Below are 71,508 nucleotides of genomic sequence, written 5' to 3' on the forward strand. Positions count from 1 at the left end.
CAGAAAGTTGAGTTTCCATGGTCTTTAGAAAACTTACAGGATCTTAACAGAAAAGTGCTAATTTTCTAATGTTTTTCAAAATCTGTGTGCATAGTTTTTTTTTCCAGCCTTTGCACATTTTGTTGTTTCAATTTTATTCTCCAGCCTTTTTAAAAAATACTTTTAAGTGTTGATTTCCTTAACACTTTATATTTGCTTTGGCCAGTATGGGGATTGAACCCATGACCTTGGTATTATCATCATCTCACTCTGACCAGCTGAGCGAACTGGCCACGCAGAAAGTTGAGTTTCCATGGTCTTTAGAAAACTTACAGGATCTTAACAGAAAAGTGCTAATTTTCTAATGTTTTTCAAAATCTGTGTGCATAGTTTTTTTTCCAGCCTTTGTACATTTTGTAGTTTCAATTTTATTCTCCAGCCTTTTTTTAAAAAAAAAAGGCTTTTAAGTGTTGACTTCCTTAACACTTTATATTTGCTTTGGCCAGTATGGGGATTGAACCCATGACCTTGGCGTTATTAGCACCACGCTCTGACCAGCTGAGCTAACCAGCCATTCATGTTGTTGAGTTTTCATTGATTTCCTAAAAACTTAGATGATCTTGACAAATTCTAATGTTCAAAATGAATATGCATAAAAGTGTATTTTCCCACCTTATTTTATTTTGAAGTGTTGATTTTATTTAGAGGTGTTTATTGTATTTCACAGCCATTTTTATTTTGAAGTTTGTATTTTATTTTTCACCCTTTTATTATTCAGATTTGTTTTTTTTTCACACTTTTGCTATTTAAAGGTGTTTATTTTATGTTTCAACTTTGTTCAATCTCAGTGAATAAGGTATTATTTATGCATTAAATAATACTTAAAGTGTCTTGGTTGCATCATTGTTCACCACTTTCAACTCTGAATTCTGCAAGTCTGTTAATTTGTCTCCATCTTGTGGGGATGGATGATATTACATGAATTTGTCCAACCAAATTTGGTTTGGCAGAAATATTTGCTGACTATTTCATTATCACTGAAAATGATAATCCAACTTGAAATTTAAAATGAATTAAACTAATTTCAATACGATTTAGGCCTAAACATGATTGCTCAATAAATATTGTTTTTTTCATTTTCTGCTATTGTTGCTGTTAAATCACAACACTGCACAAAAATAAGTCTCATAAAGCAGATTTTTAATGTGTTTTGGTGTGTTTATGTGTGTGCAGGTGGGAAGTATGTACCCAGAGCCATCCTGGTGGATCTGGAACCGGGTACCATGGACTCGGTCCGATCAGGACCATTTGGCCAAATCTTCAGACCTGACAATTTTGTCTTTGGTAATTAATTAGTGGAACGGTTGTTGATCAGAATGTTAGTTTTAATTTTCTTTCATTCCATAGCTTTTCTTATAATATCGTAATAATTTGTTTTTAGGTCAGAGTGGAGCTGGGAACAACTGGGCCAAAGGTCACTACACGGAGGGCGCGGAGCTGGTGGACTCGGTCCTGGACGTGGTCCGGAAGGAGGCGGAGAGCTGTGAGTGCCTGCAGGGCTTCCAGCTCACACACTCCCTGGGAGGAGGCACCGGCTCCGGCATGGGGACCCTGCTGATCAGCAAGATCAGGGAGGAATACCCCGACCGCATCATGAACACCTTCAGTGTGGTTCCCTCCCCTAAGGTAACACACAGCGCTCTCCTAGCAGCTGCAGCAATCAGATCTTCTTATATTTTATCACATGAAACTCTCTGCCTCCTTCCTGATTTTGTCATTATTCATGTTCCGTCAGTACTTCGTCATATAAAATCAATATGTGTATGCTCAGTATACTTCCTCGCTGTTATTTATCTCTGATGGTTTAAAGCAAGAATCATCTGTTGAATTAATCGTCTCATTATTTCTTATCCTGTCAGTTTATTCTCTATTTGTTGATTATAACATCGATTGAAGTGAGGACACATTTATTATATAAACGTCTGGACATTTTTTTCACATACACTGATGGAATTAAGTTTTTTCATTCTGAGGATATACTTAATATTTTAAAGGTTAACATGATGTCAAGGAAAAGTCCTGATGGATTACAGAACTTTCTGCATCTTTGAGCTGCTTAAATCAGACAACAGCAGAAAAAAAATACCCTCAAATTTCCTTTCTGCCTTTAAAAAACACTTTGATGTGTTGTACACTGCAAAAACACAAAGTCTTACCTAATATTTTAGTCTAGTTTCTAGTGAAAATATCTTTTACTTTATTTCAAGTACACTTGAAATAAAACAAAACTTATAAGTATTTTTTCATCAAGATATAAGAGTTTTAGGTCAATAATTCCTTGATATTTAGGAAAAAGTTGTAGTTCCATTGACAGATTTTTTTCAGGTGTTAAAAGACATTTTTTCCATGAAAAATAAGTGAAAATTGCAAAAAAAAAAAAAAATGCATATTTTTCCCTTTCGTAAGTAAAAAGGGAATAAAGTCTGACTCTGAGGAAACTAACAGGGGAAGTGTAATTATAGAGTAATTGGTTGTCATGGCGCCCCTGTCTCTGTCTCAGGTGTCTGACACGGTGGTGGAGCCGTACAACGCCACCCTGTCCGTCCACCAGCTGGTGGAAAACACTGACGAGACGTACTGCATCGACAACGAAGCTCTGTACGACATCTGCTTCCGCACGCTGAAGCTGACCACGCCCACCTACGGAGACCTGAACCACCTGGTGTCGGCCACCATGAGCGGCGTCACCACCTGCCTGCGCTTCCCCGGCCAGCTCAACGCCGACCTCCGGAAGCTGGCCGTCAACATGGTGCCCTTCCCCCGCCTGCACTTCTTCATGCCGGGCTTCGCCCCGCTGACGAGCCGCGGCAGCCAGCAGTACCGCGCCCTCACCGTGCCCGAGCTCACCCAGCAGGTGTTCGACGCCAAGAACATGATGGCGGCGTGCGACCCGCGCCACGGCCGCTACCTGACGGTGGCCGCCGTCTTCCGCGGCCGCATGTCCATGAAAGAGGTGGACGAGCAGATGCTGAACGTGCAGAACAAGAACAGCAGCTACTTCGTGGAGTGGATCCCCAACAACGTGAAGACGGCCGTCTGCGACATCCCGCCGCGCGGCCTCAAGATGGCCGTCACCTTCATCGGCAACAGCACGGCCATCCAGGAGCTGTTCAAGCGCATCTCGGAGCAGTTCACCGCCATGTTCCGCCGCAAGGCCTTCCTGCACTGGTACACGGGCGAAGGAATGGACGAGATGGAGTTCACCGAGGCCGAGAGCAACATGAACGACCTGGTGTCCGAGTACCAGCAGTACCAGGACGCCACGGCCGAGGAGGAGGGCGAGTTCGAGGAGGAGGCCGAGGAGGACGCCTGACGGAAAAACGCAGGGAGGAGATTAAAGGAAAGGTTGATAATGAAAGATATGTTCAAAAAAGAGAAGGAATAAAGCAGGTCGGAGGAGGTCAGAGGTCAACGGAAGAGGATTAGGGTCACTGGGGAAAACAAAACAGGAATTCTGACTCTGATCTCTTACATTTTATTCTCAAAAATCTGACTTTTTTTCCACATAAATCTTACTTTCTTTGTTTCTCTGAATTCTGACTTAAATTCTTAAGAAAATAAATTCTAATTTTTTTTCTCAGAAATCTCAGAAATTAATTTTTTTGAGACCAAAAGTCGTTGTTTTTTTTCTCAGTGGTCTTAATCCTCTTCTGTAAAGGTCTGAATTGGTGGATGGGCCAAAATTAGGAGAATCGTGCCAACTCGACCGTTTTCATATTTCCAATCCAGTTCGATCAGATCACAGAAACCAAACTGTTATAAACTAAAACACACAAATCTGAAACTCTCCAGTTTCATCATGTCACATTTAAGATGAAGATAAAAAAATATATGACAAATTCAGAAATCCATCTGATCTAATGGAAGAAAAACATGTCTGCCTGATTTATCATTAATCATGTTACTTTGTCTAGCATACAGTTTTATCATTCAGTCGTTATTGTAAAAGTTTGAAGGATTTTCTCCACTTCTAAAATCATGAATGTTGTGAATTGTCCCCCTGAAGTTAACTGAATCCCAGCAGGAGAAACTTTTCTCTTTCAGGACTCATTGGCTTCAGAGTGGAACCATAAAGGCTTGATAAACTTAAAGGATTTCTGTTAGACGTCCTTATCTGCGGTTCTGATTGTATCGGGTCAAAAAGGTCTTCAGCCTTAAAATGAGCCTCAGAGATAAGAAGCGCAGCTCTTATCAACGTTCTGACATTCTTATCACGTTTGCAGATTCAGCTCGTTTGGGTTTAGAAGTTCAACATGATCAGAATTCAAAGAGGAAGTCGTTCTTTCTATTGATCAGATCGTCACAGTTGGTTCTGGTTTTGTGAAAGATAAAAAGTTCTGTTAACATCTCTGAACATCAGATACTGTTTTTATTCAGTTATTTCTGTACTGTTTACTCTGAGCCACTACAGTATTAATTTAGATCATTGCTTATGTTCAGTATTAAAAACCAACCATGTTTATTTCTGTCTTTGTTCTTTCCCCCCCAAATTCCTTTGGATCTGATTTGAGATCTTTACTGTGAAATATTTGGGAGAAATAAAAATGCATTTGTTGGGAAAAAACTTCCTGTACTGTCATGATGATCAAACTTCTTAATAATGATTATAAACTTTATTTAAAAAGGGGCTTTGCAGCATTTGAAGCTCTGTCCTTGTTTATTACATCAGCTAATTTGCATCTGTAGTCCCTTGACAGGTTACAAAAATAGATATACAATAATAGATTAAAACAGAAAATATAACGCTATAGGTTACCTTCCAGTTGCACTACACAGACAAGTGAAGACTCATACAGTTAATAATTACGTATCTGATCAGTGTTAACAGATGATTCAAGTTGAATTTTCTCAGAGTTTAAGTGTTTATGAAACCTATCAGAAAACTCTTTAGAGCAACAGCCAGATTTATTTTAAACAATTGAGAATAAAAGGTTCATTTTTCAAAGAATCTCTAAGTTGAAGCTACTTTGGGGGCATATTGTTTTTCAACCTAAAACACAAAATGATGCAGTTGTGATTTTTTTAACCTGCTCTGATAAATTAAACATGCAATATTTTAATGAAACAAAGGTTGAAGTTTTCCAAACTTCCAGGGCAAATTTTCAGTTTATTTGGTTTAGAAATTGTTCTAATTTAATCTGATAAACAAAATGAAACTTTTCTTTAAAAAAAATCTACTAACCAAATTTAATATCATTATTCTGCGCTAGTCCAGTCCTTTATGAGTAAAATGTAAATGGATGTTTGTAGTCATACTTACTATGAAATTAAAATAATAACAGTACTTTATGCTTAGCACGCTTAAAATAGAATGACAATTCTCATGCTAAAAAAGACAAAAGTGCAAACTGGAGAGCCACATTTGTGTTATTTTTGAACTGCATATAAAATTGTTCCAAGGATGACAAATGGACATCTCTGAATTAGAAAGGCCTTGTCAGTTCTGACTGATCAGCTTCAAATGGAAAATCTGGGGGAAAAAAATCCTTGAGCCTTGTTTATTTTATGGGAATTATTTGGAGGGGAAATCTGTTTTCTCCATTTAGTTTCTGTAATTCATTGTATTTTGCTGCCAACAAGATGCATTTCTGCACATCCAGCTGAATAAACAACTATTAGAAAGATTTACTGCGCTGAGGCGGAGCTGGTCACTGTTGGAGTTAATGAGATCTTAGAAAAAACAGAAGACTGAATCAGTCCTGCGTGGTGGTGAACGTTCATCCAAATAGTTCTAAATAAGAGGGTCAAAGGGCACTGAACCAGCTGTGACGTCAGAGCAGGTTTCCCTCCCTCTTCTGGGTCGGAACCCGGACAGTCAGTCTGCAGAAACCTGGATGGTGAACCGCAGAGCTTCTTCTTCATCTTATAGCTCCGACGATTCTGTCCGAACTTTCCCGACCGCGCCCGAGCTCGCAGCCCCCACACGCCCGACATCTACCGAAATCTTCGTCTTCATCCCGATCTTCCGCTCGGTTGAAGTGAGCTGTGTTCGGGTTGGGGGAGGTGGGGTGGACGACATTCATGAAATAAAGAAAAAAAAGGGTTTTCCATCATTCCTGAGCCCCTCCCAGCCCTCTGATCACCGGACCGAGGCTTTTATAAAGGTAATTACCATCATCTGTTTATGAATTCATATTCCAGCAGTAGATTTAGTCTCCAACAGGGAGGCGGTGGGTTAAATTCTGCAGCTTTTCTTGGCTGCTTTTGGAGTATTTGCTTGTGTTTAGCGGTGCCATATGGGGGATTCAGGGCGTGTAAACCAGCAGCAGCAACATTTCTGGGAATCTTCTCATAAGAAAAGATCACTTCATTCATGCGGAACTTTACATTTATATAGAAATAGACATAAATAAATAAATAAAATTGATACAGAAACCCAAGCAACGCTCACACAAAACCTCGTTAATTTCATTTAATTAGACAATTTTTCAGTTAAACTCATTTTAAATCTTCCATTTGGTTTTAAAGTGGTATAAATCCGTGTTTTTTCTCCACGTTTAGATGTTTCACGCATGTTTCCGGAGCTGCGGTGGGTTGCCATGTATGTTCGGGGTTTACCCATGCACCCTCCATGGGGGGTTTCTGGTCCACCCTGCTGGAAGCGGTTACGCAATGCACTACGGCACTCATTAAATCTGCTGACTAAGTTGCTTATTTGTCACGTCGAACCGTCATTTAGAGCTGAATGTGAGCGAAGATGGATGACTGACAGGTTTTACAACACCTCAGAGAGAAATAATGAACTAAAATGCGTGTTTTTGTTCGCAAATTGGGTAGAAATTACAGACCTTATTGATTCTATTGTGTGTAATCTGTTCTGGATGCTCTTGTTTTGGCTGATCTATGAAGCTGGATGTGCAAACCTTCAGCCAGCATGTGTCTCTTAGAAACTGAAAATCCGAGTAGGAGGCGGAGGTGGAGGAGAGAGAGCACGCTTCACCCCTGAACATTAAAATATGCAACCTTGCATTCTTCATTCATCCTCTCTTCCGCTCCCATTTCCTCCATCTTCCATCTCCAGTCCAGATGCTGGTCACGACACACCCTGAGCTGCAGCCGCCGCCGCTGCTGCTGGATCTGGATCTGTGCTTTACACTGAGAGCATGGGGATGAAGGAAAAACATGGAAATAGGGAACAATTGGCTGAAAAGTATTCAAATCCCTTGAACTTTTTCCACGTTTTGTTTCGTAAATTCACAAAATTGTGTTTATATTTAGTAAGAGAGAAAAATGCAAAGTAGGTCATAATTGTGAAGTTCAAGGAATGTGACGTTTGCTTCTATTTTTATTTTCAAAAATACAAAAAAATAAATAAAATTTTTAGCTCCACCTCAATCTACTACATTTATTTAATTGCCTTTCATATATATTTATTTTACCATCATAAACTGTAATTTTGTTGCTCTTACTTCTTTGGAACATAGGTCAAACCGATCAGATAGACAGTGAGACCAGTTTTTAATTCAGTTCAGGCCATGGATTCTCATTTGGACTTTGACTAGGACGTTCTAAAAGGTGACTATGTTTTGATCTCCAGCTGTATGTTTATGTCCTGTTGGAAGGTGAAGATCTCCTCCAGGATTGTCCATCTTTTCCTGTCCCTGCAAAAAAATAAAAATGGCAGGAACATTTGGCTTTCTGGAAATTTCTGGACTCTACTAAATCTTTGGGTAATGTCTGAAAGCAAATGGTTTTATTTAGATGCATCAGACTAAAAGAAGCTGAAGTTGATATGTAAAAAAAAGAAGAAAGTCTACCTTTCTTTGCTCCAGTATCACATAACATCCCAATAAAATCAATGATAAATTATGTATCTTTTTTAAGAAAATGAGGACATTTTTTCAGAGTCAACACATCCTCGCCTTTTTCATTGAAAACCGGACAAAGAAATGAATCAGAGAACCACTTCCTGACCCTCCTTGATGCTTTTGGAACAACAGCTAATAATTCTGCAAGACTGAAGCCAATCAGATTAGCTGCAACGATAGAAAGTGCTTAGTGTTAGGATAAAGCATGCCGGAGCGTGAGTGGCTGTAGAGGATATTTAATATTAGTGGAGCTTATCTGCGAACCCAGAAACATCACACAGAGTGTCCTCTGAAGGACTCAGGAGGATAATTAACCCCAAAGGAGGGATTTAGGAGAATAAAGCTCGGTTTGAGCAGCAAGATAAGGAATAAAGACAGAGAGGAGCAGAGAGCTGACGCTGAAACGGGAGGCGGAGGAGAGGCACTTGAACGCATCGTCCAGGAAGGACTGATGAGATCAGACAGAGAGATGTGACCTCAGCGGCTCTTTGGACCAGGAGGCCGCTGCCTGTCACACACACCTCTGATCAGGTCATGTAGTGACACACACTGCAAACTGTGACGTTGTATTTAATGGAAAAAGATGAGTGAATATAACTCAACTTTAGTCAAGGCTTCGCTAGTAATCAATTAAACTAAGCCCTGTGTATTTTTGGGTGCAAAGTGAATTACAGTGTTCACTTTAATAGAATAAATTATGTAAAATTGACTTTACATCATGTTATAATTTTATTCTCTCATGAAAATCATACCAGCAATGTTGCCTTCATTCTTTCATGCATGTTTGAGGAATCATTGAATCTCCATGGCAACCATACAGCTGTACAAAATGCCTGGGTGGACCGAGCGCAGCCACTCAACTCCTTCAGACTAGCCAGCAGCAATTAGCAAACACCTGGCAGAACTTAGAATATGCTGAGCTTGTTATAGGAGCTACTTCTCAGAGCAAAGCTGGTAAAAACGTTGTTAAAGGGTCAATAGAGGATCGGTGTGGTTATGACTTCCTGAAGGCGGAGTTTCAAAACGAGCAGGAGTTTCTTAAAGAGACAGAAGCCCAATTTCAAGGCGTTAAATATCAAAGTCACATTCCATTTTACTCATATTTGTTATATACAGAATTTTTTTATAACAGAATTTAATATAGTTACTTGATTGTGCTAAAATTAAAGGGGCACTATGCTACCCCTTTATTTTATTTTATTTTTTTTAATATTTGCACTAAATTCTTGATTTAAGTTGAGGGTCTGTGGAGACATTTTAAAAACGAAGTTCATTTGAGCTAGCGTGAAAGGGTATGTGACCTGGGGATTGGCTAGCAAGGTATCCCACAATGCACTGTGCCACCACCAGCAGCAGCAGCTGCAACAAATTAAACCACTTTTTTATTTGTCAGAAAAATTAGTTTTAAGGTGAAAATGTAGACTCCACAGCTGCTTCTATGCAGTCAGTTCATCAAGAATGAGCCTCTTTCACAGCTCTTATTAGCTATTTTTTACATTTATATCTGGATACATGAAACTGCATCATGAGTCAGTTGTATATTCATTTTCATTTTATTTTTCTGAAATAAAGTGAGCAAATTTTCACTGCTTTGTATATTATCTGATAAAGTTTGAGTGAAGAATAAAATAAAAAGCAGGAGCTGGGAAATGTTTCAATCAAGTAATTTTCTTTTTATATATTCAAGTTAAAATATGTTTTTTCAGAAAGCTTTGGGTTAATTTAAATATACAAAATGATTATGAGTTACAACATACACAGATTTATTGAAAATTGCACAAATGAATTCTACTTAAGCAGCTAATTTAATGAAAATGAAAACATTCTGAGGCAATGAGTTTGCATATATTTGTTAAGTAAAGGGAACTAATGAGGTTTTGCAGAGCAGCAGGATGACAGGAGAACAATGGCCGTGTTTAGACTCTGGGTTTCAGACGGAAATCAAACCTGCGGCTGAAGGAAGGCAGGTTAAAGCGTCCAGGAGCTTCGGTGGAAAGTGCTGCTCATCTGGCTGTAATTAAATCACAACCACTTGAACACACATCCATCTTTATTTTCCTGCATGCTGCCTTGTGCGGCCGCTCGCTGTGCCTCTTCCAGCTTTGTTTAAACCTCCTCTCTGACTTCCACTCAATACATGTCCAATTTGTACGTCTTTTCTTGCACATTTCCATAATCAGCGCTGACTTCTCATTTCCCCCTCAGACATACAGTTTTCTTTGTTAGAGATGTCAAACTTTTGATTCACATCCTTTCAAGCTCCCCAGCATGAATGCTCTTACAGGCAGTAAGGTAATGACTCCGTGGAGCATTAATGTAAAATGTATTCAACCTGCTTCACAGGGCGGCGATTAGAGAAATAAGCCAAGATTGCTGTGTTGCACCAAAGTGCTAAGAGGCTACTGAACAATATCAGCCTGTTCGTTCTGCAGAGACTCTTGAGAAAGCAGCTTTTACAGCTTTTCTGCTCTGAAAAATGCTTTTAAAAGACTTTTTCTTGACATTTCTGAACTCTCAAACCTTTGCCGTGTTTTTCAAACTTTTCAAAAAATATTCCACTCTACATTTACTTTTATTATAACATTAAAGTAAAACTCCCTTTTTTTCTTCCAGGAGAAATGGTAAAATAGGAGCTGAATAACTGATCATTATTTGGGGTCAATACTTATGGTTTTACCAGAGTGTGACCAAAATAACAGGGATGAAGCAGGAAGTTTAACTTCTTAAATGTAAAGCAAATGTTTGACAGAGTGAAACGTTGACTTGCATCCAGGAGGACCTGCTGGAATGATGAACTTAGTTGAAAATGTTAATATCCATTTGCAACATAAAGATGTAGATTTATTTGTTATGTTTTTATGACTGGCAGCACAATTACTGCTACAATCCCTGTAAAATAAATTATAATGTATTTTTGGTAAAATCCTGGTTTCCAGGAAATTCCTACAAATCCAGAATTTTCTGGTTCCGACTGAACCAGGGTTTATTTCTCTTGGGGCAAATGCCGGTTAAATTAATTTGTCTTAGAACAATACAAAGCAGGCAACGATGTTGGACATGAAGAAGCTGTCCTGCAGCTTTTAGATGGTTCAACACACCTTGATCAAAAGGTTAAATGGTCTCCAGGTTTACATAAAAACCTGGAGACCATTTACAGGAAGTGACTTACCTTCATCACACCTTTTTGAAACAGGTGTGATGAAGCAGAGAAACAACTAAAAGATGTGAGAAACAAACCGTGCAGGACTGGAGTTTGACTCCTTTTATCTAGAAAGGTCATTTTCTTTACTATTATATGTTCTTTTGCATTTTCTGTGATGGCCTTTATTTGCTAGATGAATTGTCTGTGTTGTAGCAGGATTGATGTGAAGTGAATGCAGTTCTCCTCACCTCCACCCTTTAGAAACTTTTAATCAGCTCAGCTCTAATAAAGTATTCTGAGTTATAGATTTTGTTGCCACCGGCTCTTGGCATCATCAGATGTTTGTTCAGGAAAATCATTTCATCCCATCCAGATTTTATTTCTCTTTTTGCATGAATAAAATAAGGCCATGAAAGAAATTTTAACATCAAACAAAGATAGCCTGAGTAAATATTGAAATAATTTTTGAAATGCAAACCAACCCAGCTCTACGTGAAAAGTCATTTTTCCCTAAACCTGTCTGTCACTTTTTGCCTGCTTTAGTTTGCAGAATAGTTTTAATTCAGTCATATTTGAAGGTTTTTAGATACGGCTTCTTTAAATACATCATTTTACAGCATTTCAAACAGACTAAGACCAGACTTTGACTAGGCCAATCTGTGTTATTCAAGTAATTTAGTTATTGTTGAGCTTAAAGTCACAAATTGATGACAGAAGGTTTTTCTTTAACTTTTTCTGTCCTTTTTCATGCAAATGTAAATATACGTTTCTGCTGCACAGAGCATTTTTAAATTGAACCAACTGATGCTCCAGTTGTTACATAAACTGATTAGTACGTCTCATGAAGCAGAGTTTGTGTTTTCTGAAGGTCTCGTTGGAGCCATACTGATGCTAAAGAAGTCTTTATTTGCTGTTAATTGTCTGCGTCTTTCTGTTTTGCAGGCAGTCCAAGATGAAAGCAGTCGTAGCGGCGGTACTTAGCGCCGTGTTCTGCACCGGTAAGCACAAACAGAATCAGGAGCCCAGTTCAGATAAATGAACGTTTGAAACCAACTTCCTTCAAAACCAAACTTAATGATTTACATTAGAAAAAAACTCACAGCTCATTTATGTTGCAATCTGTTTCATTTCCTCTTGTTTGCCTTGTTTCGTTATGAAACATTGTAATCAGCCTATTTTTAGACAACATTTACATTTCAAATGTTTTCATGTTTAATGTGGAAGTTGTTTGGTTTTCAGAACAAAGGAGTTGATTTTCTGTTTTCTGTCTTTCTCTTCCAGTTGTGTCAGCATCTTCCAGAGGTAACAATACTCGTTTGGATGATAATGTTTGAATAAAATAAACTTTTTGAAAGCTAACCGCTTCCTGTTTGCATCAGTCAAAGAGGAAAGGAGGACGGCCTTCTTCGGCGAGGACGTCCACATCGAAGTGCCGTCGTGGAGCGACCCGGAGGTCGTGTTCCGACCCAGAACCAACAGCTCCTACGAGGTTCCTCTGCTCCAGGCGGGCCGGGTGACGAACCCGAACAAGACCGAGCTCAACGCTCTGGGCCACCTGGTGCTGAAGGACGTGCAGGAGGAAGACAAGGGGCTGTACATCATCAGAAGCAGCAGAAATGTCAGCATTTCCAAAAACCTGGTCCTCAGCGTGAGGGGTAAGGACTGAAACTCTGCTGCTCCTCCAAAAACTGGACATTTTCTGCTAGTGTTTGACTCATTAAATACTAAATTATGAACCTATTCTTTGTGAAAAACCACCAGATTCAGTTGCTTCCAGGAATCAGCTCATGTCTGTGAAAAATGAAACTATTATTCAAGTTAATGATGTCGAAACTCTGCTGGAAGCTAATTTATCGCCTTCGATCCTCCTGTGAACTCAACAACATCCTGAAAATCCATTAAATGATTACAAAAAGAAAAGTTATGAATGGCTTAATTACCAACTGCATCAAGTAATTATCTAAAAAATAATCAACAGCTTTTTGTGTCTTTAAAGGAATGTAATCAAAACTGATTATGTGGCAAGGATTATTATTTAATCCCTGGAGATTTCTGGAAACATTTATTCCGTTATGAGTCGTTAGTCCAGCTGACTGTCAGCATAATATGAGTGATTTTCAGCTTTTCTCCACGTTTCTCTTTATCTTTAATCTTGTGTTGTCGGTCAGACTGCGTTTTGGAGCAGGTTGTAAAGTATGGAGAGACGTACATCATCCACCTGAACCAAATCGAAGGTCCGATCACGCTGGAGTTCAGGTACGCCAAGCAGAACTCATCTCTAACAAACATGGAGTCAAGTTGGGCCATTTTTACACATTTTCATCTAAACTGGAGGACTGCAGATCAAACCCTCTGAGTTTTGGACGCATCCGGCTCCAGCACACCTGGATCACAAGAACCTGGTTAGGAGCGGGCAATAAGAACTTTAAGTTTTATCACCATAGTTTTTGGTGCTATTGTGATAAAAGTGACAATCAGAAATATTAATTTCTAATTTGTTAGGTAACTGTAAGGCGGTGGCTGCATGATACGACAGTCAAATTCAAATTCTGCTCTTGAGAAACATGTTTATGTTTAATGAGCTTCTTTAAAACACCAGTCACATAAATAAGTGTAACTACACTTCACACAATAATTGCATTCAATCCTATTTTCAAATATATTGATAATTATTGATTCAACTTTACTGAACAAACAGTGGAGAAAATAGTAAAACGAAAAATAACAACATGGACATTTTTGGGGAGTTTTAGATATTATAAGTTTGAATTTATTGCATCAATAATACATCAAAATTGTGACAGTGATAAGAATGATAAATGACATAATAAATGGCCGCTCCTGGACCTGGTCATTAATGCATCATGAATATAACAGAACGGATCCACTTGAGGACTGGAGTTGCAATGCAGACCTCTGATCGAAGCCATTCAAATCTGGGTCACACAAATGTACAAATGTTTGCATTTTAAACTTCTTTGTTTTGGTTGAACATCCTCCTCTCTGTGGTTTGTGGTTTTTAGGCCCAGCCTGGTCAGAGTCAACCAGACGGTGGTCCCTCACACCTCGGAGCCGCCGTCGGTGATCCTCTACAACCAGAGCGCCGTGTTGGGGGACGACTACGCCGGGCGCCTCAGCGTGTCGGACAGGCAGGTGGTGCTGCACTCGGTCAGGATGACGGATGAAGGAAGCTTCACGGTTCTGGACCGGGACGGTCACACCAAGACGAGGACCTGCCTGAATGTCAGAGGTCAGGAAATCTGACACAGCCGAAGCTTTCAACGATAAAATCTGATCCTTCCTGTCCAAAAATGTCTGATATTTAAATGTTGACTTTTAAGAATCAAAGCCATGCTGCTTTGCAGATAACTTACTTTGAAAAGCAAATCATCAAATCAGGACATTTCTGCATATTTATAGGCTCCAAGTCACTGATTATCATCTTCCTGCTCATAAACTCATAATAATTAGAAGTATAGAGAAACTAATTTATCTGTAGGTATTAAAAACTATGCATCAGAAGAAAGTCATGAACGTGGAGAGAGAGAGAAAACAGCTGAGAGGACTGAGCTGGTGTTCCCAATGCTGACTGGTTACAGAATAACAGCAGGTTCAGAGGTTGAAAGGTCAACACAAACACAGCGCGTCTGTATGTAGGAAGAAAAGAGTTGAAGAATGACAGATTGTTAACTCGTATAGGAAATGTTTCCTGAAGGCAGAAAGAGGTAATTTATCCCACTGGATGCTGAGATGGTCAATCAATATCTGCACTGGAGCAACAGAAACAAGCAGAGACTTTATGTTTCCTTTTCTTCTAACTGGTGGTAAGAGTTCTCCTTTTTCCACCAGTTTTCAGCTTAAAACTAATGATGATGCCAAATGAGAAAATTACTAAATGTATACAAGTTTGAGGCATCTGATTTTATTTCTTTTTTGTCCTACGTGGCTAAACAACTAAACGAATTATGACCATATTATTTATTCATTCTGACTTACTGACCTCTCCATGAGGGAAACATTAAATTAGTGTGAATTGTTTTGCACCTATCATGATGTTTTCTGGTGAGCCCTCATCTCCACTGTGTCTGTAAATCAGATTATTTAAATCTCCATGTTCATATTTTCTCCTTTTCTCCTCCAGATCACCAGAGTTTCCTGCATTTTGCCTACGGAGAGAACCTGAAGATGAAACTCTTCCTGCACTTCTCCAACCTCAACGTGGTCTACAGGTCCAAACTGGACCACCAGGACCGGGTCATCGTGAACCAGGGGGTTCTGGTGGCGCCGCTGGACCCGCAGCTGGAGGGCCGGCTCACTGTGGACGGGTCGGAGCTCGTCATGAAGAAGATGCACCCGGCCGACACGGGGCTCTTCAAGGTCACCGACCTGGCTGGCTTTACTGTGGCTCACATTTACATAACCGTGGAAGGTAATAAAATCTCTTTAATGTTACATTTATTTAAATGTACAGATGATCTGAAAGATTTTATGTTCATGAACCTGACTGACTGCACTGAAAAAAACACAAACTACTACAAAGTCTTTTGGTCTGGTTTCTAATGCAAATATCTTAGCACACATGGAATAAGACAAAACTAATTTAGAAGGAACTTTAGCACAACATAGGAGCTTGTTTTATGTCAATAATTCCTTAATATTGATGAATAAGTAGTTACAAGTGAAGATATTTTCCCGTGTCTTGTTCCACTTGCAGATCCTACATCATGCTGAAAAGTGACTAAATTGTCTTATTTCAAGATATTTTTTACTAGAAACCAAACCAAAATATCTGTGTTTCTTCTGTGTTCAGATAAAACAATCAAAATGCTCTTTAATTCACGTTTTTGGTTTTACAATGAGGTTTTATTGAAAAGTGACACCTTTCACTTTATTTACATTTAATTTTTGCATTGTAATTATGGTTCAGAAACTATAGATGAGGATGAGCCATTAAAGTTTGTATGCTTCCAAAATTTCACTCAGAAACAGAGAAAAGTATAAATAAGTACTAAATTAAAATCCTGAGAAAATTAAAAGTTTTGTGAATCAGGATGATATTTCAGTGACATCCTGCATCTCTCCATAGCTTGACCCTCCTGACCTCTGGGTCCTGTTGTGGACTCCCTGGGTAGACGTTAGGTCGTCATGGAGACAGGAAGGTCTCCTGATTATACATGTCAGCTGTGACCCAGTCGCTGCAGGTCGGTTTGAGCGTCTGTGGACAGACTTTTGTCTCAACCGTTTGAGGAGCTGCTGTTTGTTTCCAGGCTCTATGGAAGCCCAGGCGTTCCATAAGGCGTTCTGCCGACTCTGTAATCCATCTGATTTTAGATGATAATCACAGCGGTGGGGTCATGTGACTTTTCAACACGTGCAGATTTATTACGTTTCCACCCTCCGTCTGGGTGTTTTCTTTCTTTTTGTCGGTAACTGGAACCCCGGTGAGTCACAGCGTCCTTCGTTTTTAGTTCCTCTGCCTTCAAGGACAACTCAGCCATAAATATGACAGATTACAATCCGGCTGCAGAGGTTATGCTGTATTGATTAAAAAGGAAAAAAGAACAAAACATTTGTCTCACATCTGCTATGTAACTTCTTGTCATTTCGTCCCTCCTGCCTTCGGGGAACCTTCTGTTTGCTTTTATATATATTTAGCAGAGCCATCTGTAAGCACATCTCCATCTGTGGCTCTGAGATGCTAACCGGCCGCTGCTGCTCCTCGTTAAAGGCCCTCGTAAATGCAAAAATCAATCTCGGAGCAGATGTAACTGAATCTGGGGTCTTACATTAAAATTCATCTCCACATGTGTCCCAGGTGACCTCTGGATCGGATGTCACCTTCCTGCTCTCCATGCAAATAGAATCAAATCTGATTCATGACCTCAGAACCACCTCAGTTCTCCTGAGGTGGTTCTGTTTGGTTTCATGATGTAGAAACCATCATGAAACCAAACGTCTTCTATTTGTTAGAAGACTAACAAATAGAAGACGTTAAAATTTAGCTGCTGCTTAGTGAAGTTAGATCAGTGGTGTCCAACATGTGGGTCGGGGGCCATTTGCAGCTCTTGGAATAATGTTTTGCGGTCCCAATAGTCTTTTGGCTGAATACAACTGAATACATCAAGGGTTTGTGAAGAAAGTCCTCATTGTTGTTGCTCAGAATAATAAGTGAAAAAGATTTTCTCAACCAATGAAGTGCAAAAAATTGGACCCTTTTTGTTTTATGATAATAGGTTTAATTTATTGCTGAACATCTTAAAAGAAAATAATTCACAATTACGTGTTTTTGCATTTTTTATAAAAGTAAAAACAAAATGTTTTACCCCTGAGCAGATCTGGGTAGAGTTCCCACAAATTGTACTCAACTAAGAGTAAAACTACTTCATCATATTTTTACTCAAATAAAAAGTATCCATCCAAGTAATTAAGAGTAAAAATGACGACTCAAGTCATAACTGAGTAACTGATCAAAACATTAATAATTTAAAAATACTACATAATCGGACGCACCAAATATGTGCAGAGATACACCAAATACAGAGACATTATGTGAATATTTAGGGATTTTAAGGACAAAAATGACAATAATTCATATTCATAACTTATTTCCAAAAAAAATTTTTCCAGATAAATTTATTTCAATATAAAACTTTAAGAAAAAGTTGCAAGTGTGTATCTATCTGGTGATTCTTTGGTTAAAACAAGGTTATTATGAACTTAGTCACTGAGGTAGAAACTTTTCTCGAGTAGAGATACTTCACAATAAAGTTACTCAAATAGGAGTAAAAAGTAAAGCGTAGTAAAAATACTCCTAAAGTAAATGTCTGGACACCTCTACTTTAGACTTTCAGAGATCAAATTCCTCTTGTGTTCATCTCTAATGTGAAGGATCCAGGCCTGTAGATGCAGAAGACTGATTGTTTCCTTCATCTCTCTCGTTTCCAGCCTATAAGATGGCTCCTCTGGCTGTTGCCATCCTGTCCATGCTGGGCCTGATCGCCTTCATGCTGCTGGTGTGCCTGCTCTCCTGCCTCTATAAAATACATAAAAGAAACGAGAAGAACAAGAAGCTGACGCTCATCGCCCAGCAGGCCGGCAAGACAGAAGGGGAAGCTTTCCGACAGGTAATTTTCTGCAGTTATGTCTATTTTTGCAACAGTTAAAGTGAGGAATGTTGGAGACAGAGAGCGGGTTCTGGTTCAGCTGGTTATCCAGACGGAGTGAGGTGCGTGATGGTTTGAGGGGATTAAAGGTAGAGGAAGGCTCTGCTCCTGCTGTGGGAGTCAAGATGGCCGGCTTCGTCTCCTGCAGAGCCGGTCCTGATGAGAGCCAAATTCAGCAGAACATAACGACTGAAGAGGAGCCAGGGAAGAGTTATCCTGCCTCCAGCCTCCTCGGCTCCTGCTGAACTCGACTGCAGAGGGGGAGAACGGCCTTGAAATCCCGCCCAGGCAGGTTCAGCGCTGGGAGATTGTTTTCCAGGCTGCAGTCTGAACACGGCTTACAGCCATCTGCCAAAGAGACATCCTGGTGGCTACACTCCCTCAATGTCTCTTCATAACGGAGAGATGGTGAAGATGGGAGTAAAGTGTGAGCAGTGAAGCCATTGTTGGGTTTTAGAGTGTGGACTGATGCAGACAAACAACAAACTGTTTGGACCTGAGTGGAGAGCAGGCCGGCGTTCTGTCGGTTTGAAAACTGGATGCTGTTATGATTATGTTTGGATTTTGATCACTTCTGAATTCTTTATTACTATCTAAAATGTTCTTTAATGAAAGATGCCATATAAGTTACTTTCTTTATGTTTTTTCCTGGCTAAACTAGCCTCACTGTGAGATTCTGTGCTTCCCTAAACTAAAGCGACTCTGTCTGCTCCAAGCTGTAGATATGATGCAGGTATGATACTGACTATTCATAAGTACCTCCCACAACCACACTTTAAAGAAATCAATCTATATTTTTAAGAGCCAGAAGGCAAGTGAAACCTCATATTTAATACTGAGTTATTGAGTTCTTATTATGAACTGCGTATATTTTTTTTCTTTATCCAGTTTCTGAGAAAATCAGCACATTTCTGCTCCGAGCTTCATGATTAGCTGACAAATTAACATGAATTTATTCATTTTTGACAAGAGTTCAACACCCACCAGGAAACATTTGATTTTTAGTTTGCTCAATTGTTCATGACTGATTGTAATTTTGTGCTGCTAATCAGCCTTCAGAGCAGGTGTTTATTCTTTAAATGACAACCTACGTACCACAAAAGAGGCTTTTTAAGGCCATTACCATGTTTTATGCTTCTTTAAATGTTAATCTTGAATAAAAACGAGTTATTATCTTTTCCTTTGTTGTCCTGCTTTATGCAGGCTGATTAACTGATTTGGTAATTTGAAGTTGATGCTGATTATTCACCGAAATAACATCTGAAATTCAAATAAATGGCTCACCTGTTAAAGAGCACCTAAACATCAGGAGCATAAATTAATCATTATTCTGAACAACGGCGGTATTATTCAAACACTATAGGCTTAATAAAAAACAGTGCAGCTGTTGAATAAAAATGAATAAATATTCAATATCTATAGAGATTAATCTTAAGAGTAAATCCATTTAAAATCTCAACACCAAAACTCAGCATTTTGACATAATTACCAATTAGTGGGAACTATTCTCCAAAGCTTTTTGTTTAATTTTGAGTGCCGTTTGAAGTTGATGTTCCCCTCATTCCTCAAGCAGTCTTCACAGCAAATGTTGCTTGAAAGTAATTGAATCTTCAGAGCAATTAAAAAGCCACTGCAGGCAGAAGAGTCTCATCGTAAACAACAGCAGCCGCAGAGACTGATTGCTTCGCAGGGGCGATTAGGTTATGCCAAGTGTTTGCAATAATGATATGCCACATTACAAGCTGAGATTATTTATGTCACACTTCAGGTCACAATTGTTCTGGGATCCAAGTTAATAACTGCTTCAGACTTTACGAACGAGAACCATGGCAGACATCTAACCACCAAAACCCAACAGAATTAAGCAGATTTAGTGACATCAGTGAAGGTGATTTGTTTCTGTTCCTGTTGTCACTTCCTCACAACTTTAGCTCCCTGTATTTGTTTTTTGATAGGAACAGCTGTGTGTGCTAATACAGTCTCATTTTATTTCTTATTGCAGCTGTTTTAACACAGTTTAAGTTACTTCATGCCCAACATATATTTCCGTTTTTATCCTATTTAAAAATAATGTTTTTACTAGCTATATGACATATTTCATTGTTTGCCTTTAACTTTGTTGTGTTGTTTTTTACTTTGCCGTCCTAATTTCTTATGCATAATATTTTAAATATGTAGAAAAGAAAATTACATGTTGGATTAAACTGTTTTATGGTTTGTTTAATGCATTTTGATTCCAAAAAGATGAATTTTTTTAAAGTTAATGTTGGTGCTAACACGTAGCTTACTGTGCACCAACTGGCTTGAAAGCTAAGATGGAGAACAATGCCACACACTTTTTTATAGTAGTGTGTGTGGGAAAACAAGGAGATTTTCTTATTGATGTCAGTAATCAGGCTAATTACTATTAGCAAAACAAGCTAATAGCTAAAGTTTTTAATATTTTCTGATTCAGACGTTATATTTACTGACCTCTATTAATATAATGACTAATGAGTTAGTTAGTGAGGTTCTAGTTACCAAAGTAGAAATAAACTGTTATAAACTGTATTTTATGTGCTTGAAAAGAACAAGAAGCTTGGCTGACATGTTTACACTGAAGTTCTAGTTAGACGAACCTCTGACTTTCTAAAACTTTTTTTTACTTGGAACTCTGAAATTACAGCTTCTTAGAATAAGAATCAGCTTTACATTAAAAATCTCTACATATGAATAAGAAATTTGACTTTAATGTCACTTTATTTTCAATGTAAAGACATGGAAAATAGAACTGGCCACTAACATACATAATCCATGCCAAATTTAGTTTTTTACATTAAACGTCCTTATACGATAAATCAAGGTTTTCTTTCTTTCCAGGTTGTCAAATATTTATCTGCAGCTTTAGCTTCAAAGTTCTCGGCTCTCAAACAAGATCTTAACTCTTCTTAAAGTAACTTTGTTGAAAGTTGTAGTTTTGCTTAAACTTTCACTTCTTTTCTGTGATTTGGCATTTTAAGCTGTTCTACTAAGAAGTAATTTAAGTTCTTCAGCTAACTGACGTTTCACCTTCAGCCATCTTTTCTGCTTCTTCAGCAGATTTTGTCGAGTTCATTCAGCTCAGAAAATGTAATTTCTCTGGTGTCACAGTTGTTTACGTCCCGTTTCCAAAGTTTCCCCTGCACTTTGTGCGTTCAGCTGTCAAATCTTGCATTTTTTGTGTGCAAATATTTTAAACTCAGCAGTGACTCATGTGATTTTCTTCCAGGCATCATAGTTTATGAAAGTAGTAATTTGAAAACTTACCTTTAGTTTACTCCCCACATGCTCTCTCTGCTTGTGTAACTTGTGTGTCTTCAGTGAATGTTTAAAGTTTATTAATCTGACACGATGAATTTGCTGATATTATCTTTAGAAAAGAGGCTTTCTTGCACTCGGATGGATGTTTCTGATTTCCAGGCTAATGTTGTTGCATATTCATTACCTTCCTGCTCTGACATTAAGGAGCTTCAAACGGTGCCTCTTCTTGGTGAGAGATTTGTGTTGTGGCCTCCTCTGGTTTCCTCTCCTCCTCCTTCGTTTTGATATTCAGAGTCGTGCTGCTTTTGTGCCAAACAAGTTCCTTAAACCAACTTTTTTTCTATGACAAACTTTCTGGTGGCTGTCCCAGAAATGTGAGTGTTCAGTATCTTTGAGCCTGTTTGCGATAAAATAAAGCCATTAAAGATATTGAGCACTTAATGATTCCTGCAGAGCCTAGAGAAACTGCAGCCATCAGTCGTAACGATGGAGCAGATGTTGATTGAAGACCTAATTTGACAAAAAGTCAATGAATTACGTGAAGCAGATCTGGCACTGAGTCTTGAAACAAAGCGTCTCTGTTATCCTGATGGACTCGTCAGGATTCATGCGGCCATCAGCGGCATCAGCAGCTGCACACGTAACCAGCAGTGAGGGGCAGAAAACAAAGTTAGAAATCAATATGAAATAAATTATTTAATGAGGAGTTTATGCATCGCTGTTTTAATGGGTGAAGACATGCGGAGAATTCGATTCGCTTCTTTAGAATAACGTAGCTGCTTCTCTAAAGACCTGTGGTTTAGTGGAGCCGATTAGGAAAAAATATGGCTGAATATTATTAATCTGATGAAAGAATTGTTCTAAACAGAAGAATTTTGTTTTTAGTAGGAATAAAATCGTGAAAAATCAATCATGGTAGTTATTACATCACCTCTCTGGACCATTTTTAGTTGTGAAAAAAGTCTATATTTCTTTTAAACAGAATCCATTGATGTGCTTCATTCGTGGCTTTTCCACTGTGAATGTTCAACTTTAAAAGAAAACATAGAACAATCCCACCTTTGTCTTGATTTTGATGAGAAAGTATTAGAGCCACCAGCAGATTTTTTCATTTATAACACAGACAACATGTCTTCATACAAGTGAAATAATCTGCTAGAGATTTATTAGTCCAATGGATGGCAGGTTTGATGGTTAGAAAAACAAGAACCAGGTCTGACGGCAAGGCGGAAAACTAAACAAGCTATCGATTTGTTCAGATTCAACTTTAGTTTCAACAGGTTTTTTTTATTTTATCAGGGATTTATTTGTCAGTCAGCAGATTAATGAGTTTAATTTAAAATCATTTTGAAGGTTTTAGCTCATGTAGCATTGAGGGGAAATTAGAAAGCAAAACAGGTTTTAAAAAAGAAACACAGAAATGAATGTCGGCATCAGTGCAGCAGAAGGTAAACGTGTTAAAAGGTTTCACCTCTAAATGAAATGAAGACCAGCAGGAAACGGGTCAAATTCAACCCAGAGTCAAGGATCGACGAATTTAATGGGAGTTTCTATATTTTTACTGTTTTGTTTGGAAAAAATGAAGCTTTTCATATTTGAATGCAGTTTCTGACCTGCTATCCGGACCAGAAGGTGCTGGTAATACTCCATAAAGCCTCGTCCAACTTTTCTAAGCAAATTTATCTCTTTTCCAACCATTAAAGTCAAATATATTTATACATCCACAGACTGTGAAAATATCAGGAAGTATAGTTTAAACTGTTAAATTATTTTTCACACCCGTCTCTTATTAAGCATCAGAAGAATATTTAACTTTTTCTTTCCCTCACTGCTCAATCAAAAGCCAACAATCTGCAGTTTTTCAGAAACAGTTACAGTAACCAATAAGCTCCAATAATCATCTGGTTTTGCACACATTTCTATCCGCAGTGTGTTGTAAAAAGATAAATCATGATGTAAATGTGTGAGTATAAGCTCTGATTTAAGCTTGTTGTTGTTTTAACAGGGGAAACTGTTTGTGCTGTTTGTTCTTTGGTGTGTTTGTCTGTTAATATTGTATTAAATGTTAAGAAGTATAAAAGTAAAATCTGCAGCTTTAAAGGTTTTATAAAAACTTCCTCGTTGTTAGTGAATAGCATGTCAGGATTTTTTAACTTGTTTTAAACCAACTTTTGTGCATTTGACCTCAACTTGGGTTTCTGTTGTTGGAGAAACTCAGTTTCTGGCTTATTGTTTAAAATCTGATGCAACAAAACACTGAGCAAGAGAATAAATTCACACAAAAGCAGAATTATTCTCACTGCTAATTTTGAAATCATTGTTGAGGCCACAAATCTTTAAGTTTGGTTGTTTTGAACCAATATGTCACATTTTTTTAACCCTTGTGTGTGTGAGGACTGAGGCAAATGATACAAGTTTTACGTGTCGGTTGGACCCCATTTGGAAACACAAGGGTTAAAGTCTGTCCTTGTTTTTACCTCCAAATTCAACCAAAAACATTTTACAGCTTTGAAGCTTCAAATCTGTATTAATTTAGATTATTTTAGCTTCATTCATGTCCTAAAGCAGGCGTGTCCAACTGTGTTCAACTCTTAAATGCATCAGTTCTCCAACACACCTGAATAAAACGGCTCCATTCCCTCATCGGCAGTCTGGAGACGGGCAGTAAAGTGACATGAAAACCAAAAACTAATCAGATGGAGCAGCTGTGGCCAGAAGAACAGCTGAGGGAGGAGAATAATTAAAGCAGAAGCTGAGATCAGACTGGGAGGAAGTGGAACCAGAAGAGACAAAGACAAACAGGATCTATGAAGCTGAACATGAAGGAATGAACTGATGTAACTGGAAAAGAGGGAAAACGATCAGATTGATTAACATTATGATCACAACACAAACTAAAACCAAAACCCAAACATCATGGATGTGACAAATGTTTCCTGATTGGTTCAGGTTTTAAACGTTAAAGCTGCAGGTTTTTCAGTTTTTATTGTCTTTGTGCAGTCGGTGTGTTTGTTTGTGAATTCTTGTGATCTGTGTGTGTGTTCAGTGTGTGTGTGTGTTCTGTGTGTGTGTTCAGTGTGTGTGTGTGATCTGTGTGTGTGTTCAGTGTGTGTGTGTTCAGTGTGTGTGTTCAGTGTGTGTGTGTGATCTGTGTGTGTGTTCAGTGTGTGTGTGTGTTCAGTGTGTGTGTGTGTGTTCAGTGTGTGTGTGTTCAATGTGTGTGTGTTCAGTGTGATCTGTGTGTGTGTTCAGTGTGATCTGTGTGTGTTCAGTGTGATCTGTGTGTGTTCAGTGTGTGTGTGTGTACAGTGTGTGTGTGTTCAGTGTGTTCAGTGTGGTCTGTATGATCCTCATGTTTCCTGACAGTTTTGATGACTAGCCTCTGATCTGAAGCTCATTTTCTCGCTGCAGCTTCGATCCTCACGCTGTGTGAATGTGTGTTTTCTGCAGGTGGTCCATGAGGCTTACAGCAGGTTCACTGAAGAGTCTCTGATGACGTCGGTGTGTGATAAACCCTCAGAGACCACCGAGGTCACCATCAAGGTAAAACCTGTGGTAGAAGCTGATAAAAACTCTTTAAACTGACAATAAATGCTGACAAACATGATCTGAGGTTTCATATTTTACTCTTTTATGTGTTCTACTTCCTACATCGATTAGGTTTTGTTCTTGGATCATTTCTGACATTTTCTTCTGTAAAACTTTATTTTCTTCTCTGTTCTCCTCCCAGTTCTTTTTTCCTGCAGACGTCTCTGTAGACGTTTTTATTTAGTGTATTTTCTGTTGTTGTTCCATCATAGTTCCTTTTGGATGATGTTTTTATAGTGTTTGAGTTTCCTGAAGTATTCCTGGTTTTGTGTCTGACGTCTATGTAATTGTTTAATAAGAACCTTTTTCCTAATTGGTTTCCTCTGATGAGTGTTGCAGACTAATTCCTCATCTCCACTGCAACATGATAATAATCCGTTTTAATCTTTCTAACTGACGTAAAACGAGAAAACTTTGATTCAATTTCAGACAGTGAGAAAAAAAGGTGTATGTTTTTTTTTATTTGGTTCTTTTTTAAGTTGGACATCAAAACAAAAATGTTTTGAACTTAAAATGTGTGAAAGTTTCAGTTTTAACAAACCATTTTGAACAACTTGACCAAGTTTAATCAGCAATAAAACATTCAGCTGTGTTTTTATGGGACTGTTGGTCCTTCAGGTTTATTACGCCGAATTTATGAGTAATTATATTTGGATCTGTAAACACAATAAACAAAAATGGATCCTGAATTGCATTTTTTTTTTAACGTAAGACATTAAAAATAGGCAGAAAATGTGGCTGTTAGTGTTTCTGTGTTGCAGGATGAGGCGATCTGCTTATAAACTGCTGTTTTGTGCATCATCACATTAATGTGCTGCAGGTTTTGTTTGAGCTGATCTTTAAGTTTAACAACGTGAGAACAATCCTGAACGGTCGGTTAAAAGCAGCTAATGGTCCAAACTGAACATACGTGTAAATCTAACCATCTGTGACATGAAGGCAGTAAAACTGGAGCCGTGTGTGATGATAATGGTTTCACCAAATATTAAAGAAATGAACATTAAAAAACAATCTCTATTCTGTCTTCATAACTTTGTCACGCTGAAGCTGTAGAAAAGGCAAATACTCTGTAAAAACATGGAAAAAGAGAAATGACCTCCGTTTAATTATAACTAGAATAAAAGAGCTCAATTTAAAAAACAAATGACATAAAAGGTTGAGCAAATCTAGCAATAATTAGTATAAATAATATGCCAAAGTAAAAATATTCTCCTTATTAAGATGAATTAATGATTATAATGAGAAACCGGCTGCTGCTGATCTGTTTCCTGAGTTTCTCAGAAATGTTTCCTCCTGAAATATATCAATTAAAATCCACTAATAAATGCAGAACCATCATGAATCATCCCTGGGATTAGTCAGCAGAAACCACCTGCAATAAAATGCCACCAAAGTGCCGAGCGTAATTAAAAAGCAATCAACCTTAGTCGCTGCTCTCAGCAGTGAAGTGGATTAAAGTTTAAAGCAAAGACCTTTTGTCAGGATGAACGAGGAGCAGCGAGCGCCGGCGGTCGAGGTTCAGGGAGCGTCTCCACTCGGATGATTGGAGTCACGCCGCTCCGGCTTTGGGGATCAGGTTGAAACTGTCGCTTCTTTTCCAAATTCTGGTTCAGTTATTAATCAGAAATCTGCTTTATGCTGCAAACTATTTACATTTACATGCAGCAGGTCAGACAGGAAACGGGCACAGAATGTTTTCATGCTGATTCAGGATGAGATGCTCATTTTTCTTTGCTAAACTATAAACTGTATGACTCCATTCTCTGACCTTATGACCAGATTTGATAAAAAAAATGTTGCTTGAATTTTGACTTTTGACTTATAAACTTTTTTAAAGTTTGCGATAATCCCTCCAAAACACTTACTTTGTACTTCAGACTCTTGAAACTAATTTGATGCTATAATTGGGATTATTGTCCATTTGGTGAACATATTTCTGCATTAGCATCACATTTCTGGCTAATTTCTTCAGATATCACTGCAGTATTTTAGCATAATATTGTTTCCTTATCATTCTATCCATATTGAGAAATGCACCAGTCCTCTCTGCAGTAAAACACCCACAGCATGATGCTGCCACCCTTGTACTTCACAGTTAGGCTTCCATGTTTCTCCCTCCTTCTCTCCAACGATGCTCATTATCAGAACAGTTTTTAACATATGATTAATGTTCTGTTTTATGTTTCATATTTTGCTCGATGTGCTTAGGTGCTCTGCTTGCAGTAGCATACAAATAAAATGTATTATTATTATTATTATCATTATTATTATGAAAAGTTCTTAAAATTTGATCTCTCAACGCCTTCATGTCTCTCCAGAAGTGAAGGTTTTTGACTTTGAGTCCATTTTCAAACTATCATCTATTTTTATGTTGTTTTTGGAGAAATGGCTTCTTCTTCTTCTCTGCATGTCAGTTCAGGACTTGTTTCACTTTGGGTAAAAACACTGGATATTTACTGATGCTATAAATTAACTTACCAGAAGTCATAAAGCCATGGCAACGTCATCCAGGTTCTGATAAATTGTATAAAAACACTTTGCTCTTCATGTGTCTAAACATCTCAGTTTGAAGGAAATTAATTCTAATAATTTCTTCAACATTATTCTGATATTTCATTAAACATTTTAATCATTTCTGACCTAAACCACATCCTCTTCTCTCTCTCTATTTGTTTTTCCCCTGTAGGGTCTGGAGGTGTCCAAACCAGGCCGGTACCAGACTCTCCCCTCTGACAACTTCCTGGAAATGAGCGACTCTGGAGTCGAGTTCAGCCACTCTGGACTCCCGCTGGACAGCGACACCGAGGCGGTGATGACCTACGCCTCCCACAAGCCCCTCCTGAACGCCGCGTCCCCTCCAGCCGTGACGGACGCCGTCATGATGTCCGACAGCCTGGAAGCCACGGAGGCCCTGGATGGAGGCCTGAGCGCCGTCCGAACCCCGGACTCCATCCTGAGCGCCAGCCCCGCCTCCAACCCGCGCTCGGCCTCGGCCGCCACGCCTGACGGCAGCCTGCAGGGGGCCGCGTCCCCGGCGACGGCCTCCAGGGGCACCGCGGGGTCCGACTCAGCCAAGACAGAGGGCGGGGCGGAGGGAGAAGAAGACGGTCAGAAGGAGTAATCAGGAAGTGTTTCTGGAACCTTTTATCATCCGAACACGGACAGATCCTTCGTCCCAACATCTGAAACATCACAGATAAAACAGGACGGATGTAGATGTGCTGGATGCACAACAGAGTTTAATTCACTCTGGCTACAACCTCACTGTCTATCAACAGAACATCCAGTGCACAAAATGCATGCAGTTCCGGAAAACACAAAAGAAGATATCTTAGATCAGACGTAGACGTTAGAGTAGACTACATGCATGCTTTAGCAAATGAAATGCACTTAAATCATATCAAATCAGCTGAATTCCTGTCAAACCGGTTCAATAATGAGAAAATGACAAACGTTTGAGGGTAGTGACAGACAGGCGGCGTGTTTCAGACAGCCTTTGAGCTGCAGCGCGTTTCCTCTGACGCCACGCTCTCAGAAAATCACAGCGATGAGTGCGTTTCAATCCGCTCTGTTATTAGCAGCACAAGCATGTCAGAAAACATCCCCACATCTCAGATGAAGCTGCTTGTTTCACCGGGATGAGCTACTCGAGGTGTTATGTCTCCAAAACAACAACAACAAAAACATCCTGCAAGATGAAACCGGTTCAAGTAGACGCAGCAGCAACACCTCTCTGAAACTGCTGCTGCTTGTTTCAAATATTAGGTGTCAGATCTGCAACATTTGAAGGATTTGTCAGAGGAAACCTGTCAAAACGTTCCACTTTATCTCACTCAGCAGTCAAAAGTCTCTGTTTTTGTTTGCTGCTTCTAGTTATTGTTCACTTGGTTCCAGGAAGGGAAAAAATTCAGGGGGAAACTGACTGAGTGGCATTTGTGTGACTTTCAGAGCAGCTCTTGAGAGCATAATTGGATTCCAGGTTTCTTTGCAGACAGACCAATTCGTGGACGCCATGGAGCGCGGACCGGTGATAAAAGAGCTGAAAGAGATGGGAAAAGGGTACGATTCAGGGAACAGATGAATGACATCCATGATTCAAAGCCTATTTTCATCTCAGCCCAGAATCCACCTCACAGAGCTCTCATTATTGGAGCCCAGTTGTTTGGCAGAATGGAGTAACTGGAAAGATAAAGTTGGATCAGGGCGTGATAACGACGCAGCCTTTCGCTTCAGCAACATGAGCGGCTGGCTGTCAGAGAGGGTTGTGTGTGCAGGAGAGAGGCGGCGGAGTTTCATTCAGTTCAGCCCAGATCATCAAACACTGGAGAGAGACAAGAGTCTGAGTGGCAAACCTTCAGTTGACGGTAAAGTTATTAATGAATAACAATGATAAACATCAATCCTGGTTCTGCTCCAGGATGTAACTGATGTAAAACACAATAGAAAACTTTCCTTAAAAGTAAACAGCAGTAAACTTTAGAATTTATATAGAATTTACAGTAGATGCTGATTTATATATGCTTCACAAGAAAACCTGTTCAGTGAAAAATATTTTTAATAAAATGTTCCAACTTGTGGTAGAAAAATGAGTTAAAACAAAGATTTGTCAAATGTGCTAAAAAAAACACCTTTTCACCTCGGACGTCTCTGTTAAAGCTAATTTAGAAGGACAATTAGGCTAAAAAAGTACAAATTTCAATAATTTTCTTAACAAGTAAAGACGAGGACATGTGGAGCTGAAATAGTCATAGAAGGACATATGGAATAAAGTTAGCTTTAAGTCTAAAATTTAACTCCAAATGTTTGTTTCTGTCCAACTTTGATCACAAAATCCAAAATGGCTGCCAGCAACACAAAACCTTATACTCCAATAACTCAGTGGACTCCTTTCTGTTCGGGGTTCTTTATGGATTCACCTTTTGTGAGGATTTTGCTCCAATTTATTTACAGAAAATTTGCCCATTTACAGATATTTTTGTAGCGCATGTTTAAAATATTTGGAAAAAAAAGTGCAGCTTGGGAAGCTGAAATATGAAATGCTGTTTACTCTGCTGGTTGGCATTTCCAAAGCAGCCAATCCGGGAGCGCCATTCAGTTTCCTTGGTGTTGATTGGTTGAACTCCTAAGAGTGGAGATTATGAAGAATGTAAACATTTCTGTGGTAGTAGAACCAAGATCATTTTAAATATTAATGCATCCTAAAGTATGTTTGGTGTTTGAATTATTAAAATAGGAACTTTTAAATGTTTTTAGAGAGTCTTATGTATTTGTGGATTTCGACTATTTGATGGTGGTTGTGGTCAGTTGGCTCTTGTCCGTAAAAAAAAAAAACGGTTTATAAGATTTAAATACAAAAACATACATTTACATTTGCATGCATTGCTAGTAGTACTTAGTAATATCACTGAGCTCAACTGTTATCATTTGTAATTGGAGCCTGACTGAGTTTGGTGTGATGCCGTTCCCAGATCTAATGGTTTGTTTTAATGGCACCTTCTGCTTTAAAATCTGATTTCCAGATTAAATAGTTAAAGATCCATGACTGTTTCAATAAGGCTGCCATGCAAGTAAAGCTCAGTCATAACTAAACTAATCAATAGCTTCCTGGCCATTTTGGCGTTTTGTAAATCATTATCAAGTAGCACACAGTGTACAGCTGTTGTGTAGCTGGATGTGACGTCACTCCCAGATTTTCTGGTACGTTTCAGGTTTGACTGAAAGCCAGAACTTCTGCCTTCCAAGTTAGATCAAATTCAATATGGCTGCCGTATAAAGAGCAGTGTTAGCTGTAGCATTAAGCGGTTAAGCATTTCTGACAGTTTGTATCTGAATGAATTGGTGCATCTTTCTTAGTTTGGTGTTCAAACATGAAAAGATGCAAAGATTTGGGTTGTTTTGGTTTGTATTGCTCATAGTGATGCTCCTCTCACTGACCACAACAATTAGCAATTCCCTCTGGTTCTTTACTTGTAACTAGGACATTATAAGCTTGGAAGAAATGGAGTCGGACCCAAATCAACATCTGAGGAAAATGGAAAGCAGCCCAAGCTCTCACAGGCCTAACAACTGTGTTTGACTAATTAGTTTCCCTTTCTTGCTGTAGAAAAAGCTAATTCAGGTCACAGAAAACTAATTTCCACCTCTGAATGTGAGCAGGGCATGAAACTCGCCGCTGTACTTCCTCTCCTCCACACGTCCAGCCTCTGAGCTCCTCTGCTTTTAGGGAAGCTTCATCTCAGCATCCGTCACATCTGCTGACACACACAGGCCGCAACAAGACCTTTGGGTCCCAACAGTTTCATTTATTCAGCAGCGTTGCTGTTACCATTGACATCTGTTAGCAGTATGGCTACCTCAAGCTGTCACTGACCTGATGTCAGCCTGGACAGGCTGCAGGATTCACCCAAAGCAGCAAAACAGGCACCAAAGTCTTAATATCAGAAGAGAAAAGCACAAATTCAGCATTTGATTCTTTTTAGATATGAATAAGTTTCACATTTTTACTGATGAGGGTAAAAAACATGAAGCAGCTATTGTAAATATAGTTCAGTGATCTGCAAAAAATGACTAGTTCCCTTCTTCTTCTTCAGGAAAATTCATTTGAATCGTTCAGCATTGTATGTAAAACGACTTGCATATTCAACTCAGATGGGAAAATGATCCATTTGATGGGAGTTTTATGAGGAAATGCTTAAAACTCACAGGAGGGCGACTGAAAGCTCCAGAAATGGACTCTGTAGATCTGTAAATATCAGCTGGATGTAAATGAGCTATGATGCATCAATTTGGTGGACTAATAACAGGATAACCACTGAATATTTAATATAATCTAATGCAATATTAATGATAAAGGCACTGAAGCATCATGAACGCTCTCCTCCTGCAAGAAAACCCAGACGTAGCACATCAGTACACCAGTCTACTGTTAGTCGTCTGTTTTCACTGCTGTAAATATGAAGATCTGTGATCTGCATGTGGATAATCTTAGAATACTCACGTTTCTTACTACGAGGCTTATGCAAGATTTTTTACCGCATTGATCCTTGAATCACAGTAGGTAGGAAACTTTGCCTTCAGCTGGGAAGTCTGTGGTGTTTACATGCTGGAATCTGGTTGAAATCCTTTCATCAAGTCGGCCTCAGCAGGAGGCGATCCGTCTGCGGCTGCAGGCCGTATTGACACATCGCAGGTGCTGATGGTTTGAGCCAGAACCGCTCAGGCTCTGCCTCAAACGCAAAACCTGACAAACAAAACCGGGAAGCTGCAGCACGAATCCAGTGTTTGGGGAAAATAACAATTTACAGCATCTGCATCAGTTGGGGATTTTACCTCAAAATGTAAATTAGATAAAGTAAGATAGATTTATAGGATCGCATCTGTTTTAGAAGATAATATCTTCTTTAACTTGGTTCTGTTATTGTAAGAAAAGAGTTGATCTTGTCATGTTAACACAAAAATTACAACACCCAGGATTATGTTTCCTCATATTTGGAGATGAGTTATGTCTCTAGTCTACACTTCCTTATTTTATTATTATTTTTTTTTACCATCAAATTCTGGACAAATGAATCCAATAAACCACAATTAGTTTCATACCCCCAAAATTTATCATAAAATTATGTCCCACTTTAGAAATGTAGAGTTTGTCACGTGCCAACGTAATTAGTTGCATTTAAATAATTTTTGTAATGCCTTTAACGCCTCACCACACCTCAAACATACAGAATAAAATATTTGTAAGGTTTATGGTCAGCAGTGGAGATGCAGGATTTCATGTCCAGGTTTTAGCTGATCATCTGTGCCAGTCTGCAGGATTCCTCTGAATCCCTCAGGCCCCCTGCAGGTGGCAAACGATTTTTTCAACCACACTGACTGTGCATGAGCATATGGCGGCTTGTGGCTGCTGCAGACTGAAACATGTAGCATGAACCAAAACGGCATTTTCCTAATGTGGATCTGAAAATTGGACATTCATTTTTATTCTTTATTTTTAAAGAGTAAAAATCATTAAAGATAAAAATAAAAATATTTATTTATTTATTTATTTATTTATTTATTTATATTTTTTAATGGTATGACATTGTACCACTAGAGGGAGCTCTCAGAAAGTTATTTACTCTATAAAAGGTTTTAAATTGATGAGTTAAACTTAAGTAATCTGCAAAATCTGTTCTAACATCTGAATGGAATAATTCTGTGCAGAATAAGTCTGCATAGATCAGGCACAACATTATGACCACTGACAGCTGATGTAAATAACACTGGTTACCTTTTCATCATGGCTCCTGCTGGTGGTTTGGATACTTTAGGCTCCAAGTGGAGGCAAAAATGGGCAAGTGTTAGGATTTAAGTTTTGCAAGAACTGAAAAATAACTGTGGTATTATTCAACATTGGTCTAATGAATAATTAGTACTAAACTGGTGGCAGGGTAATAGCTACAGTTACTGGTGCAGAAGGCTGCCCTCAACCACCCGACAGGAAGTTTAAGGAGGTTTAATCTGTGAGATGTGCTGGACGAACAGGTCCGATCCAGGAAGGCCGAGCCTCAGCTTCATGATGCCCAGGCTCTGCTGCTGCGTCCTGGTGATACCTGAGCACATCCAGAGGTTCAGCAGAGACCACGGCTCGATTGGCTGCAGCTGGAGGATCAATGAAGTCATACTGTTATGACTGCTGTTGATTGCTTTAGTCCTGGGAGATTCTCCTTTTCTGTAGGTGATATTTTAACAGTTTGCTTCTTTATGTTGTTACAAAGATAAAGAAAATGAAAAATGCACATTAACAGTATCATGGGAGCCACTAAGCGACATCATAAAGTTTCCATTTTACCTGATTAAGGTCCAATAAAGAGCTGATGGCTTGAAATGGTGCCTTAGTGCAATAAATTGGCCACAACTAGAATCCTGCAGATCTCAGAGCTTGGTGCATTTCTCCACTGTGGGACATAAAACCACCTTTCTAGAAATGGATGTTCATGTTTTTATTGCAGTACTTATAGCTAATTTTACAGAATGCATTCAGACCATTTCTTTATTCATTATTCAGCAAATTCCAGAAAACAACTCTAATAGAGGAGTGAGATAATTCCTTCTTGATTATTTTTGTTTTTTAAGTTATTACCTCCAGATAATAAATGTAAAACTATTAATATCAATTAAAGAACTCGGTTTAATTGATTTTCTAAAACATTAGTCAGTCTAAAACAGGAACAACAGGAATCAGTTGTCAGAAGACAAACAGTTTAAAACATGGAGACATTTTCCTCTCCTTTCTATCCATCTGCCCCAGTGTGACATGCATCTCCTTTAAATGCCCCATGGGTGCAGATACTTAACCCCTCTGCATGAACCGGCAGATGGAGTTAAGTGAAAGATATTTGAAAGCTGTATTTAAAGCAGGTTTGAGGATTTCAGTCTCTTCATCTTCACATTTCAAAGGCCTCTGGATCTGTGTTCACTCCTATCTTTGAAAAATGCTAAATTTCTCCTTTTTGAAGAGAAGATGAAACATTTAATTGTGATCAAAATCCAGATTCTCACTGCGAGGCCACTTTGATGCTTCATGAGGTGAAAGTTTCACCGTTCCTCCTGCAGTAATGACTGTAAGTTCAGGCGATCCCGGCTGATGGAGACTTCATGAAAGGATTTGTGTTTGTGTCATTCACCTCGCTCTCGTGTTTTCTGTTTCATTACACGTCTGAGCTGCGGTTCACAAAGCTCCTCGGAGCAGAAGTGCTGATTCGTGCTCCGGCGGAGGGAGATTTAATAAAATGCTCTTTCAGCCATGATTCCCTCTAATGTTAATCTGTTATTCTCTGAAATTCCAAAGAATAATAATAAAAAAATGGGAATCAATGTCTGCAGCGACTGGCAGTTTGCTAATACCGTTGATCCAAACAGGAAATTACTCTGAGATCAGTTACCTTCTCTCCACTGGAGCTTGAATCAACAGCCTTTTCTGATTCGTGACAGATAATTGGAGAAACTAATTGCCAGGCGCTTATCTTTGTGACAGTGCGCTTATTCTGGCGCAGAGTGTTTTTTAGTAATTACCTTTTCCGAGTAATGAACACATAAAGCGACGCCACGCCTCCATCCCTCGGCTTGAACCTCGTTTCTAACCTCACCTTCATCCTCCCGGCACCACAGAATGTTTTTATACGACAAAAACTAGAATCTGAAATTATTTTGATATAATTTGTGTTTAAAACAATGATGTAATCCCAGTACTTTTTAGGAAAGCACCACACGTTTTAATGGATGGACGTTTCAGTGTTTTTGTAGCAATGCATTAAACTCTAGCTGTGTTTAATATTCCTTCTTACTCAAATATCATAGCCTAACCCTGCTGTCCTGTGTGTTTGTAGAGTTAGCGTAGCTGCAGCATGTTGGCCTGTAGATTGCTTGTGGGACGACGGGCCAGAAAGCAAGTTATGATCACATGAATCACCTTTTTTTCTGTGACTCATCCTGATCTCTGGTTTCCCATCGGCCTCCTGCTGGGACTCAGCAGCAGTAAAACTGGAGGATCTTATTTCTTTTTCTGCATAAAGTAGATATTAAATTACTTTTTTGTTTTTATAACATTTTAGTTTCCCATTCGCTGCTGTTCCAGCTGAAATGATAATTATATGGAATCTGAAAACAGAAGACTTCCTGTCATTTTTGTTTTTCTGCTTTTTAAATTTTGTTTTGTTGTCTTTGTTAAAAATATGCGTATAAATGGATCACATTTAGAACCCGACCCTGCCTTGCTTTTACTGATGATTTTATCTGTTTTTATTGCTCTCAGTTGATGTGCTTTTCTGTTTTTTCTGCTTCTAATGGAGTGGTATTATTCTGTTTTATTATGCAGCCATTTGGGTTAACTCGCCCTGTTTTCATTAAATCAGAACCACATCAGTTTTGACCTTCAGTGGGAAACTAAAAGCATGTGAGAAATCTTTTTCTAAGGAAACCTGAGCAGATATGACTGATAAGAAGCTTTCTTTTTCTAAATTTAAGAATGCAAACTAATGGTTTCTTGCTACTAGTTTGCCTGGGCGGCATCAGGAAGGGATCACAAAATCACCCCATAAAAAACCAGAACTTGTCTATCAGTTGCACCTTGGACAAGCTTTCTGTCGCTTTTATGAATGTACCATCACAAGACGTGGTTAGCTGATTTAAGTTGGCCTGTTTGCTTTTTTCCCCTCCAGAATCTGACATAATTTCACTCATTCTGATTGGCAGACAGGGAGACCTGCAGGCTTCATTCATCCAAGAATTGTCTTAACTTCCATTTAATGCAGCAGGATAGATGGTTTCTCATGAATCACGACAACGTGGAATACATTTTGCTTCAAAGCATTATTGATGTAAACACTCAGACACAATAACATGACCACTAGAAACCTCTATGAAGCTCAAAGCTTCCAAATCTATACAACTTTTTTCTTTAAATTGTGTTTATTTATTATTTATGTGACATGATTAAAGAACTAAGATGACAACAGAGGAGGTGAAATGTTTTGATGAATTATTGAATATAAACATAAAGAGTCTGTTTGAATTTAGCTGTTTTGGACAACAGATTAAAACCTTTAAACTTAAATATTATTAGTATCTTGAATCTTTTAAAATCTGTTAATTCAACTAATAACTGTTAACATAAGAATGTTGCATGCATAGATTTGATTGATTTTGAAGAAGTTGATGTTAAGCAGCTTTACTGTCACTGAACATCCTTTATAACTATCAAGACATTCAATGTTTGGGTTAATGCATATGAAAGTTTGTTGACTTCACTGAAAACATGATGAAAACTTTATTTTATGGCACCGTTTTTGGTCGTGTTGCTTTGTTTTTATATGCAAGTCTTGTTCCATCCTGTTACTTTTATTCTTGATTAAAACAAATGAAAGAGTCAAATCTAAAAGTTTATTTGTCTTTTATCTTTCCACAGACGATCCATGTATTCAATGCAAAGAATAAATCACAAGAAAAATGTCTTGTGAAATAATCTGCCGGTAGAAGGAGGACTTTCTTTATCATCAATATTCAATAATTATTGCCTTAAAACGAACCCCTATGTCTTGCTGAAAAGGTACTTGTAAGTTAGTTTTGTCTTATTTTAAGTATAATAACGTATTTTCATTTCAAACTATCAAAATTCTTGGTAAGATTTAGTTTTTTGCCGGGTGGAACTGGATGTGGCTCCACTGGAGCCATAAAGCCTTAGAGATGAACTTTTAATCATTTCCAGAGTGATGGATGTCGCCTGTTCTTACATTTTATTTAGATTGGTTTCTGATTGGTTTGCTCTGCTTTGGTCTTTCCGTCTACTTCATCTGGTCAGACAGGTTCTGTTTGAGGTTTTTTTATTCTTTGATCCAACAGGTTTGTCGGTAATCAGTTCTGGGTGTGGTGAGTGAATTTGAGCTTAGCTTTCCAAAAGATGTGGCCAGTCAGTCAAGTCATAATTTAACAAGGGGGAGGAGAATCACTTTTTCCACACAGAGACAAATTGGTCTGAAAAATCCTCACTGGAAACCTGCTTTTAAATGCTTTTGTGTCTGGTGTTAAAATGCATTTAATGGTCTAAAAGTTTTAAGTGTGATAAAAAGCAGCAGCAGATGTAAGGTGGTCACTGCTTCTTCACAGTATTGTACTTTAATTTTCCAGAGAATAAATATCTCCCTCTACAAAGTCCAATATTTCAAGCAGCTGCAGTTTAAAGCTTAAACCATTTCTTGTAACAATAATGAATAAATTCGTACATCAGTATTTACAGTATGCTGACTTTGCTGTTTTCCTCTTCAGGCAATTTTCATCCAAAGTGTTTTCACTTCATTGTGAATGTTTTACTATTCATTGATTTTGCCCTTTTCACACCTTCTGAACACTTTAATGCATTTAAAGTGAATGAGGTTTTATTATTGGCTCTGCATTTGTTAAAAAGCTCCCATGCACCAATAACTCTGAGCTCAATCCAGGTTTGTTTTTTTACTGGACCTTAAATAATTCCCTGATCTTATTATTCATGAGAATTTGTCGGGAAGCAGAAAAACCTTAAAGCTGCTTTATGGGAAACAGAAACAGGCGCCTCTAAGAGCCTTTTACAGCTCGGCTTTATGGCGGCTATAACCACACATGCTCTCCTGTCCCAGTGAAGTCTTTGTCACCATCTGCCGCTCCAGCAGGGCCGCATCCTTTTAGCTGAATGAGACAAAGTGTGGATGCAGGAATGAGCTGTGAAGCATCACCTCCAGACGATGAATCATATCTGCACGTCTATCTGCTCTGAGCGGGAGACGAAACAGAGCGATTCAGAGGTCAGAGTGAGAGATGACGCGATAATCCAGCTCATGATGATGTGCTGATAATACAAACACTGAATATGACACAGATCCACTGCAGCGGAGCAAAAACTGTCAGCAGGGAAACATGGAGCATTAGAGAGGCTTTGGGGCTCCGCAAAATACTTTCTTAGCTCTTTTTGCAAACATACAGGTCTAATATAGCTGCCATCCATATCAATGCATTATTCATTATAATTTATCTTCTTTGTAGGATTTAAAAAAATCCAAATCAGAACTAATTATGAAAAAGCAAAAATGATCTGAAATGAATAAATATTCTACTAGATCCCAACAAAAATGTTAACAATCCAAAATGAGACAAAAGTTGATCTGCCAGTAGGACTGCTTTTTAAAAATCAATATTCAGGAATTATTTGTTGCTGAAAAGTTACTTGTAAGTTAGTTTTCTTATTTGAAGTGTATTAAGATATTTGAACTAAAAATTAGGCCAAATGTACTTTGTGAGATTTTGTGTTTTTGCAGTGTAAGAAAGACTTTGTGTTTGACATGTGACCTAGATTAAAGAATAGCGATAGCAGAACGGCCCAGTCAAAGTCCAGGGAATCTGTGACACAACTTGAAAACCAACGAGTATAAAGACTTTATATCTAATCTGATTAAACTTGAACTCATTTGCCAAAAATAATGGGCCGTCTTTATCTGGTGGAGTAGATTACAGCATGTACTAAACTTAAGCTGTAATATAAGTGAAAACGGTTCTACAAAGCTATAACTCAGAGGTGCTGGAGACAAATGCATGCCACACTTTTCAGATATTTATCCAAGCTTTCTTTGAAAGTGTCCACTACAAATTTATAATGTACTTTATGTTTGTACATAAAATTGTAAAATTTCGCAAAAACACGTCAAAGTTTGTGGCTCCAATGTGACAAAACGTTAAATAGTTAAAGATTTATGACCAGGTCTGTTTCCAGCCGTCAGCAAAACAAAGAAAGCAGGTCTGGCTCCAGTCCCAGTGGGACAAACTGGTCCTCCTGCTCCCGCTAAAGCCGCCATGGCTCTCAGCCAACCGGGGAGAATCAGGAAGTGACGCCGCTCGTAGCGCACGGAAGACCCGGGACTGGCGCGCCAAATTTCAAAGCACTTCCTCCCGGACGAAGGCGACAGCCCGCACTGAAGCTCGCACGGAAACCTCCGAGGAACGACGGAGATGCGAAAATAAGCCGTAAAAGTTTAAGTTGGCGGCGGTGTGAGCGTGGAGGCGGCCCCTGGAGGAGCGGATGCGGGGACTGGAGCTGCAGGTCGCGGAGGAAAACGCTGCGCTGCTCTGTCATTGTTGTAAGTGGAGCCTCTGACTTTCATCCTAACAAGGAACTAACGACAGCGAGCTGGAGCCTCCCTGCTGCTGCTAAACTCACTCCAGGCAGCCCCATCCGGGCGAAAACCGTCTGAAAGCACAGGATTAAGGCAGCTTGTGTTGAAATGCACTGACTTAAAGTTCATATTTAAATAATAATAATTATAGTTATTGAGTTCTGCTTTGTGTCCCGATCCCGTGATTTGGCAGCTGGAACACGATGCACACTTCTGCTTCTTAAAGGAGCATATTCTGATCAAACAGATCAATAACCTGGACCATCAAAGTTCAGATCATTTATGTCAGTAATTAAGCTACTATTAGCTTAATATTAGTTTTTAATTAATATTAATGAGTACAGCTCAGAAAATGATTTTTAATACACGTTACAATCATTTGGAAGACTTCTGTATTGACAGTCACTGACTGGATCTAAATATATTCATGGAAAGTTGAGTGGAAGGAGAAATAAGAGTCAAAAGCCTCAGTTTGATGACATTGTTAAGAGGGGGAAGATTCCCGGGGCAGAATCCAAGCTGCTGGAGGTCCAGGATGAAGTTTCCATTTGATAAGAACCGTAGTGATGCTGCCTTCATTTCTGCTAACCGCTGTGTTTGAGTGTCCCGCTGACTGGTCTGACCTGAACCTCACTGAGAATCTACAGAGTATTATCAACATGAAGACAAAATACAGTAGAGCCAAAAAAACTCAGATAAAAGTTGCTGTCACACCAACTTGTTCCTGTTGCTAGTCCTGTCGCTTGTGCAACATTTTTTACCACACTTCTTCCTTCCACTCAACATTCCAATGTTATGCTTGTAGCATTCTGGGGACAGCCTGCTTCTTTTACTGCTCAGGCCTGTTAATCAAGGTGTTGATGTTCATGATTTTTTATTTTTTTTGCTCACTCGTGTTTATTGTTTATTACAAATTAAATATTATTGGTCCTGAACAGATAAAACATGTTTTAATTTGATGTTTTTCTTTGTTTTCTTGCAGATCGATCATCAGTTTCGTCCTCTCAGGCTCCAGTGATTTTCTGTCTTTTAAAGCAGATTTCAAAGTAAAAGTCCCAGCTGCAGAGTTGGGAGCAGGTTTTGACGTTTAATCCGTCCGTCTTGGTGCTGCATTAGCGATGCTGTGACTCACCTGCCGTCCACCTTCACGCGCCTCTTAGTGTTTGAACTGGCAGCTTGGCAGTCCCCGCTCCGCAGGGGATTTGGTCTGTGTGAGCCGGGCTCATAAGCAGAGCAGGAGCTCGTTTTCACCATCTCCTCATTACTCATTCATTTATGCGCAGCGTGGCGGCTGCTCTGCATGCTAATGGAAGCACCTGTTGCTGAGCGCCGCTGCACCTGCCTGTGACCTTCACGTTTCTATCCGCCGGCTCGGCTGTCTGTGCCGACTCTCAGCTTGGCTGCTCTCCACTTACTCACAGGTGTGTCTGGAAATGGATCTGGGCCGGCTGTAGCTCAGGGCCGGTCACAAATCAGGGGGCGGCCTCAGCCATGCTGAACGGGGCGCAGCCGTGCTTCCAGCTGCTGCGGATCGGCCTGTCCACAGGCGACTCTGCGCGGGACCTCTACACGTTCCGGCCGGCGCTGAGCCGCTCCGTGTTCCGCCTGGGCCGGGCCGCCGAGCTGTGCGACGTCACGCTGGACTCGGCTTCGGTGTCGCGCATCCACGCAGAGCTGCACGCCGAGAAGGAGGCGAGCGAAGGCGACGAGGAGGCGTCGCAGGAGGAGGGCTGGAGGGTTCACATCAAAGACAGGAGCAGCCACGGTGAGAATCAGACACACCTGCAGCGTCTCAGTCAAGACCAAACATGACACAGGAAGACACACCCACTGACAGGAAATACCTCAGAGAGACTCGCAGTACAGCGGCAACTAACTTAGTAATCCATTAAGCTGATAAAATACATGGCCACATTTTCCATCTAAGCTCATTAAACTCATTCAAGTATTCCAATAAACCAATAATTCCTTTTTAAATGAGAAAATAAACTTTTTATTGCCTAAAATGCAATATTTGTTGCAAGGATGCATCAGCAGCGACAAAATAACATGAAAAGTTCAGACCGTTCTGCCTGACTACATTGTATGGCTGATTTATTATTTTCTCTATTAACCAGTTGATTTGTTAGCACAATGTGCTTAATATGAGATTTTCTTTGCAGAATTTGAACCAAGTGAAGCTAAAACCGCCACTTGAAAAGTTCTGTGATCAACAGATTTACAGACAAAAAAGGTTTTTCTGTCTTAAATTACATTTTTTTGTACAATTTTGGTTTATTTACTACTCTGACTATGTTGTTCTTTCAGCAATCGGCCCTTTTTAAGAGTCTCTGTACTCCAGTTAATGTCACTTGTGCGTCAGATATTTGGACGTACCAGAAACGTGCAAATATAAACTTTCCACCTGAAACTTTTTACTTTTTAATAATTTAATCATTGCATTTTTTTTCAATGTATCTTCAGAAAAGTCACAATCTTTATTTATTGATTTACAGATTTATTTTCTTTTTTTCAATTAATAACAGAAAATTGAAAGTTAAAGGTTCACTTGACCAAAAATAAAAATATTTAAAGCTCTTCAGTCTGCCGGCGCTGGAAGCTGGATCAGGGTTTTCAGGTCTTAAAATGGATCTGGATTGAATATCAAACAATGAATAATCTTGTCTTTAACAATCATGCTAAAATACTGAGGTATTTTTTGTGTAAAAAAATATATTTTTTAATCAAAACCCCCCCCAAAAAACTGAATTTTAATTTCTTTTAAATATGACCAGTTTGAGCACAGAGAGTGACGAGCCGGTTTATTACAAATTAGAAAATAAATCAGACATTTTTGTGTTTGATTCAAACTGAATGCAAAGCTGCATCTGGAAAAAAAACACCAGACATAATAAATTTGACACATTTTCATACATGTAGGACCAATAATAAGATGTTAGAGTGGAGCTGATTGCTGCCCTGAGCAGAGGAAAGCCTCCTGTTCGGATCGTGTTCAGGCGGCTCTGCTGCTGTCTCAGGTGTTTATGGGATGTAAAGAGAAATCTGGAGGTAAAGTCTGGCCCTGGGCCTGCCGGACTGTGACTGATGGACTCTGCATCTAAACTGCACCTTATTGTCTAATTTTTGTGGTAATTTCACAGTCCGTTTCCCCACATTTCCCCTTTTCGCCGTCAGCCTCGTGTTTTAGCATTCCCGCCACATTCCTCCTGCTGTCACGGCCGTTTGATTGGCTTGTAGCCTTCCAGCTTTTCATTTCTGCTTCCATTTCACAGCCTGTTTTACATTTCCCTCAAAGTCTCCGAGCTGTAAACACATCCAGTCAACAAACGGCTTTATTTTCCGGGCTCCGCTCGTTCCGTTATTTCCTCCTTTTGTCAGATGCTGGAATATTAAAAAGTTTTGTGGATTTCTGGCTCCAGGTGACGTTCGCTCTGGAACTGCAAAACTGTTGCTCACTGTTGGTTTGACTTCAGACAGTTTCCGTCCCGTAAACGGTGAATATTTGATCAGCTTTAGCATCAGTTAGCGGTTAGCATCTCCTGTCTGTTTTCCAGGAACCTGGGTGAACGACGTCCTGCTGCAGCCGGGCGTCCAGTGGGAGCTGTCAGACGGCGACACGCTCACCTTCGGAGATCAGTCAGCTCCAGGAAGTCCAGAGTTCTACTTCCTCTTCCAGAAGGTCAAAGTTCGACCCCTGGACTTTGATGCCATCACAATTCCAAAGGTGACAAACCGATGCTTTCAAGGAAGTCGGATGAGACAGAAACTTATAGGTCGTGTTTTCACGTCTTTGTGCTATAAAATACTGTTTTCTTTGACAATTTTAACCTTTTTTTATAAATAAGTTTCTTATGCTCCCTTTTTTTTAAACAAGCGATGATAATCATCAGTCTCTGTTTTATCATTAATCAACAGAAACCCAGTTTCAGCAGTAACTAATGGCCAACATAAGGCTCAGGGGCCATTTGCAGCCCATGAAATGATTTTGTGCGGCCCGACTGCAGTTCAACATTAGTCCAAATTGGCTCGTCAGTCTTTTTTTATTATTTAGAGTCTCTGGCAAATTAAAATGTTGAAATATAGAGTCTGGGCTCTAGACTCATTTTTTACAGTGGTTGAACTGGTACGCCGATTGGTTTGGAATTTAAAAGTCGAAAATTTTCTACTTTTGAGACTCAGAAATGTTCTATCTTACACACACTTATTAGCATGAATGTGTTAATAATTTTAGGGCTTTTAAGAGTTTTTCCATATAATAATTTCTCAAACATGGAATAAAAAAGTAACATAACTGCAGTGGTTTTGAAGATCCCACAGCAACATGCTTCCACCGCCGTGCTTGACAGTCGGTCCAGAGTTCTGAGGTTTCAGAGCTTCATCTGAGACTTCTTATCATTTTGGCCAAGCAGCTCAAACTTTGATCGTCACTCTGTTGTTTTTTCAGGCAGGAACGTTTTCCTCCGACTTGCAGAACCGCATCAGGACCAACTTGGACCGCAAGTCAGCCGACAACCTGGACCTCTCCAAGATGTCCATCAACCGGGCCACGGTCATCCTGAACTCCATCGGCAGCCTGAGTAAGATGAAGGGCCGGGCCTGGACCTTTAAGAGGAGCCACAGCCACGAGGGGGCCGTGTCCGACCCGGGGACCCCGTCCTCCTCCTCTCCGCTGGGCTTCTCCTCGCTGCTTCCCTCCGCCACGCGCCCGGCGTTTTCCTCCAGCGCCGCCGTTCCTCTGAAGCCCCTGCAGACGGCGTCCAGGAGCAGGAGGAAGTCAGCTCACACCGTGCTGCTGGAGGACGACAGCTCCGACGAGCCCCGAGGGCGAGGAGGTGAACGGCAGCAACAGAACCTCATGGTTCTTTATTTATTTTGAACAAGAATACATGTATGCAAACATAAACACACAAAAATTAATGTTTTACAACATAAAAATCTGTCATTTTAGCTGCTGTAATGAACAGCAGTGAGATGTTTACACATTTCCCCCCATCCTTTTATATTATTCATCAATATACCAAAAAATATCAAAATACATGTTATAGTATATGTTGCATGAAAAAATGTTTTATTAAACAGATATTTTATGCTGTATATATTCTATAAAATTATGTTTTCTATGTCAGATATTGCTTTAATACATGATCCTGTAATGATGACAAACTTTGCTGGATGATAAATTGTCCCAGTAATTATTAAATTGCGAATGTTGATGTTTTGAGACCATTTACAAGTAATATGTTGATAATGGCATAATAATGCACATTCACTCTCTAAATACTGGGTTTAAGTTTATGAGCATAAAAAATGAAATGTGTTTTGAAACAGATTTTTAATTTGTGATTTTCTTGTTTTTGGTCCAGCTGTGACAGGAGTGGTGGAGGACGGACAGAGATCCAGACCAAAGAAGAGACGGAGACTCTACAAATCTGAGTCTGACGGTTTCAGCTCTCCTCCGCCTCCGCCGCTGCAGCCCAAGCTCCACGGCGACATCCGCCGTCCGCTGGAGGCCAAGCCCTTCCCGGTGGGCATCCGGACCATCGGCAGCTTCCACGGCGCCATGACCAACAGCCGGCTGAACCAGCAGCTGCTGCAGGCGTCCTTCACCAGCGTGGTTCCCCACAGACAGGAAGTGGACACCGCGCACCGCGTCAAGACCGTGGTGAACGGAACCATCGCCGCTTTCCGCCAGCAGAAACCGGTGGCGCAGCGAGGCAGGCGGAGGGCCAACAGCTCGCCGGTGTTCTCCCCCCTGGTGGTGGGAGGAGAGAACTACAGCCTGGCTTCGCCCACAGTGAGGATTCGAACCGACGACAGAGGAAGGATGCAGTTCAACCGATTCCACCACCAAACAGCGTAAGATGTTTTTAATGAAGTCTTACTTCTGTTCAGAGGAGATGATAAAAAACAGAACAAATATGTAGATTAATAATATATTTAACTAAATGAGGGCTAGATATTTGTTAAAATAAAGTGCATAAAGACATAAATCACAAAACTGTAAAAATATTTAAGTAACAAAAGAGGTACAAGTACATAATAAAAAATTTTATCAGTGCTTCAATTTTACTGGAATTCAATATAAGAAAACATCAGATTTTGTAGCATGTAACTTCAAAATCTTCTAGTTTTTTATAACAGAGCTGAGTGTCATCAGCGTAGTGATGGAAGTAGACCAGCCAATCAGTGGTTAGGATTTGTTAGTGAGTCACAGTTTTCTACAAATACGTTTTAAACTTTTTTAAATCTGTTTAATTCAGTTAAAAACTAACTGAATTAACTGCAGGCGAACAGTTATTTTTAAACATTAACTGTTCGCCTGCAATTCCAGCTACAACATCTGTAGATTTCACTGAATTTGCCTTAATCTATTTTCAAAAATAATAAGCAGTTTAATATAGAAATAATATATCCTTCTGCTAACAGTTGTAGCTCGAAAAGCAGGATTTGTTAATCAAAATCAGAAAATGTTTCATCTTCTCAAAGCCAACAGGCTGGAGCCTTCTGCACCAGAAGCCACCTTCAGACAAATTAAAAACAGGATTAAAAATAAAATTCATAATTTATCTCTCTTCAGATTTTTTTTTTTTTTTTTACAACAAAACTGTAAATGTCATGTTTGGCTCATGCAGGGATGGCTGTGACAATTATGGCAGCAGATGAAAGCACTTTGTGGCAAATTAAAATTTTGATTTTGGTATTTAGCGTCACCATGGCAACACAAACTCCTACCAGATGGATGGTTGGTAATCACCAGCTTCTCCTCTGCCTTGTTTGCGCACAGTAATGATGGAGCAGGTAGCTGAAAATAGACGGTTTCTTTCCCCAAAATGACATCCAGCTCTGTGATTCTCTGCAGCCAAAACACCATAAATAATAAATTAACGGCTGAAACTGTCATGTTTGTACACGGAAATTGACTTTTTATTTAGATAATGTCCAATTTTTTTTAAACTTGTGTGTTCTTTTAAAACTTAAACAAGAAATCTTTAGATGAGACCCTGAAACTTTTATTTCTGTTCATTTTGATGATTATTTCTCACAGCCAATAAAAACCAAAACTTCAGTTTAATCCACTTTTTCCATATCATAACTTCTATTATGGGAAATATTATGGCAGATTATTTTATTGGTAGCTAGACATTTTTTATGAATATGATAAAATTATTAACGTAAAACAAGCTCCAGTATCATCCTGAATAGTTACTTGTAAGTTTCTTTTCTTATTTCATGTGCGCTAAAATATTTACACTAGAAACTAAACCAAAATAACTCGGTAAGGTTTTGTGTTTGTAAAGCCGTCAGTGACGTCACTCAGTCGTCTTCATGTAGACGTATTAAATTAAAAATCAGTTTCATAGGTCTTGTTATAATCATAAAAACTAACTGAATTAAGAACTGAAATGAGGAATTTAATCAGGTTTATTAAGTTTGAAGGTTTCATGATTTCTCTGTTTTTTCCTTTCCTCCCTGAAGTAAACGCCGCGGCCGGCCCAGAAAACACCCGCTGCCCCCTCGACCCTCGCTGCCCTCTCCCTCCTCCTCCTCTTCCTCCTCCACCTCTTCTGCCTCCTCTTCCTCCGGCTCATCCTCGTCTTCCTCCGAGGACGAGGACGATGATGAAGACGAGGATGGCGGTGTGGCGGCGGGGCCGGTGGAGCCGTGCGCGGCGCTGCGCTGCCGGCTGCCGCAGCAGGACCCGGTGCAGTGGATCCAGTGCGACGTGTGCGACGCCTGGTACCACATCGACTGTCTGCATGTGGACCGGAAGAAGCTGCTGATGGATCCCAACGCCGACTTCCACTGCGGCTGCCGCTGAGGCGACCCGGGGGGCCCACGGAGCATTTTCACCCCTAAATGTTTAATTCTTTTAGTGCTAAAAACATGAAATGAAAACTAGAGCAGCAGCTTTCTGAGCCTCCTTCCACTCTGGAGCTTCGGAGGAAAACTAATGAAATGTCTCTGCCTGGAGAGCCGGGATCAGGACGGGATCGCTCGATGGAACGTTTAAGCCCCTTCCCGCTGCATTCAGGAAGATTAATGAAATGTTTTTTAACAGAATAAACTTTCCTCAGATCTCCCCCGTTTGCTGACGCAGCCGCCCCACAGATGATCAGACTTTCCTGGGTGGGAGCGGCGGCGGCGTGGGCGGCGGCGGAGCAATTAAAACGCGTTAGCAGGCTGCTGCAGCTGCTGAGACGAGCTCTCAGGATGATCATCTGATGTTTGAAAGCACTTCTGCAGGAGCAGCTGCAGGATTTAAGGAGGATTGGGTTTTTATTAAAATGCATAGCTGCAGCTGGTCAGAGAATATCTCCTAACCACTGAAATGATATGAAATATGAACTCCTGATGGGGGGAAGCAGATGCTCCGCTCTGGGCCTGATGGGCTGGTTGGGTGTTTATGCCACAGATGATTTTATGATCTTTTCAGCTCACCTTTTCATGGATTCTTCACACTACTGAAACTTCAAGCCAAAGTTGCTCGGTTTATCCTGAATGTACTCAACTTTTCACAATCTTCCTTCTGAATTTCTCTTCTGCTGAACCCGCCTGGGACAATCCAGCAGGTTTAAAAAATAAAATGGGAGAAAATGTTGGAAAAAAAAATCCTTTGTTGATTTTGAAAGTAGGAAAACTTTAAAAAAAAAAGTATATTTTTGTTTGAGTGGAATGCAGATGAAGTTGCTTCGTTTCCACTCGTTAGATTTTCTGTTTTGTGTTTTATTGTTGCTGTTTATTCTCAGCTTTAACAGACAATAAGCAGCCGTCTGTAGTTCATTAAAGGTAAACTTAATGAACTTTATATAACCGGTTTGCAAGTTTAAATTCAGTAAATTTATTCAGAAAATCTGTTATTTAGTTGCTCAAACGTTCCAGTTTCCCAAAATGCATCAGAAAAAAGTTTTTTTAATCAGTTGAAATTAACTCTGACCTCATTACAAACGTTAAGGTGCTGTTCAGCTTTTTGCTCTGATGTTGATAAAACTTGTTGGGTTTTCTGTTGATTTTTTTTACTCATCTGTTTGGTTTTTCACAGTTTAATTCATCTTGCTTGTTGGGTTTAGATTCTGAAAGATAAAAATATTTTAAAAGCATCTCTTCAGCTGCTCAGCTTCACATAAAGGGAGCGTCACCTTCACCTCGCTGAGCGTTAAACCAGCCTTTTTTACACTTTCATGTGGCAAACCCGACTGTTGTAGATGTTTTACAAATGAGGATATTTTTTTTTTTTTTTTTTCTCCAACCCGTGTTAAAAGTTGAAGCTTGACTTGCTGGGAAGTCGAAACGGGTGCAATGTCAGCCACAGGAACCACAAATGTGAAAACTGTGTAAAGCTTTGTGTTGTAAATTATTCAGAGCAGAAACGCCAGGAAGAAACCCTGCAGGTTTGCAAAAATAACTCAAACTTTTACCTGACTCTGAATTAATACTGAAAATCCTCCTCGGTCTGAATTCCCTGAACTCTTCTGGAGTATTTTTATTCAACAAACTACACGGGATTTTAGTTTTTTTTTCTGGGCTTTGGATGTTTTTTTTTCTTGTCATGCATTTGGTTATCAGGGAAATGTGAAATCTTATTGGTGTCGACAAATATTGAGATATGAAGTTTGCACACGCTGGGAAAATGCCGGGTTTCTGTGATGTAAAGAGTCAAAACAAATTATTTTCCAACTACTCCCACCTTTCAATGTTCTGTTCAAGCTGTGTAATTCAGCTAAGATACATATGAATCTGAGGGAATTGTTAAAAATCAAAATAATCTACAGTGGCCTAGCTTTATTTATTATTTATATTAATGACTGCAGTTTCTCCCCACTTTATCCTGAAAAGTTCTCCAAATCTCTGATTGTGAGGACATCACCTGTCTACAAACTTCTTCATGTGAGCCAGCTTGAAGAATTTCATGTCAGGTTCAGGTCTGGACTTTGACTAGGACGTTCCTCTGGTTGAAACTATAACTCACTCTGATGTTTAAAAATGAGACCCCACTTTTAGCTCCTTTCTTGCAGACACCTGAAGGGTTTTGGGGTTGAAACTCATCAGTTTCATTCAATTTAGCAAAAACAGTTCAGTCTACAGAATCCATCAGCATGATACTGCCACCACTGTGTTTGCTGTTAATTGTGTTTTGTAATTTTGGTCCAGCACCTCTCATTCAGCCACGTTTCAGCAGATTTCGGTCGGTTCTGAATGGTTTCTGTGGAAGGAAGTCTTTGTGTCCTGCAGTAGATCTCATTATATCCAGAACACAACCAGGATTTTCTAACTCCTGCTCATCCTTCAGTATCCATTTTTTATGTCAACTTGTCTTTGTAAGGTTATTCTGATACTCAGATTTTTTAATCTCTGCAGTTTTTACTTTAATTTAAGGATGCAGATGTCAGGATAAATCCCACTGAAATTAATGTTGGATTGGTCAAAATTACTATTATTGGTGCTTCAACAAAGTTCTAGTTCAGGTTAGTCCAACTTTTAGTTTTTCTGTCTTCCCTCTGAGATTTGTTTAAAGTTGAGATGATTTCATTTGGTCTAATTCTTCTACATCACAAAAAATCTGATACTTTAACAGGGTGTGTTTACTTTTCCCATATTCTGTATCTTTAAACCATTAAAACACTTCAAAACTGTTTAATGAAAAAGGAGAACCGCTCGTCTTTAGTTGCAGCAGATCATAAATCTGCAGATCTGGGATATTTTTTTATTGTTATCACTCCTCCTGTCATCTTTGGAGACTTTGACAGTTTGTAGCCCGCAGACATTTTGATGATTACTTTGCTTTCGGTCATGTCTTTGTGTGTCCAGCGTCAGATTTTTGTCTCCTGATGAAGCTTGCTCTTGTGAGGTGACCGTTCTATTAATGAGCTGCGAATCAAACGGATTGTTTAGTAAATCACTTTGCTTTGATCCGGATCTTCACAGCGCTCTGCTTTTAATTAGCACATTAAAAACGCCGAACATCTCAGAGCAGTTTGACTTTGTTGGTTTTCTGAGGTTGTACAGAATCATAAATCTCCGATATGCCACAAGTGTCAGAGTTATCAGAGAAATAAAGATTCAGAAGATTCATCTCTGCGTTATCTGTTTTTTTATCTTCTGAGGCTGAACTGTTTTCTTCTACAGAACCATCTTTGGAGGCTGTGATCAAAAGCACATCTCATTTATTATAGATTCTCATCCAGCCCCAGTCAAGATTGATCAAACCTTGATTTCACCGTTTTTGTTTTCCTCCTCTTGTTTTTTTTTCCTTTTTAAACCATTAACCGCAGCCAGAGATGTGATGTTTCTGCTGATTATTTTCTTTGAAGCGATTACAGAGAAGCGTGATCCAACAAGCACAGACAACATCCTCATATTCAAGGCCCATTATCTCAACATTTTTTCCTTTTACTTCAGACTGGATAATATCCTGGTTCCCCATGCATGAAGTTACATTCACTCACAAATTAGAGTTGAACACCATCACCTCAGGCACACATGCAGATCTGGAGGTTTAATAATTCACACCCATAATGTAGAGCAATGTCACATCCTGCGTTTAGATGTTCAGGGAAGAAGCTGACATTTAATATTCCTCCAGGGTTACATGGTTTTATCAGCTGAGAGTCTGACGATGGTTTATAGCCATCCCACATGGGCCAAAACGTGCCTGAAGGACAAGAAAATAGTCTCTTTTTTTTTAACTAAAACATGAAAACCATTACTATGTTAATAAACACAACACATTTTATTCATAAATCTTGGTGTCAATAAATCCTACATGTGGCTCTTATCTGAGTTCACCAGCGAGAGCTGGACTAAATGTTTAAAGCTAAGTTTAAGACTTCACAAGGCAACACAAAGACACGCATCAAAATTATTTGTTTGGAAAGCGGTTCGTTTCCACATTGCGCGGTGTAAACAATTTCCAAACCCTTTCAATAATATGTTCCTCTCATCGCCTGTGGGGGCGCTGCGAGCAGAACTACTGAAGGAAACGACACGAAATCCTCCGAGGAAGACACTGAGCGCAACTTCCTGCAAACAAAAATGGCGTGGCGTCCGCTTGTAAACAGACAGGAAACGAATTGCAAGACAAAAGAGAAATCCTGCAACCGTTAAAAAACAGCAGGAGCTGCAAATATAACAACTGTTGCAATTTTGGTCCAATCACACCGAGTCTTCCGGACTATCAGGTGTGAAAACACAACAGTGTGTGGATACTTCATTCAGGAGGTCTAGACCTCTGATCTTAGGTCAAAGTTCATGATTCATCATGAAAAAGAGAGACTGGCACCATGGAGATTTCCAAACATCTGGCTTAAAGGCAACACAGCGGCTTAGAAAAAAGAACATCGTTTGGACATTTAGAGACAGTTTTCGATGTTACAAAGTCGATGCCAGACGATGTTGGCCTCTCTGCCTTTAGCTCAAACGCTTCAGTGCTACGTTTAGCGAGCTACATCTGGGTAATTTGAAGAAATGACAACCTGGGAGCATTTCTGTGGATGTTGGTGTCATGAAAGCGGCTGCAAAGTGGATAAAGTGTATCTCTAACACGGAGCAGCATGGCTGGGCTAACAGGCCTGTTGCTTCAGGGCCAGCTGGACGAGGAAGGTTCACTCAGAGCATTCTGAGGTAGGGTGGTTTTTATTGTCTGTGTACTTTGATATGACCTCTAGCGCTATTTTACAGGTCAGATCGGTGATGTTTTAGAGTTTTTGTGGGACAGAAGTTGGTATCTGCTTTTTATGACAAAAGGTGATGTTTTGATTCAAGATTTTGTTTGCAATACAAGATGAACCTGTTACTGAATTCTGTTTGCTGCCTTCTGAATAGTTTTAATTTGTATTAACATATTTTATTTTGTAGTTTTTATTTGCACATAATTCAAATGAAATCCAGTTGTTGTTTTTGGGCTTCACTTAAGGACGTAACAAACAATAAATGTTGTTTTGGTTCAGCAGGAGGATCTGATAGAAAGGTTTATTCATCTCAGTGATAGTCAAATCTGTGTCTTACAGAGATCTTTGCTCTGCAGGTTCACACATAGGTATTAGTTTCTAAAATTAGAATGAAGGCAGATTATTTGGTTATCAGGCTCCTTTTTTGCAGCCTCAGCTCCCAGTTTGTTGTTGTTACTCGTCTTCCTGTTAGAGCAGAGATACTGAGCCTGGTTCTGTTGGTTTCTTCCTGTTTCCACTGTCACCACATGCTTGATTTGAACAATCATCTGGCTTTTCTTTTAATTGTACCACTTCATACTTTACCAAATTAGTCTTTAATAATATTGCCCAGCAGCAAGAAGGCTCTTGGTTTGAATCCTGGCCAGATTGTCTGCATGTTTGCATGTTTTTCCAATGCATCCATAGATTCTCTATTGGAACTCTGGTTTTGTCTCTCTGTGTTAGAAAATTAAAACAAGTGAGGTAGGGTGTGCTCTACAACTCACCCAATGACCACCAACCCCAAGTAGGCAGGGACAATGGATAGATGGACATTTGGAGGTGAATATGTGATTGTAGTTAATCTTTATTTGGACAAAGTTAGAGTCTTTATAATTTGATATTGCTTCAGTTGTTGGTTCTACAAATGTGGTTATTTTGATATTTAATACCAATAAATTGATTGTTTTCCAACTTCCTCTGTGACCCATAATTCATACTGCATCCAAACTTCCAGGGCAAATATAAACATCCAGAAAATAATGAACAGTTGTTATATCTGGGGCAATGCAGACCCTCCGTTGTACATGTTTGAAACATAATGATCCGGATGTTTCCTGCATCCTGCATGTGGCACTTTGATTCTTTAACCCTGCAAACCCCAAACCACCTAAGAAACATGTTTGCGAAGGCAGTTTTTCTTGATTTGCTCATTCTTTATATTTTTGTATTCAGTTCCTTAATTGTTCCTTAGAACTCCACTCAATGATTTTTGCAGATTTTGTTGACGGTAAGCGTGCCAGAACCAGAACACTACCTTCCACTCTGAGACCAAAACAATAGCACCATGAACCCTAAAGACAATGCAGTCCAGATGTATCAGTCGGTCTTGTGTGGTTTTCATGCTTGTGAGTTGTTTGTCAGTAAATGTTTGGTCAAAGCCATTAAAAAGTGTTGTAGCTGTTTATGCAGCTGTGTTATGTTTGGACTTTGTTGCATGATGTGATTTTCTCTGTTTGTGCAGCCAGAAACAATTACATTTTACTAACAGCAGGTCATCATGACTGCGGCGGTCAGAGAGGACGAGTCAGAGTTTACACACGCACAACTTTCCATCCAAATTGCTGCTTTTAGTTACTAAGAATGTGCAAAATGTGCAGCTTAGTGCTATTTTATTATCCTCAGTTCCACATAGAAAACCATTCCAGTTCAGGTAAATGTCACCTTTATTTTACTGTTTAACTGTGATCATTCAAGCACTTCTTAGGTTGTCTAAATGTCTAGTTAAATCCTGTCCTGAGGTAAAACATGCTGCTAAAGCATCATGAAGAGGTTGCATCCACCACTGAGTGTAGAGTTTGTTTTTGTAAACCATTCTTTTTCTTTTTGGTTTGGCCCTCATCCAAGTTGAACTGAGTTAACAATAGTTCAGTTTGAATAAAATATAATGGTTTCTATTTCTATGGTTATTAGATGAAGAATATTCTTTTAGCCCAAATCCTTCTGCTGGTCTGATTAAAGTTATGAAATAAGTTTTGAGTTCCAGTTTAAAATGTCGCAAATGTGAAAGTGGATGGAAGGATCCTGCAAACTTATTATGCTGTAATTTTCCCTCAATAATCATAAAAGTAGAGAGTTTAGAGCATAAAAAATATACAGGTATGTCTACATAATTTACAATATTGTGAAAGAGTTCAATGTTTTTTGGTCAGTCATTTCAGAAAGTGACTGAGAAAATTCTAAAAGTATATAAGATAAAAAAATAATATTTTACACATTAATGTCAGGCTTCTGGAAAGTATTTACATTTTTATGGACTCAATATTTGGTTGAAACATTTTCAGTCTTTGTGAAATGAATCTATGAGTTTCACCTTTTATCTTTTTTAAATCTAAATCTAAAGCAAATGTTAACACAGCAAGCTAATGTTAGCATGCTAATGCGCTGATGGTGCAATAATGCTCCTTCTCAAAGTTCTGACTGGATAAAAGGCCGACATAAGATATCCTTTTTCTTTTTTATCCAAACACAAACACACAAAATATTAAATATCAACAACAGGCATGCTTAGCACCATGCCTGTTGTTTTACGGGTTTAGGTCACCTACAAACTGCCAATGTGAAACTTCTCCGGGAAAAAAAAGCTGCTAAGACAGAACAAGCTGAGCAAAGAGAGAATTTATTTCAACCTGACCTTCTTATAAAACTACAGCTCTGTGCACCAGGAGGGATCTCAGAGTCAAATCTCAAACAATCCCCCAAGAATTATGAACAGAGCCTCTCTTTATAGGCAGACAGACAGTAGACACTTTCCCATATTTGGCCCCGGTACCTCAAAGCGTACAGCTCAACTATACACACAGTCTGGCCTTTGGCTTCGGTTTTGAAACTTGTTCCAAGCTCAACCTGAGGCCTTAATATAAAATATGTAGCAGAAACTAAGATGTCTCTTGTATCTGACATAACATTCACATTTAATGTTTGTAAAGTCTACATCCACAGATATTAGTAAAAATCCCATTCTGAGATGCAAGAATAATATTCCTAGGTCAAAACACTGGAAAGAAGTTTGAAATAAGAGACATTCTTTTGTTTTTCAAGGGTTTTCTCTTAATGCCAAAGCAGAAAATATCCGTATGGACCAAATATTTTTCCCTTTAGGGGTATTTATCATTATTTTCATGTTTGTACTTTCTCTATATCTATTTATTTTATCCATTGGAAGATGGAATGACTGTTTCTTTGACTGATATAAACAGGCATCTAACTCCAGGAAAAGTTCATGCTGGTTTCATGTGCTTGTTACCCAGTATTTGTAGGGCATGACCTCCTCAGTGCTGATGGGTTTCTGCTTCTTTTAAATGAAAAACCCACAGATTTGACTGACTTGACAGTCTGACTACTGCTCCGATATGAGACTTTGAGTATATGTCTTTAAAAAAATGTTCAGGATGTCAAGGTGGTCTCATAAATGTTTTCAAGTTGGATGGATGATGAAAGTAAAACATGTCAGGCTGTCATTTCCCCCCCTCTAGAGACAGAAAGATGCAGAATCTCATTTCAGAGCATCCACACACACACACACACACACACACACACACACACACACACACACACACTGGTTTGGGAAAATTACCCAATGTATCACTCAGCAAATTTGTGACTCAAAACTCCTGCAAACCTATTTTACGGCGCTGGTTCTGTGGGGAGTTATACGAGTGATGGAGAGATTATGGAGCTGTTATGCCCACTGCTCTGACCTGCAAAGATGGAGGGAGACAATTACAATTGTCTGAACTGTTTCCATAGCAACGCTCGTCTGCGGCTTTTTATTTTTTGTGTGGTTTGGGGACTGGGGGGCTGAAAGAAACGAGCCTGTGCTCCATCCTGTAATACCGGCTGACACCTTCATTCCCTTCGACGAGAAATGTACTGACATAGAAAGAGGCAGAGAAGATGATTGTGTGAAGATGAGCATGGGAAGGTTGGGGTAATTTTATTTCTGAAGCACTTTTGAAGCTCAAAGTATTCATTTGTAGATGGGAAAAACAGAGATATGAGAAAACAATCTGATTAAATATAGATGAAAGAAATCACACCCAAATGCAATGTCCAAGGAAACATCACTTAAAAGCACATTAAGCAAAGAGCCAGAAACCCCAGAGGTCTGTCAGGGCTTTGAGTGTGGTTTGAAGTGCAGACGTGGTTGAAATATCACGGCTTCGTCTCTGTTTGTCACAGGAAGCTCAGCAGGAACAGCCGCCACTGCTGCCGTCTCGTTTTGACGCTGCAGTCGAATAGAGCGGTCACAGAAAAGAGAAACCAGAGGGTTTATACCTGCATTGAAAACCATCTGCATTCAGCAGCTTCATCCACAGACACAAAACGTCACCAGAGAATTCAGCAGCAAGAATCCACTTCCAGTAACCGAGAGAGACAGAAGCGCAGATAGGCAGACAAACAGCTGCTGCCCATTAGGCTGTTTTCAAACTCGTATTCAAGCATTGTACAGACAGAAACATTATTCTGTCTGTACAAGTGGGAAACGGTCAGTCCTCTCAGGAGTGGACATCCAAGTAAATTCACTCCAAGGTCAGACCATGCAATGAGCAGAAAATGAAGAAAATCCAAACTCTACGGGTCTCAGCATGTTAAATGTTGAAGCTCCTCACAGCTAAAACTGCTAAAAGTATTTCAACAAGCAGGTTTTAATTCGAAGAGCTGAAAAAGAAAACCTGTTCTATGAACATAAGAACATGGCAGCGTGACTCAGGGTTACAAAGCTGCATCTAATTGAAATTCAAGACTTCTTGGTAAAATATGTCTTCAGATTGAGACCAAAATAGACATATTTAGCCATAATTCATCACTCCATTTCTGGACAAAACTAAACCCATCATTTACTGTAGGTTTGATTATTTCCTTGTTCAGACTGGCTCATCATCCAAACAAAGAAACAAATCAAGGTGTTGCATTGGCCTAGTTAAAGTCCAAATGCTGCTTTAATTGGAGCATTTTTCTTTGGACTGTCTGCAAACATCTGTGTTGAGGTAAATTGTTGTGGCTGTGCTGACTGTGTGCCCTCACAGGGGAATGACGGTCCGAGGCAATGATGGCATCAGATGAAGGAAACAATGTTTGAAATCACGAGTTAAAGAACAATAACAGTAATTAATCTTTTATCTGTAGTGCTGACATCAGTGCCACATGATGACACCTGCTGCCGTTCGCCCTGCCGGCTTTGAAAACGTGTGTGTGTGTGTGTGTGTGTGTGTGTGTGTGTGTGTGTGTTATCACCATTTCTGTATACAGAAATGTTTTGTGAAAGAGTCTATTGTTCCTTTTGGCCCAGAAAACACATCAAAGAAGCAGAATTATGTATTATCCAGACACACAGTGCAATTTTATAGCAAAATCAAGCAATTGTTACCTTCAGTTGCCATAGAAATGCTGCATATATCAAGCAAGAAATGACAACAGAATGTGATGCCTTGAAATTGGGCCTCTGTCTCTTTAAGAAGCTCCTGCTGTTTCCAACACACCGCCTTCATCACATCATCAGGACGCATTTACAACCGGTTTAGGAGCGTTAGCCTGTGAAATAGTTTTTATGATCAGCTCAGCATACATGCAGTTCCTCCAGGCGTTTGCTCATTGCTGTTGCTGCTAGTCTGAGGAGCATCTTCATTTGAACTTCTGTTGATTTTTAGTTTTCAGCCACATTTAAACACCTGCATCTAAAATGTAAAAGAATGTCCTTTTGAGAACAGCATAATATCCTGTCTATGTCAGAATGGAGAATATAAAACCAGAAGTAGCCCTTTAGTTCCGTTTATCAGTTTGATTTATCTATAGTTTCTAAAACAATTCCTAATCTTTTATTTTTGTTTATTAAAAGCTCTTAAGATGAAATAAAATGACTTTATGGACCTTAAAGAAGTACCAGCTCAACTCTCAGGACTAACCTGGATGACTGAATTCTGCATCTGCAGCTCTTTCCTTCCTTCTGCTGCAGCCAAAAGGAGTTTACAGCTTCATGGACGCAGATGAATATGTCCAACATTTCTCAAGATGGAAGCATCTCCCTGGTGATCATTCATTCATTCATTCATTCATTCATTCATTCATTCATTCATTCATCCAGTTATCTGCTCCTGGCTCTAAAACCAGGTCAAATCCATGAAGCCTAAACAATGAAGCAAAGGAAGGTCATAAACAGAAACTGACAAGGTCTTCATCTTTCATTGTATTTCAGATATTCTTCTCTTTTGGGCGACTCTGTGATCAAGCTCCGTGTAAAAACTGCACAGTCAATAAATCTCCGCGGTGTTATGGACGCTATCAGTTGTTCTGATCCTGTATGTATTGAGTCCAGAGAAATCTCCCCGAACCGTATTGATTTTCCTGGAAAAAGAATCCCATAAAGGAGGAGAGCTGAAAAATGACTGAAGGTTATTGTAAATACCTGAAGCTGTGTGGATTTGACTTCTGCTGATTTAATTTAGCACATTTCAATAGCAGCGTTATTTAAAAGATTGAATAAAATCAGTGCAGTAAAGGTCATATTAACAGCTCAGTTTTATACAGACTTCATCTAAAAAAAAAAAAAAAAAAATCAAATGAGCTTTTGCATAATTTCTCATTAGATGTAACAGGATCGCTGAATGGGTTATCACTTCCTGCTTCTTGCATGTTTCAGTTGTGAGGAATTAAACAGCTGATGTTTTAGATGGAGATTTTTTCTTTCTGTTGTGCTTTCAGCTTTTTTTATTGGTTAAATTTGCATTATTACAAACATCAGCTTCACAAAAACAAACAATAAACCAACAACAGATGGAAAATCAGTGATTTTCACTCCTGAGAAGAAGCCCAAGACGTCGTTCCTGTCAGTTTGTCAGTGATTTTCTGCCGGCCCAGCAGGGGGCAGTGCTGAGCTGGCTGAGCCAGGCAGCAGACGCCCACAGAGGACAGTCAGCAGGAGGGAAAGGATGAACATGCAGGACCACTCCCGGAATATTACACCCTGGATGTTTGTTCCTCCTCTCTGCTGATGCGGAGTAAACGCTCTGAGTCGGCAGAGGGGAAATTTCTGGATCCTTCGGTGATCCGGACCATCTGCATCCTCCTACCTGTGCTGCTGTGGCCTCTGTTCTTGTTGTTTTGGAGCTACATGTTGCAGCGTTCAGAGTTCCAACCTGTGTGTGTGTGTGTGTGTGTGTGTGTGTGTGTGTGTGTGTGTGTGTGTGAGCTCTATGACTTTCCAATCACACACAGTTTAGAGCCAATGAGGCTCGTGTTGGCGCGCTGGGTTAGTGTGGGGGGGCTGGTGTGTTTCAGCCTGCGCTCTAATAGATTCTCAGGAGTAGATGTCGATTTGTCCCAACAGCCTCTCACATTCACGTCTCCTTTTCTTCTTCTCTCCCTTTCATCTCTTTGTCTACTTCATCTATTTCTCTCACTCTTTTTTCTGATCCCACTCTCCTCTTTCATCCTTGCAGACCAAATTCCTTCCTTCTGTCCTTTCCTCTCACCTTTCCTCCCCCATCTTTTTCTATTCTATCTATTAAATTTTTTCTATTCAATTCTATCATCTGTCAACAGATCTAATCTCAACTCATTCTCTCTGTTTTACCTGTATCTTTTTTCTTTTTAATTTATTTCCTTTTTCTTCACTTTCTCTTGCATTTTATTTGTTGCCTTCTGTTTTGTCTTAATTTCCCTCCTTTCCTACCGTAATTTCTTCCTTTGTCACTTTTTCCTTTTCCACCTAATTTTTCCTTTGTTCTTTAATTACATCACTTAATTTCCTCTCCCTGTTTCATTTGTTTCCAGCTGTCGGCTTCTTTTTCCTGCTTCCCCCTCTCTCCTTAATCATTTCCCTCCTTTCCCCCTCTTTCCTCTCCTCCTTTCTCCTTCCATCCAGCTGTATTTCCTTTCTGTTTATCCATCCATCCATCTGAACCCGCCACCCTGTGAAGGAAGCTCCTTCTCGATCTTTCGGTTGTGATCCACATCTTGTGGCTGTATGAGGGTCAGAACATAGACGGACCGGTAAATTGGACGCTTTGCCTTTTGAGCTGATCTTTCTTCACCATGACAGATCAGAGAAACACTTCAATCTATCCATTCATCCAGCTCCATCCAACCATCACTATTGGACCAGATACCAAGATATTCCTCTGCTTGAGGAAGAAACTCATCCCCACCTTGGAGGGAGCAGCCATTTTCATCTTTCACTTTGATATTCTGTTTCCTTTTATCCTGTCTTTCCCTCTTTTTATTCCCTGTTCCTGATTTCCTGTCCCATCACTTGTCCTGGAAATGTTCTTCAGGTGATAGAAAGCTGACTTTGTAATTATCTTTATGTGACTCTGAATGTTCAAACTCAGATTTCACTAGTTTCCAGCTGTAATAACTGAAGCTGTGCGTTGACTCTAGATCGTTGGTCTTTAGGTCCAAAAATAATAACTTCAGTTTTGTTTCTGTTCAGCTGGAGAAAGTTATGGCTCCTCTAAACTCATCGATTTGTTTTTAACGTCTGTTTAATGTTTGGATGGGTTCACAGTCACCTGTTGACATCGTAATGCAGCGCTGTGTATCATCTGGGTAGCTATGGTAACTAATCTTATTTCTTGTTATATCCTGAGTGAGCAGGAGCATGTAAGGAAGAACATTTGATAAAATTTAATGGATCATTTATCATCTCACCTTCCTCCCCATTTTACCATTTATTCATCTTTTCACACTTAAACTAAAATTATGAATTTTGTTTTGTTATCATTTTGTATTCACTTAACCCATTGATCCCACTATAATTAAGAATATCCTTATAAAACATGACAGGTTATGACTCCAGTTCTTGGGGTCATAATATAATTTTTATCAGATCATATGATCAAACATTACAGACTACATTACAGCAGAGTTATAAAAAAAACTACTTTAAATGTTAAATGTTGAGGTGTGGGGATAAACATCCCAGCTGATGGCTGGTCTGTTCAGCAGAAGTTTCAGTTTCATATCCATAAAGTTTCTCAGTGATCAGAACTACAGAGATATGAAACGGTGAAGAGGTGATCAACCCTTTTCTGTCTTCATCCCACCCAGTCCTCATCCTGTAGCTCTAACTTCAATTTCCTTTCCTTTTTCTTTCTCATTTATCTTTTCTCCTCGTATTGATTAATTTCCTCTCCTTTCAACTCCTATCCTGTTGTCATTGCAATTTCTGTTTTTTCTCCATTTTCTTTGCGTTTCCCTTTATGTTTTGTCTGGATGTCATTTTCCTCCTCATTTCATCCTGTTTTCTTTTCATTCTTTGTTTTCCTCTCCATTTCCTTTTTTTATTCGAACCACCTAAAGTCTTCTTTCTTTTCAGTTATCAACTCCTTCTTTTCTTTGCTGTCTCTTTATCACCTTTCTTCTCTTCCTCCTCTCAGACTTTCATCCTTTTCCGCTCAACGTGTTTCTTTTCCTGATCTCCTCCCTCTCTCATTTCTTTCATCTTTACTTTTTCTATCACTCCTTCTTTCACCTTCTTCTCCTCAGTGTGTCACTTCCCTCCGTCTTTTTTTCAGTGGCTTTTTGTTCACCGTTTTTGTTCTGCCATCTTCTCTCGCATGCAGAACTGGATCAATGACATTCTTCTCTCTCTCTCTCTTTTATCTTTTGTTCCCACTCTCCCCCTCCCTTCTCTCTTTTTCTTTCCATCGAACTTTCACTCTTTCACCTCTCCGGCTCACAGGAAATGAGTTTCGAGCTTATTGGCTTATTTCCACCTGTCCCCAGTTTGACCTCTCTGTCTCACAAACAGACCCAGTCACATTCACTTTTCCCCTCTGAGCCCCAACAGGTAACAGGAAACTCAGTCAACCTCCTGTATTTGTGCACAGATTCATAAAGTCAAACCACACACTTAAAAAGCGTTCCCTCTCACATGCCCACTCGTGCTTTTCTTCATTTCAGTTCATTGTTTCACCTCACAAATCAGCCTCTATCGGCAACAGGAACGTACGACCTCTCTAAACTGTTTAATAATGCCATTAATCATCGGACTCTGACTCTGCGTTGGCAGAGTCGCCTCTATAAGTGGACTCAAAGTGGGTTACGATTCCTGAGGGCCCCGAGCTTCAAAAGAGGCCCTTAAAAAGCTCCGAATGAATGTGGTCTTTCATTTTGTGCTGCTTGGATTTTTTTATTATAAACATAGAATAAAAGGCTTGGATATAGTAATATTTAGTTAACCATAAAATTCAGTTTCCTTAGCAGTTGATTCAAGTCTTAAACTTTGCAGCAATTTCTCATTTTGAGTAAACGTTTGAAAGTCAATAATTTCCTCTTTAATGGAAAATATGTTCTGCAACAATCAAACTAATTGTAAAAGGCTTTAGGCGTTACTAAAAACATGAGGTTTTTCATTAAGTAAACTTATTTTGTGCAGTCCTGTGGTTAATGGAAACGTAGCTACTGACGCAGCTAAACACAACTAAGACGGTACTGAAAAGTTAAAGGCAGCAATAGATTCTTCACTGACCCAGATGGACATAGAAGAACTGGGGTAGCATGTTTTTTTTTTTTTCTATTGGAAAAGCAAAACAAATATAAAGAATATGGGAAATATCTCAACAAATGACAAGCATCTAGGAATAAGACACAACACAGAAACAATGCTACAAGAACAGAACTCAGAAGTTAACATCAGAAATCCTTCTGCCTGTTGTAATTTAAAATATTTGCATTTCCCAAATGGATGCAGCAACAATAACATTTTCACGGTGAGATCCATCCAGCAGGGAGAACAGCAGAACCTCGGCTTTAATCCAAAGACCTTTTGTTGTTTAACAGATTTGTATCTGAGAAAATGAAATCAATGTTTCTGCTTGTTTTCTTCATATCACATCTTCATGTTTGTTGTCTTTAATGAGATGTACTCATCCTGTTTGGCCTGTTCTTACATGCCTTAATAAGTATGATCAGCACCAACAACCACAGATTCCTCCACTCTCTTTTATGCTTCCAGCCTCTGATTATTATGTATTTTATGTGATTGTATATGTGATTTTTATAAGATGATAGAAAAACAAGAACTCATTTAATAAATAACATGGATATGAAATGAATGTATAAACATGTTTTTCTTTTCAATAGTTATTATAAATATTTCACTTATCTACAGTTTCTTGAGATTTAAGGAGGAAATGTTTAGACGAACAACTCTTTTTGTTCCTTAGTGTGATTATAAACTGAACATAAATGCATAGAAAACATGTAGAAATGTGCCCAGAGAGTTGCTGGAGAAATTATATCCCACAAATGGTTTGGAAAATCCCATTTTTTCTTACTGTCGAGGTGCTAACTTCTGGATTGAAAAACTGCAATGCTTCTACGAGCAGCTTGACCCCAATAAACCTGCCTCAGAGCTCGAGCAACATTATGGGACTTGTCCTGACATTTTAAAAGTGGAGGCAAAAGTAAGTGTTTAAGAACTGATTTCTATTTAATTGCAAATCTGGAGCCAGTGAAAAAGATTCTGCTGAGATAGTTTGTATGGAATGCCATTAATGTCAGTTTTTGTTGTTGAGTTCTGCGTTCAGTGCAGAATGATCTGGGATGATAAACGTACTATGATGTTTTAAAATCCTTACAGATTTCCATATTTTTAAAATAATAAATCCAGTCTCCACCAGTCTCATCTTGTCAAACAGGGTTTTGTCCCAGAGAAACTATCCTCTATGTCTTTATGAGTTCTTGTTTCATCTTTACATTATAGTTTAATACTTACAGGATTATTGACTATCAGGCTAAAAATGACTGTAATTTTTACAGCTGGGCATGTTTTGACAGGGGATTAATTGGGTGACTGCTGATGCTAGATGATGATGATGTCATCTGATGCAGTATGACCTATATAATTCAATTCTTTATTTAATAACAATGATGTATAAATTACCGAAAAATAATTGAAGTTAGATAATAAACTAATATGAACAAGAATCAGTTCGGTTTTAAGTGTGTGAACGTCTCTGAACTAGTTTTTGATAAAGGACAGGCACAAATACAAATCAGCTGTAGTATATTTAATCACTTCACATAAAACAGCTGCATCATTTATTTCTGCACATATTGCTGCAAAAAGTCTTCAGCAACTCACCGTTTATATTTACAGAACGTGAAATATTTGTTGTGGAGCTACACTTATGTTAGCTTAATGTCTCCTCTGTTTAGATATGACTCAGTTTTTCATATAATTTGTTTTCTTGTGGCTCCAGTAAATCCCATAGGAACAAATATTACAGAAACATGGCATTGCTGCTCTATAAACACAGTGTTTTAATATCGATGACTGATGTACCAGTTTCCTTTGCAGTGATCAGATCTCTCCCACTCTGCTGGGAGCTGAACTTGCCCTAAAAATAAAGCACTGACTGAACCCAGATGACTTTTGGATCTGGATCAGAATCATGTCAGGCTAAATCATGCTAAGAATTTAAACCTTTCACTTTGGCATCAACAAAGCAACATCAGTGAAGTAAGAGAAAACCTTTGACCTCTGAACGATCCAATCCACTCATCTAATCAGAATCTGCTCTCTGCAATTAAACTGATTCTGTTCGTGAGCCAGGTTCTCTTTTGGATCCTGTTGGGGAGCAGGCCGGAGCGCATGACACAATTAGCTGACATAAACACTGGAATAAAAAACACAAGCTTTAATTTTCTTTACACAGAGAGCTTATGTTGCTTGAATGTAACCAGATGTGGATCTCCTAATGCGAACCAGCTCTTCCAATTTAAACAAATTCTTGTGACAGTTTCTTTTAATTCCCTAAAACAAATAAATGTCATAAAGTAAGATGTAATGCTCTCACTGCTTTAGTTTGAAATGATTCCAACTTTACAGATAGAGAGAAAAACTTTGTGAGCTTTAAGTTTTGAAGGCTAGAACTTAATTTCTTCCATGTTTCTAGTTTTAATCTTCTGCTTGACAGACAGTTGTGGTCCATCTTATTTTCCCTAGGTTTGAATTTTCTGGCTCCAAACTAATTAACAAGGCAAAGGGAGAGGTCAGGACTCAGAACGAGTCCTCAGAGACATTTAAAGTGACAGTAAATTCAGACAGCACTCGAACTCTCGGGGAAACTCCTACATTTCACAAGATGTAATTAAATTCACATTACTGGCTGAACAAACTTCTCTTAGTCTCCAGAAAACGCAGCAGAGCTGGTGGTTAGGATGAGTGATGACATCCAGAGCAGAAAAAAAACGTCCTGCGTCCCAGTCGGTTGGCTGCAGCTGAACTCCTTCGACTTAATGTGGATGAATGAGGCCCGTCAGAACAAAACTCATTGAAATTCTCCCTTCATGCTCGAAAATAAAACTCTCAGCTCTAATTTGAGTGTATTAAGATCAGTTTGGAAGGGAAGGTAACAGCTCTTTAATGTGTAGCTGCCCATTTTTCAGATGTAATCGGTGGATTTAAAAGCCGTTTCATGCTCAGGTGGAAGCTATTCTTTTGTTATTTCTTTATCCGTCATGTCTGAAATTGATTGCGAGTGTGGATTTTACATTTGGAAGCTGTTATTGTTGTGGACCCACAATGTGCAGTCGTAGGAACTCCCATTACAGATGGAAAAACACAAACGTCCTGCAGAACCAGAACAAATTACACCAGAGAAGGTCAAATCAACAGATATTCAGCAAGTCAACCAGGTTTGCTCTGACTCTGGAAACACACAGAGCGCGCCGCCATTATTGGCACCCCTGGCAACCGTATTTATGCAGGAAAAGAACCTCCTTTTACATTACAATCCATGGCACCTAAATTATTGGCACTGCTAACAATTCCAGTGATATGAACCGAATTGAAGCATTTCATATTTTCCTTTTTGTAATAATAACTTTCTCAAACTTTTAGTGAATTGTGCAGTAATTTCCTTCTTCCCTGGGTTATAAATGACATCACACAGGCCTATGTCTCTTAGCTACTCCTAAAAATGAAAGACAACATAGCATTCAAAAATGGCAGATGTTTTAAAACAAGAAAATAGCTACTTTTCTGAATCAGATTCATAATTTGAAAAGTTTTAAACAACTGAACTAAGATGAATGAGGACTAAAGTTAAACTTGCCACCATTCACTTGAGGCTTATATTGAACTTTTCAGCAACAAATGTTCCAGTTGGTTCTGGTGTGAAGCATGCTGTGGGACTGTTTATCTAGGAACCTTGAAAGTGACTGACTTTATGAAATCTTTGAAATACCAAAACATTTTAAATCAAAATCTGTCTCTCAGCCAGAACACCGACAGCTTACTTTGATTTAACACAGAAATGCTTCAAAAGACACAAAATCAGCACTTTTTGATGGCCGTTTCAGTCCTCAGACCCAAATCCTGCAAAAAAAAAAAAAGCCTTCAACAGGAGAAGAGAACTGTACAAATTATTACTATTATTATCATAAAGCAGTAAAGTATTAATTTATTTTAAGCTTTTCAAACATCTTCACAGGGTGTCAATAACTGAGGTGGTCTCTGTAGATAAAACATGTGAGCTGGAATCAAAAGACGACTCGACATCAAGAAGTAGGCAGAAAAACCCCTGAGTGCACAAATTAATAAGCTTGTCAATATCACTGCCACCCGGTTAGAGCTGAGCGGATCTGACACTTCTCATCTTGTATTTTATTAACTGAATGTGCTGCAGGTGCTTTCTGCTGCTGAGCTGCGACAAACTTTACACTTTATGTCTTCAGGCCTGAACCTGAATGCATTAAATATTCTGTACTCCAAATAGAGAGCAAAGTTCAGGCTCTAAAATGTTAAACTAGAAGTTTACTTGGTTTAGAATATTAATCATGTTGCCTAACAGGGTAGAAGATGTTTCTGAATCTTATCATCTGATCACAAGGATCCAAAACCAACAATCTTTTCTGGTTCAGCCAGAAATTGTATCAATATTCGTTTGAATATTTCCAATTAAAAAACAGATAATTAAATGTAAATTCATTATATTTAATAAAAACACTTTTTAAAACATTTATGTAATTGTTGGTTCTTTCCAGTGCTGCAGGACATTGTGAGAAAATTTAAGACCCTGAAATCTGATTGGTTAATGAGTTATTTTCTGACCAATAACCTTTAACCATAACAACCGCAGCTCCACTTAATGAGGCCAATTAACATATAAACGTTCAAAATGACCTTGAAATGACGATAAATTAGATTTTGCTCCATAGGCACGCTGCAGCACATAAACTATTAAATACTGAAATGTTTACTGAAATACCATAGTTAGGATTTTAACATTAGCTTGCGTTGGACCCCAGGGACTTGCGGAGGTTGGGTACCACAACTACCTGAGCATAGTTAAAATCTTCAAATATTTAACATAAATATTTATATATTTATGTTTCACACTCCAAATATCTTAAATATGCATTAAAACACAGTGGAGACCATCTTGGCACAGAAGCTAATACCTACACCCTCCCTCTCTTGGGGCAGGCAGAGCTGGATTGTCCCCAAATAACTTGAAATATTAATTCATGACTTTCATATATATTATTTTTTATAAACTCATATGGTTACGTATTGAAATCTTCCACGTTATTTGCGGTCATGACGTATTCTGGATCTTTTAGCCCCTCAATAACAACGACTACTGGTCAAACAAATGAAGAATGGGTTCTACTGTCAGTTCAGGAAGACATAAGGAATGGAAAAAACTGTGTTTATGGCTGCTATATACACTCTGTGACGCATTTGCACTTCACTCTGCAGGCTGTCTTTCCTGTCGTAATGAAAAATTTTCACCTAGGATGCAAAAAATGACACTTTGTTAACAGATGACATTGTTGCTAGGCCGTTAACCTGATTTGTTTCTGTGCTGTTCTGGAACACACCATTAATTAGCATTTACATAAATGATCCCTTTGGGAAACACTGCAGCATTGCTGTGGTCTAAGTTCAGTGATTTACATTTGTAGCATTACATCCTTCCTGTCTCTCACCAAACTTCCTCAAATAAATGCCATAATTACATTAAAACACTAATAGGCATCAGTTTGGCTCAATCAGACGTTTGCATCAGCGCGCCGCTCATCTGCAGCAGCAGATCCTCTGGAGATTCAGCAGTTTTGCACAACACGTCCCGGGAGACTCTCATGCACGCTTCGATTTAGAAAACTGGTTTCCTGTGAGGCGCAAACGTGGCTTTTCTGCGCACAGGGGACGCTGGGAGATTAGCAAGACAAAGAAACCTGCGGCTGAATGTGTTGGAAGTAATGAATTATGGAAGGGGGATATACTCTCTTATCACCAGGCTGTTATATTTAGATCAAGCTACAGGTTATTTCTCAGGGAAATGTGCAACAGGACAGACGTGCTGTTTCAAATAAAAGTTGGGGGGAAAGTCTGGTGGAAAGTAATGAAAAAACTCCCGCTTGGTGTGCGCTGTGCCCCTCTCCGGCTGGTTACTGGGACTGTTTCAGGCCTGTTAAGGTGCCGTTTCCAACCTGAGGGAGCAGCGAGGGTCTCAGCAGCAATTACATGTTGGTGGACTGCAGCAGTTTTTCATGAAAGTGGTTTGGAGCTACAAACTGAGAAATAAATCAGTTTGGGGGACAGTCTGCTTTTAGTATGCATGACATCGGCGACAATTCATCTCAGAAACATCTTTTTATTAGAAAACATCTTGATACGGATCCACAGACTTGTCCTGAAAAACAGTTTCTGCCTCCAACGTGCAGCAATAAATGTTTTCCTTCAGGGAAGAATCAGATAATTATCTTCAAAGTAATTAACATAGATAACATGATGATCCCAGAGGACATTTGCATCTCTATAGATACGCTCTTTTCACACACACCTTGGTTTGATTCTGCTTTTATTGTTTCTTCACACCAAGAAAACAGGAATTGTTTTTTGCACATCTATGGCTTTGATGACATGAGATGTGGAGGAGCTTCTCACCTTTAAATCACAATGAGAAAATTAGTGAAGTCGACAAATTTAGTTCATTTTCATCAGGAAAAACTGCAAATTGCGACATTAATAACAAATCCTGAGTGGTTTCGGGGTCACTTTATGCAAACTCACCCGGCTCATTTGATTTATGGGATGTATTTAAATTAAAATACTCCTTTAGGTTTAGCCTTCAGAGCAGGAAACAACCATTCATCCTGTGTCTATACCAAGAAAAAGTCAATTCAGCTTCGTTCATATTGCAACATCTCAACTGTAATTACTTGTAATCACTAATTTTTACTTTAGGTGGTAAAACCTTTTGTGCTAAACATCAATAAAGCACAAATGAAAAGTTAGCAACAAATTACTTTTGCAGTAAATAAGTTTGCATTCATGAAAAATGAATAATTATGTTTCCCATCATCACCTAAGTATCATTACAGAAAATGTTATGATTTTTTTACCCATAAAGTAAAGCTGGAAAAACTAATTATGAAATGGAAAGATGAACAAACAAGGCATCCAACGTCAACATTCAAATGATTTCAGTTATTTCTTGAATACCATCTCCACCAAAATGACCTTTAAAAGTTTTATTTGTAGAGCAAAGCGATTTGAGTTTGGTCTCACCAGAAAAGGTTCAGTCTTTGGTTCAGGACCTTTAAATGACCATGTTTAGCTGTTTGTTGTTCTATAACCACACAGTTTACAGGTAAAATCACAGTAATCCTGCATGTCACACATCGGCCAAACAAATGACGCTGACGTTGAACAGATCTGGTAAAATACCAGGAGTTTGACAGTTAACAAAAATGAGAACATGATAAATCATTTCCAAACTTTATGTCCCTGTATTATTTCCCAGCATCCACTGGGAGTTTCCTTTACACTGCTTTGCATTGCACCCGGTGATTTATGGGCTGGGTTCAGCTGCTTCGCCATGGAAACCTCATCCTTGCAGATCTTGTGAACATTTGAAGGTCTGCAGCGTTTGACTCTGCAGAAAGTTGGCGACCTCTGCATGATGCGGACCTCAGCATCTGCTGACCCACTCTGTGCTTTCACCTGACCTAACAAATGTGGGCAAGTTACTGTCGCTTCCACTCTGATACCACCAACAGTTGACTGGAAGACTTAGAGAGGAAATTTCATGACTGAATTCACTGAGCTGAGCTGTGTGCATGCTGGCATCAAAGTGACTGGAACATTAAATTCAATAATCAGGGAATAATTATTTGAACGAGGCTCCAGGTAATCATGTGCAGACAGAACTTGCCAAACAAGTTTCATAAACTAAATGTCATAATTTAGTGTTCAGCAGCTGATGCAGTCTCTCTTTCCTTATTAAGAACATTGCAAAAGCTGCAAAAACACTTAAATTGAGAAAGAAAACTTAGTTTCCTCAGAACAGCAAAATAAAATATGCAGCCCATAATGCAGTTTTGGAAACTGTTCACACATGGTTTTGGAAAATTGGATACATAACACAGCACTCTGTGTTTTTGCAGCCAGTAGACCAAGACAACATAAGAGTTGAGTTTTCTCTTTCTCTCATTTAAAAATAGCCTTGAATCAAACCCCAAGCTCATAACTGGGATCAAATTAGGACATTCATACTTTACTTTAATATTCCAGCATTTTAGATAAGTTTTACCAAACAGAGAATAAAAACTCTATAATCTCAGAATATTTTTTTTCAGTTATGTTGCACCAAAAGGCAGAAAAAGAGTTTTTGTTGGTGAGAGATGATCGTTTTCGATAACCAGGCAGAACTTTCCCCATTTCTCCTTGCTCTTATTTTGACACCAGTGACCCAGAAAGATAATAAAAAACACAGAAGTCAAGGTGGCAACAGCACAGCCTGTCTGAGTCAGTCAATCTGGCAAAGATAATTTTAAAAATAAAGCCAGGTGATAGCATCTTTTATGAGTCTGGAGATGTGCCGTGACGAAGAGCAGGTCCAGAGGTACACAACAATAAATGTCATTCAAAGCTATTTTTGACTTTAAAGATGAGCTGGAGGAGATAATGTATGTCAGATCAAAACGGAAAGGTAAAGAGAGCCGGAAGCAGGGAGGAAATCTATTTTTAAATAAAAACAGAAGTCATAGAGGTTTTTTTAGTGGATGTTTAGTGTGTCGTCCCCGATCCTGCATCCTCTTCTCACAGCAGAGCAACATGGAGGAGAGAATCGGCGGCGCTGCTAGCTAACA

The 71,508-nt window shown here is 39.2% G+C and overlaps 3 protein-coding genes and 1 non-coding gene across 6 annotated transcripts; 3 read left to right on the forward strand and 1 right to left on the reverse strand.

Annotated features, from left to right (window-relative positions):
- Positions 1-478: 478 nt before the first annotated feature.
- trnai-aau (transfer RNA isoleucine (anticodon AAU)) lies at positions 479-552 on the reverse strand. Its single transcript has one exon. It is a non-coding gene; the product is annotated as a tRNA-Ile (tRNA).
- Positions 553-1,175: 623 nt separating this feature from the next.
- On the forward strand, positions 1,176-3,405 carry LOC106945890 (tubulin beta chain). The gene is made up of 3 exons (XM_015029890.1): positions 1,176-1,323; positions 1,421-1,665; positions 2,540-3,405. Exons 1-3 carry the CDS (start codon positions 1,263-1,265, stop codon positions 3,350-3,352), a joined length of 1,119 nt encoding a protein of 372 aa, XP_014885376.1. The 5' UTR covers positions 1,176-1,262; the 3' UTR covers positions 3,353-3,405.
- Positions 3,406-5,841: 2,436 nt separating this feature from the next.
- Positions 5,842-32,364, forward strand: LOC106945892 (uncharacterized). Of its 2 annotated transcripts, XM_015029893.1 has the most exons (11): positions 5,842-6,143; positions 8,313-8,318; positions 11,932-11,987; positions 12,271-12,291; positions 12,369-12,644; positions 13,158-13,245; positions 14,013-14,239; positions 15,131-15,418; positions 17,935-18,113; positions 24,882-24,974; positions 27,706-32,364. In XM_015029893.1, coding segments are annotated over exons 2-11 (1,665 nt in total). In that variant the 5' UTR covers positions 5,842-6,143; positions 8,313-8,316; the 3' UTR covers positions 28,141-32,364. The 2 variants fall into 2 exon arrangements, with proteins under 2 accessions (XP_014885379.1, XP_014885380.1); XM_015029894.1 differs by lacking the exon at positions 8,313-8,318.
- A 6,665-nt stretch (positions 32,365-39,029) lies between these two features.
- Positions 39,030-50,764, forward strand: tcf19l (transcription factor 19 (SC1), like). Of its 2 annotated transcripts, none has more exons than XM_015029892.1 (6): positions 39,030-39,658; positions 40,677-41,459; positions 43,249-43,418; positions 44,166-44,526; positions 45,058-45,550; positions 47,171-50,764. In XM_015029892.1, exons 2-6 carry the CDS (start codon positions 41,186-41,188, stop codon positions 47,511-47,513), a joined length of 1,641 nt encoding a protein of 546 aa, XP_014885378.1. In that variant the 5' UTR covers positions 39,030-39,658; positions 40,677-41,185; the 3' UTR covers positions 47,514-50,764. The 2 variants fall into 2 exon arrangements, with proteins under 2 accessions (XP_014885378.1, XP_014885377.1); XM_015029891.1 differs by having other exon boundaries at positions 39,033-39,658; positions 44,139-44,526.
- Positions 50,765-71,508: the final 20,744 nt, after the last annotated feature.

This window comes from Poecilia latipinna, unplaced genomic scaffold (genome assembly GCF_001443285.1).
Source record: "Poecilia latipinna isolate Pla-1442-1.1 unplaced genomic scaffold, P_latipinna-1.0 Scaffold166, whole genome shotgun sequence".
Lineage (NCBI taxonomy): Eukaryota > Metazoa > Chordata > Actinopteri > Cyprinodontiformes > Poeciliidae > Poecilia > Poecilia latipinna.

Bases quoted from the DNA above. Each gene is read 5' to 3' on its own strand.
- LOC106945890 (XM_015029890.1), top strand. From the start codon at position 1,263: ATGGACTCGGTCCGATCAGGACCATTTGGCCAAATCTTCAGACCTGAC. The intron at 1,324-1,420 runs GTAATTAATTAG...ATTTGTTTTTAG, and splicing joins ACCTGACAATTTTGTCTTTG to GTCAGAGTGGAGCTGGGAAC. The intron at 1,666-2,539 runs GTAACACACAGC...TCTCTGTCTCAG, and splicing joins GTGTGGTTCCCTCCCCTAAG to GTGTCTGACACGGTGGTGGA.
- LOC106945892 (XM_015029893.1), top strand. The intron at 13,246-14,012 runs GTACGCCAAGCA...TGTGGTTTTTAG, and splicing joins CCGATCACGCTGGAGTTCAG to GCCCAGCCTGGTCAGAGTCA. The intron at 15,419-17,934 runs GTAATAAAATCT...TCTCGTTTCCAG, and splicing joins CATTTACATAACCGTGGAAG to CCTATAAGATGGCTCCTCTG.
- tcf19l (XM_015029891.1), top strand. From the start codon at position 41,186: ATGCTGAACGGGGCGCAGCCGTGCTTCCAGCTGCTGCGGATCGGCCTG. The intron at 44,527-45,057 runs GTGAACGGCAGC...TTTTTGGTCCAG, and splicing joins CGAGCCCCGAGGGCGAGGAG to CTGTGACAGGAGTGGTGGAG. The intron at 45,551-47,170 runs GTAAGATGTTTT...TCCTCCCTGAAG, and splicing joins CGATTCCACCACCAAACAGC to TAAACGCCGCGGCCGGCCCA.